Source organism: Bufo gargarizans, chromosome 3, assembly GCF_014858855.1.
Source record: "Bufo gargarizans isolate SCDJY-AF-19 chromosome 3, ASM1485885v1, whole genome shotgun sequence".
Classification (NCBI taxonomy): Eukaryota; Metazoa; Chordata; class Amphibia; order Anura; family Bufonidae; genus Bufo; species Bufo gargarizans.
The window spans coordinates 505,528,027-505,599,834 of record NC_058082.1 but is presented as its reverse complement, the minus strand read 5'-3'; the positions used below and the strand labels follow the sequence as shown (position 1 = coordinate 505,599,834).

At 46.3% G+C, this 71,808-nt stretch overlaps 2 protein-coding genes across 2 annotated transcripts; both read left to right on the top strand.

Moving 5' to 3' along the window:
• Positions 1-1,245: 1,245 nt before the first annotated feature.
• LOC122932573 (serine/threonine kinase receptor associated protein) lies at positions 1,246-27,017 on the top strand. Its single transcript, XM_044287064.1, has 9 exons — positions 1,246-1,414; positions 1,701-1,836; positions 16,381-16,462; positions 18,376-18,448; positions 23,682-23,781; positions 25,060-25,197; positions 25,583-25,719; positions 25,886-26,035; positions 26,640-27,017. The coding sequence occupies exons 1-9, from the start codon at positions 1,303-1,305 to the stop codon at positions 26,699-26,701; spliced, it is 990 nt and encodes a 329-aa protein (XP_044142999.1). The 5' UTR covers positions 1,246-1,302; the 3' UTR covers positions 26,702-27,017.
• Positions 27,018-43,178: 16,161 nt separating this feature from the next.
• DERA (deoxyribose-phosphate aldolase) lies at positions 43,179-67,049 on the top strand. The gene is made up of 9 exons (XM_044283914.1): positions 43,179-43,293; positions 44,451-44,548; positions 44,644-44,791; positions 47,178-47,273; positions 48,606-48,740; positions 55,450-55,578; positions 64,125-64,237; positions 66,262-66,411; positions 66,607-67,049. Exons 1-9 carry the CDS (start codon positions 43,263-43,265, stop codon positions 66,661-66,663), a joined length of 957 nt encoding a protein of 318 aa, XP_044139849.1. The 5' UTR covers positions 43,179-43,262; the 3' UTR covers positions 66,664-67,049.
• Positions 67,050-71,808: the final 4,759 nt, after the last annotated feature.

The following is a 71,808-nucleotide window of genomic DNA, read 5'->3' as shown; positions in this document are numbered from 1 at the left end:
AGGGCCGGGGTTGAAGGGAAACTGTCAAAAACATTATGCTGACCTCACTGTGGGCAGCATAAAATACTGACAGAAATGCTGATGTCAGCGGTGTGTCATTTATGATCTAAAAGTAAGTGATTGCCGAGAACCAGCACCATAATCATTGCAGACTGGGCCTAGAAAAGAGTCACATCAACCTGAGAAGAGTCAGTGTTATCCATAATCTCCTGCTCTCCCGCCCATCCGCTGATGACTGGCAGTTCTCTCCTAGAGAGAAAGGGAGGAAACTAGGTAGAAGACGGTCAGTCATCAGCAGGTGGGCAGGAAGTCATGAATAACCAGGACTCTTCTCAGGTGGCCGGGACTCTTTTCCAGGCCCAGTCTGCAATGATGGTGATGTTGGTTCTCAGAATGACAGACCGCTGAAATCAACTCACCTGTCTCTACTTTATACTGCCGTTAGTATTGGCACCATAAAGTTGACGACATGTTCCCTTTATGCCACCCTTCACAAGGCGTTTTTCAATGTAAACCCCTTGGCACAAGGGACTATAAGTAAAGTATGGACTGTTTACCAGAAATAATGGACGTACGCACAAAGTTTTTCGGATAAGGCATTTAACAGACGATAGATGCAGTTTCAGTGCGTTTCTTGAAGTGAAGACAAGCAAGTACAGGATGGGGGAGGGGAGAGAGCGCAGATGGAGAGCTATGTAACATGCACGCCCCAGTCTATCACAACGCGCTTTAGGGCTCACGCACACAACCGTATGACTCCATGTGACATCATTTTTTTTTGGCAGATCCATTGTAATAATTCCTTTTCTTGTCAGCAAAACAGGCAAGAATAGGACTGTTTATTTTTTTGCGGAACAGACATACAGAAGCGGAATGCACACGGAGTCTTTTTTTGCAGCCCCATTCAAAGGAACAGTTCCATATACGGGCCGCAGAACAAAAACGACCAGACACTGCCAAAAACCATGTTCCGTGCCTGAGCCCTCATTACATTGAGGCGGATTCCCTCCCTCCACATGCAGCTGAGGTAACCTAGAACACATGCCAGCTTCTTCCTACCCAGTGACAGTAGAATGGCACCCACGGTCACGGTGGTGGTTGTTGTTGTACACAGGACGTGGGCTGGGCTGAATCCTTCTAGTTTCCCGCCTCCGTGACGTCACGGTGGGAGGGGAATCTAGGAGACCAGTTCTGCCAGGTGCTAGCTCGTTTCCGCCCTTGTCCATTATGGACGCCGGCTTCCGGTGCGGCACTTCCTGAGCGCAGTTTCCGGTAGCGTGTTGCAGCTGTTGTGTGTCGACCATGGCGATGCGGCAGACCCCGTTGACCTGCTCCGGGCACACCCGGCCTGTGGTGGACCTGGCTTTCTCCGGCATTACCTCATACGGGTATTTTCTCATCAGCGCCTGCAAAGGTGAGACGCCGGAGCCTCTCGTGACGCTGCACGGCTGCGGTTACCAATAGCAACTGGTGGTCGGCTTGTTTTCCCTCTTCTGGGGATGTATGGGAGATGGCGCAGGGCAATGAATGGAGCCCAGTCCAGTGGTGCTCCTCTGCCTCTTGCTGTGACCCCCATCACCCTCATGTTCTCCCTGTGCATGCCCATGTCTGCCCTGGGTACTGAGTAATTCTACTCCCCATGTTCATCACTGTTTTACCTGCTGCTCCTTACCCATTATCTCTCTCTACTTTCTTTAAAGATGGTAAGCCGATGCTGCGCCAGGGTGACACTGGGGACTGGATCGGAACATTTCTTGGGCATAAGGGGGCAGTATGGGGAGCCACCCTGAATAAGGACGCAACCAAAGCCGCCACAGCAGCCGCAGACTTCACAGCGTAAGTAGCGGCTCTTTTGAGCAATGGGATCACTGCTTAAAATGGTTTTCCAAGACTTTATAACAGAAGACCTATCTTCTGGATAGGTGATCGGTATCTGATCGATGGGGGTCAGCTGTTTGAGAAGATACTGGCGCTCCTGTAAGTGCTGCAGCTTAAGCACAGCGCCGTACATTGTAGGGCTGAGCTGCTCCTAGGCCATGTGACACATGAATGGCCGCGTTGCTGCTGTGATCGCTGCTGCCATCTCAAAATAGCTGATCAGCGGGGGTCCTCGATGTCAGACCACCACGATCAGATACCGATCTATCCTGTGGAAAAAATTGCATGTGTTGTGTTCTGGTGCTCAGCGGTGGGGTGATTTTCCGAAATAAATATAGTGTTGAAAAACACCAGGGCACTCTAAGAAATTGCTGAGAAGTATATGTATTTCTTATTCCATCCAGTTCTATTATTTTGACATGGCCAACGTTTCGGTCCTTCCCAGGACCTTGTTCATGGCCTGACTAGAATAAACGCATGCTAGATCACGCAGGACCAAAAAATGAAGGAAAATAAGTAATGATAATGTATAATGGTTACATGAAGTGTAATGTATTATGGAGGTAACTAAAATTATATAAATATGATTGGAATCGCCAAAAGGTATTACACAAGCTGCTATACATAATCCCCATGTGTTACATATTGAGGAGCAAATACATGAGGACAAATCTAGGCAATCTGTCATGCTCCTGCCCACAGCCGCTGTTTGAGTTTTGCGGACCGCAAAGCAACAGTCCTGTGCATGAGACTAAAGTAATTCAGTGTATAGATTGGGCTCTTTAGGAGCGATATCTGGACACGCCCCAAATGTATACACAGTGTACGCTGGACACAGAGTATAATTTTGGCAACCGAACAATGGCTACATATCAACAAGTCTGAAGGTAAGTACATAATGCTGCTGGATGGTGGCAGTCCTAAGGAGTCATGTCTGTATTTCAAAGCGGTGCGTACTGAGAGCCTGATGACGTGGTGGCCAATAAGGGAGGCGTGCACAGTGGAAGATTGAGGCCAAGTGGGAAGCTATGAGATGACGCATAACGTGTACTGATGGAGTGTAATGGGGATGAGAGGTAAATAGACCTAATGTCATGGCTAGGAGATGGCACGGGATAGAGCGGCATCACGTTGTATCCTTGTTTTTAGAGTGAGCTAGGCGCAGGTGCATTGGAAACATACACAGCAGTTTGTGATGTATGACCGTATTAATGTGTGTGTCGTATATACACTACTCACAAAGTTAGGGATATTTGGCTTTCTGGTGAAATTTATGGAAAACATAAAAAGTTCTCACTACTGTGATATTATATAATGAATGTAGGGCATTTAAAGGGAACCTGTCACAATGTTCTGACATATAAAACTGAATGTACCTTAATGCTTGGTTACCCTAATAGTTCCTAGAGATCGATCCATAATCTTCTCAGGTCTAACCTTTCCTATTTTATCTCCCTACAAACCTTTACCGCCGTTAGGCTCATTTGCATAAATTATTCCTTCCCCTAAACTTGTTGACAGCCGATTTCTGCCCTCACCGCTTGTCGTCTTGTCCAAAATCAAGCCCTTTCCCCTTTATTTGTTAGCCCAGGGATGCTTAACCTGCGGCCCTCGAGCTGTTGCAAAACTACAACGCCCAGTATGCCCAAGACTACAGTTATCAGCCTACAGCCGAGCATGATGGGAGTTGTAGTTTTACAACAGCTGGAGGGCCGCAGGTTGAGCATCCCTGTGTTAGACCAATCAGATAGTTTAGTGCATGTCCGCTCCCCCTCACGCCACTACGTGCTGGAATGTTCTCAAATATACGCTTCGCAATACTTACGCAGCGGAGCTCTGCCCGAAATGAATATTTCGTGTGCGCCAGATCTTAACTATAGGGGCGTTTCTTATGCGGATCTGAGGTGCTTGACTTCGTGAAAATATGACTTCTCATGTCAAACAAGTGAGATATAACTTTTGTATGTTAACTAGCATAAAAGGCGGGAAAGGTTTATCAGGCGATAAAATAGGACAGGTTAGTCCTGAGAAGATTATGGATCGATCGCTGGGAACTATCAGGGTAAACAAGCATTAAAGGGTTCTGCACTTTGTTTTAACTGATGGACCCCTGCCGATCAGAAGCTGATGATCTGACACCTGGGACCCCTGCTGATCAGCTGTTTGAGAAGGCAGCGGCGCTCCAGTAGCGCCGCGGCCTTCTCACTGTTTACTGCCGGCCCACTGACGTCACGACTAGTATAAACTAGCGTGGGGCGCAGCTAAGCTCCATTCAAGTGAACAGAGCTTAGCCCCTTCCACGCTAGTTTATATTAGTCGTGACATCAGTGGGCCGGCGGTAAACAGTGAGAAGGCCGCGCCGCTGCTTGATCGGCGGGGGTCCCAGGTGTCGGATTCTGTTCACAAGACAACCTATTGTCTGAGGCATGGCATCCCGCTCTTTTTGAAGGGAGGCCCTCGGGTCGTTGAGGTTCTGGGGTACAGAGTTACAAGCCTCAAAATGGCTACTCAGCTGATCCCATATGTACCCCAGTCTCCAGCAGCCGTTCCCTAATGATGTGACCTCAGTGAGCTGGTGCATTGTCATCCATGAAGATTAAATCAGACCTGTGTTGTTCATGCAGAGGCACAATGACTGGATTAATGATCGAGTAGTATGGGCTTGTCACTGTACCATTCATGAAGTGTAGGGCAGTTCTGGATTGACTAGACGCACCTGCCCACACTGTAACACCACCACTACTAAAGGCTCGTCTGGTGACAACAGTGACTGATGCGTAGCGCTCTCCTTGCTGTCTCCAACATCGTTGGCAGCCATCATTTCTGCTCAGCGTGAATCTATTTTAGTCAGCGAACAGCGCTAAGGCCCACTGGTCCCTCGTCCAGCATAGATGCTCCCTGGCCCATGCTAGATCATAGTGCCTGTGGTCAGGTACCCTTGCAGGTCGTTTACATCAGCGTGGTCTACGTGCTAAACTGTTTTGAATGGTCTGACGTGACACATTTGATTGCCTCTCACCTCCCTTAAATGTGCCTGGAGTTGTGTGGCATTCATCAGCCAGTTCTGCAGGACATTGTTCACAATTTAACTAGTCATCAGTGTGGGATGTGACCAAAGGACGTCCAGTTCTCTGCCTTTCTGTGACTCTCTTCCAGTCTCTCTGTATCTCTTTTGTAACCTGCTGATGACACTTTGTGACTCTCTCTAAGCTCAGTGGCCACTTCTGTCTGAGAACATCCTGCTTGAAGCCTCGCAATGGCGAGGTACTGTTGATCAATTGTTAGGTGTTGTCTTGGTCTCATGATGTCCAAATGTGACCAGCATGATGAGGAGGACTGTTTAAATACCAATTCTAATTCAACCAGGAAATTTATTGGGCAATTCATGGATCAAACACCTGTTATAAATTTTGCTGTTAAGCTGCTTGTTAGAGAACAGCAAGTTGTGCAAAACGTAGTGAAACATTGAGCAGTTGGACATGTGCATTTAGAAGTTTAGAAAAGATCACCCTATGGGGCTGTTTCACACGAGCGGATGCCATGCGTGACATCCGCTCCGTGAATGACAGCCAAGACCCGATGCAAACTGCAGAAGCACGGGGGGGGGGGGGTGTTGCTGAACGTACTGACGTTGCGTCCTGGGCCCTAGCACAGGCCACATGGGAAATAAAGCGCAGGGCCTGGGCAAAGATGGCGTCTGGCATTAAACACTCTGCTTCCAGAGTGGAGTGGCGGCAGCAGCTAAGACAGCGTTGACGAGACTACCATGCCGGGCTCAGGACAGTAGCCTGCCACTGTACAGTAAACAGTGAGTAAGTAGCCTGACTTCAGGCCGCTCTTCTACTGTGGCCGACCCTTCTCTCCCTTGTACTTTTTAGGGAGAAAAGGAGTCCTCCTCCTCTGCTAAACTTAAATCTAGAAAATGTGGGATATGCTCTAAACGTTTATCTGCATCTGGGTCCAAGCCCCTCTGTGAGGAATGTACAGCTAAAATAGTTAAAGGGGAATCTTCTAGTTTTTTATTTTTTTTTAAGATCTAAGGCTTCTGGTAAAAGAGCAGTCCGCTCTATGTTCACTAGGGCTGCAACGATTAATAGCCAAGTAAGGTGCCCAAGGCGTGGTTACTTACGGTTAAGGAGCCCAGCACCGCCTGCATCCAGGAATCTCCTCCTTGTTCACAAAGTTACAGTGCCGTAATCTCGTGATGCGCGAGCTAGTGCATACACAGTGCCGGCAAAGTGTTTGTTCCCTTTGCTGGCATCAGCCTCAGTGAACGAACTGTGCATGCGCTAGATCGCGCATCGCAAGATTACGGCACTGTAACTTTGAGCAAGGGGTAGATTCCTGGATGCAGGTGGTGCTGGGCTTCTTAACCGTAAGTAAGCACGCCTTGGGCACCTTACTTGGATAGTTTACATATCTATAAAAACTTTTATTAAACAAAATAAAACCACACTGAGCTATGGGACGGGTATATTGCGGAGATCTAGCCGTGCATGTCCGCAGCTCTATAGGGTAAAACTAGGTGACAGAATCCCTTTAAGTCCCTGACACCTGACTTTCAGTCCCACCCTCCGCTCACTAATCAGGTGTTCTAACAAAAATCCCTACTTCGTGAAAATGGCTTCCCAGTCTGCACATACCCCCATGTGTATAGTAGGAGTGTACATACTAGGGTGTACAGACTAGTTTTATTAAAATGTAAATAAGCCCCTCCCTGAATAAAAAAATGAGTCCCCCTTTTCCTCTTGTATTTTATATAATGTAATTTTTATAATTATGTAACTCCTAAAATTGTTTTAATATGGCCTTTGTACATCATTTTTCAAGTAAAATCAAAAACTCATTTTTTATTTTTATTTTTTCTTGATTGATCGATGAAATTATTGACAACTAATTCTTAACAAATTCAAATAATCGTTAGCTGCAGCCCTAATCTTTAGGCTCCCCCAGACCCGCCTCCCGCGCCGGTTTATAGAGAAACCTTAACCATGGATAGTGACTGATTCTGTCGGATCATAAGACCTCAAAACCACTTGACTCAGATGAAGATAATGAGTATAAAAGATTTGTATTTAATCCAGATGATATTGAGGAGCTTATCAAAGCGATCAGAGCAACTATTCAAATGGAAATTCCTAGGAAACCTAAATCCGTACAGGAAGAAGTTTTTGGGGGGCTGTGGGTAGAGACCAATATCAGTATTTTAAGTGCCTGATAACGTGCAAAAGTTGATTAAGGCAGAAGCCAGAAAAGACCAAAGGGCCCACTAAGAAGGGGGGAATATGCTTATTAAAATGTAACTTTTAATTAGATATGCAGTAAAATACTCAACAAAGATGCATCGACATGACAAACATAAAGGAGGGGCCAATCCTGGTACCCCAAAGCTGGTAGTTAGAAGAGGAATCTGCTGCACCAGTAAGGGTGCAAGCAGTCTTCTCATACCATCCAGACGACTAGGATCAGTACGGAGGGGTGGTCAGTCTCAGGATGTGCTGTCACGGAGACTATCAGGAAACCGGATTAGGCTACTTTCACACTGGTGTTTTGGTTTTCCGTTTGTGAGATCCGTTCAGCGCTCACAAGCGGTCCAAAACGGATCAGTTTTGCCCTAACGCATTCTGAATGGAAAAGGATCCGCTCAGAATGCATCAGTTTGCCTCCGTTCAGTCTCCATTTTGCTTTGGTGTCCGTCTGAAACTTAGCCGATCCGTTCTAAAAAGCAATGTAAGTCAATGGGGATGGATCAGTTTTCACTGACGCAATCTGGCACATCAGAAAACGTATCCATCCTCCATTGACTTTCAATGGTGTTCAAGACGGATCCGTCTTGGCTATGTTAAAGATAATACAAACGGATCCGTCTGTGCAGTTGTATGACGGATCCGCACCAAACTCAAATCTCTCAGGTCCAGTAATGTCGATCTTCAGTACTAGAAGACCTGTGCAATACCCAAGTTTTTTTAAACTGTTGAATAACTTCAGTAGAGTCACGTGTGACTTCGTGAATAACTTTGGCTCATTGGAGCCCATACATTCTAATACTGTATGGAGACAAATCTCCGTACGTTATTATTCCGAAGTTTTGAACGAAGTGACTTCGGATGAAGCACCCAAAGCTTGCTTCACTCAACACTAGTTTAAACCATAGGTGGGAGAGGGTTTTTAGTTTGTGGATCCAATAAGCCTCACATGTTTTAAGGATCCAGTGGAAAGTGTGGTGGCACAGGTGAAAAAGCCCTTAGAGATGTAAACTGTTCCAGAGTGAGGATCGATAATTCTATTACCTTTCACATTGTGAACAACTTAAAGAGGACCCTATCGTCTCCCCTGACGCACCTGTTTTAACCACTTCAGCCCCGCTAGGTGAAACCCCCTTCATGACCAGAGCACTTTTTACACTTCGGCACTACACTCCTTTCACCGTTTATTGCTCGGTCATGCAACTTACCATACAAATGAATTTTACCTCCTTTTCTTCTCACTAATAGAGCTTTCATTTGGTGGTATTTCATTGCTGCTGGCATTTTTACTTTTTTTGTTATTAATCAAAATGTAACGATTTTTTTAGCAAAAAAATGACATTTTTCACTTTCAGCTGTAAAATTTTGCAAAAAAAACGACATCCATATATAAATTTTTCGCCAAATTTATTGTTCTACATGTCTTTGATAAAAAAAAAATGTTTGGGCAAAAAAAAAAATGGTTTGGGTAAAAGTTATAGCATTTACAAACTATGGTACAAAAATGTGAATTTCCGCTTTTTGAAACAGCTCTGACTTTCTGAGCACCTGTCATGATTCCTGAGGTTCTACAATGCCCAAACAGTAGAAAACCCCCACAAATGACCCCATTTCGGAAAGTAGACATTTTTTTGTCACAAGTTAGCGGAAAATGATTTTATTTTTTTTATTTTTTCTTACAAAGTCTCATATTCCACTAACTTGCGACAAAAAATAAAAAATTCTAGGAACTCGCCATGCCCCTCACAGAATACCTTGGGGTGTCTTCTTTCCAAAATGGGGTCACTTGTGGCGTAGTTATACTGCCCTGGCAATTTAGGGGCCCAAATGTGTGAGAAGAACTTTGCAATCAAAATGTGTAAAAAATGACCGGTGAAATCCAAAAGGTGCACTTTGGAATATGTGCCCCTTTGCCCACCTTGGCAGCAAAAAAGTGTGACACATCTGGTATCGCCGTACTCAGGAGAAGTTGGGGAATGTGTTTTGGGGGTGTCATTTTACATATACCCATGCTGGGTGAGAAAAATATCTTGGTCAAATGCCAACTTTGTATAAAAAAATGGGAAAAGTTGTCTTTTGCCAAGATATTTCTCTCACCCAGCATGGGTATATGTAAAATGACACCCCAAAACACATTGCCCAACTTCTCCTGAGTACGGCGATACCAGATGTGTCACACTTTTTTGCTGCCAAGGTGGGCAAAGGGGCACATATTCCAAAGTGCACCTTTCAGATTTTGCAGGCCATTTTTTACACATTTTGATTGCAAGGTACTTCTCACACATTTGGGCCCCTAAATTGCCAGGGCAGTATAACTACGCCACAAGTGACCCCATTTTGGAAAGAAGACACCCCAAGGTATTCCGTGAGGGGCATGGCGAGTTCCTAGAATTTTTTATTTTTTGTCACAAGTTAGTGGAAAATGATGATTTTTTTTCTTTCTCTTTTTTCCTTACAAAGTCTTATATTCCACTAACTTGCGACAAAAAATAAAAAATTCTAGGAACTCGCCATGCCCCTCATGGAATACCTTGGGGTGTCTTCTTTCCAAAATGGGGTCACTTGTGGCGTAGTTATACTGCCCTGGCAATTTAGGGGCCCATATGTGTGAGAAGAACTTTGCAATCAAAATCTGTAAAAAATGACCGGTGAAATCCGAAAGGTGCACTTTGGAATATGTGCCCCTTTGCCCACCTTGGCATCAAAAAAGTGTCACACATCTGGTATCGCCGTACTCAGGAGAAGTTGGGGAATGTGTTTTGGGGTGTCATTTTACATATACCCATGCTGGGTGAGAGAAATATCTTGGCAAAAGACAACTTTTCCAATTTTTTTATACAAAGTTGGCATTTGATCAAGATGTTTATCTCACCCAGCATGGGTATATGTAAAATGACACCCCAAAACACATTGCCCAACTTCTCCTGAGTACGGCGATACCAGATGTGTGACACTTTTTTGCAGCCTAGATGCGCAAAGGGGCCCAAATTCCTTTTAGGAGGGCATTTTTAGACATTTGGATCCCAGACTTCTTCTCATGCTTTAGGGCCCCTAAAAAGCCAGGGCAGTATAAATACCCCACATGTGACCCCACTTTGGAAAGAAGACACCCCAAGGTATCCAATGAGGGGCCTGGCAAGTTCATAGAAATATTTTTTTTTTTGCATAAGTTAGCGGAAATTGATTATTTTTTTTTTTTTTTTCTCACAAAGTCTCACTTTCCGCTAACTTAGGACAAAAATTTAAATCTTTCATGGACTCAATATGCCCCTCAGCAAATACCTTGGGGTGTCTTCTTTCCAAAATGGGGTCAGTTGTGGGGTGTTTGTACTGCCCTGGCATTTGAGGGTCTCTGCAATCATTACATGTATGGCCAGCATTAGGAGTTTCTGCTATTCTCCTTATATTGAGCATACAGGTAATGAGATTTTTTTTTCCGTTCAGCCTCTGGGCTGAAAGAAAAAAATGAACGGCACAGATTTCTTCATTCGCATCGATCAATGTGGATGAAAAAATCTCTGCCAAAAAAAAAAAATGGAGGGGAAAGGCGTCTGCCAGGACATAGGAGCTCCGCCCAACATCCATACCCACTTAGCTCGTATGCCCTGGCAAACCAGATTTCTCCATTCACATCAATCGATGTGGATGAATAAATCATTGCCGGGATTTTTTTAATTTTTATATATATATACAAAGTGTTTGCCAAAGCATAGGAACGCCGCCTCCTCCTCAGCTCGTATGCCTCGGCAAACGTATCTGTCACTGCAGAGGAGAAAATCCCGTCTTGCAGCGCCGCATACACCGACTTGCGTGTAATCTGACAGCAGCGCAATGCTTCTGTCAGAATGCACATCGGTGCTGCAGCTGGTCGATCGGTTGGTCCACCTGGAAGGTAAAAAAAGAAAAAAAAAGAAAAAACCAGGCCGCAACGCAATAATTTTTATTAACTTTGCAACAGAACATATAAACTTTAACTTTTTTAACTGAACATTAACGTGTTTGCTTACTGGTGTGTTTTTTTTTTTCTGTTTTTTTTTACCTTTATAGAACAAACCTCTCCTTCCCCATGGGTCAATGTGCAAAGCGCAAATCGCCCAAAGATGTGGCGAAGTGCGTTATGCACTTTGTCCCATGTGAAAGGAGACGTTTGCAGCAGCAGCAGTGAGTGAATGGGCCCTAATAGCCCTGTGTGCCTGTCCTGGTGAGATGATCCCTATGCTAATAGTGTACCTGTGAGTGGTACTTCCGGAAACACTCTCCAAAGCATAGGGCAGGGTGGCCCGGACAGTCAGGACAGAAATAGCGGGTGTCACGCCTTATTCCACTCCTGCTACAGACACGACATCTTTTTCGGGGTGACTGTTGGGTTGAGGTACCAGGAACGACATTGGGGAAATGTTGCTCGTGTAGACGGCTAACTACACTGGTGGTTGGGGCCACGGAACCTCCTGGATACAGGAGGTTCTCGATGATCTCTTCCTGAAATTTGAGGAAGGATCCAGTTCTCCCAGCCTTACTGTAGAGAACAAAACTATTGTACAGAGCCAATTGAATTAAATATACAGACACCTTCTTATACCAGCGTCTGGTGCGTCGGGAAACTAAATACGGAGACAACATCTGGTCATTGAAGTCCACCCCTCCCATGTGGAGGTTATAGTCGTGGACTGAGAGGGGCTTTTCAATGACACGGGTTGCTCGCTCAATTTGTATTGTCGTGTCTGCGTGAATGGAGGAGAGCATGTAAACGTCACGCTTGTCTCTCCATTTCACCGCGAGCAGTTCTTCGTTACACAGTGCGACCCTCTGCCCCCTTGCAAGACGGGTGGTAACGAACCGTTGGGGGAAGCCCGCGCGACTAGTTCTAGAAACAAATGCCTAAAGAGGGCCACACTTGTGTAGAAATTGTCCACATAAAGATGGTACCCCTTGCCGAATAAGGGTGACGCCAAGTCCCAAACTGTCTTCCCACTGCTCCCCAGGGTCTGATATTTTACCTCATAGACACGAAATTTGTGGGTATAGCCTGTGGCCCTTTCACAGAGCTTATACAATTTGACCCCATACCGGGCGCGCTTGCTTGGGATGTATTGTTTGAAGCCAAGGCGCCCGGTAAAATGTATCAGGGACTCGTCTATGCAGATGTTTTGCTCTGGGGTATAAATATCTGCAAATTTCTGGTTGAAATGGTCTATGAGGGGCTGAATTTTGTGGAGCCGGTCAAAAGCAGGGTGGCCTCTGGGACGGGAGGCGGTGTTGTCACTAAAGTGCAGGAACCGCAGGATGGCCTCAAAACGTGCCCTGGACATGGCAGCAGAGAACATGGGCATGTGATGAATCGGGTTCGTGGACCAATATGACCGCAATTCATGCTTTTTTGTCAGGCTCATGTTGAGGAGGAGGCCCAGAAAAGTTTTAAGTTCAGAAACTTGGACTGGTTTCCACCGGAAAGGCTGGGCATAAAAGCTTCCCGGGTTAGCGGTGATAAATTGTGTGGCATACCTGTTTGTTTCGGCCACAACTATGTCTAAAAGCTCCGCAGTCAAGAACAGCTCAAAAAATCCCAGGGCCGAACCGATCTGAGCTGTGAAAGGGAAAACTACAGGTGCGGCTGAAGTTGGGGACTGCCAATCAGGGTTTGCCAGCACCTCTGGGATTCTAGGGGCTCTACGGGCACGTCTTTGCGGTGGCTGCGATGGGGTCACTACTGCACGTGCCACCGTACCAGCTTCAACTGCCCTTCTGGTGCTCGCTACTTCACCAGGTTGTACGGCAGTGCTGGTACTAGGTCCAGGGAGGGCTGGGCTGCTGGTGTATGCCTCACCACGTAATCCGACAGCACCAGCCCCACTCTGCTGCTCTTGAAGCGGATCCTGCGCAACCTGCGGTCTAGCGACACGGGGCCGGGTACGCCTGGTGGTATCAGGGACCTCAGCCTCCTCGTCCGAACTTTGGGTCAGAGAGCCACTGCTTTCTACAGGTTCGTATTCTGACCCGCTGGATTCATCAGATGAGGGTTCCCACTCCTCATCCGACTGGGTCAGAAGCCTGTAGGCCTCTTCAGAAGAATACCCCCTGTTAGACATGTGGGCAACTAAATTTAGGGGTATTCCCTGAGACTACCCAAGAAAAAAAAAAGCAAGCCTGTCTTACAAAGGGGAGGCTAGCGAAGTACCGGAGGCCGCTGCGGTTGATAAAAAATATCAAAACTGATTTTTTTTTATCGCCGCAGTGCGTGTAAAGTGAATGTGCAGTGATCAAAAAAAAATTTTTTTTTTGTCACTGCGGTGGGGCGGGTGTGGGCGAACGCACGTGTGGGCGACCGATCAGGCCTGATCGGGCAAACACTGCGTTTTGGGTGGAGGGAGAACTAAAGTGACACTAGTACTATTATAGATCTGACCGTGATCAGTTTTGATCACTTCCAGATACTATAAAAGTACAAATGCTGATTAGCGATACGCTAATCAGCGAATAACGGACTGCGGTGCGGTGGGCTGGGCGCTAACTGATCGCTAACTACCTAACCAAGGGACCTAAACTATACCTAAAACCTAACGGTCAATAACAGTGAAAAAAAAAGTGACAGTTTGCACTGATCACTTTTTTCTTTTCACTTGTGATTGACAGGGGTGATCAAAGGGTTAATTTGGGTTCAGGGGGGTGATCAGGGGCTAAAGTGTAGTGTTTGGTGTACTCACTGTGAAGCCTGCTCCTCTGCTGGATCCAACCGACGAAAAGAACCAGCAGAGGAGCAGGCAGCCATATATCAGATCATATTTACTAATATGATCTGATATCTGGCACTTTGGATTTTTTAAAAATCAGCAACCTGCCAGCCATGATCATTGGCTGGCAGGTTGCTGACGAAATACTGCTGTGCGAAATGCTGGCGCGAACTGCGCATGCGCGCGCGCATATTCGCGTCGTCTCGCGAGATGACGCGTATATGCGTGACTGTGCGCAGCGCTGCCACCTCCGGACCGCACATCTGCGTTAGGCGGTCTGGAGGTGGTTAATAGCTTTATGCTTTCCCATGTAGTAATTGTGGCGCATCTATTCTTATGGCTCTAGGTCGTGCCATTCCTTTTATTTCTACCTGTACAGACTCGCTCTATCCAATCAGTGCTGCCATTTTCAGACTGTGCAGGTACACCCCCCCCCCCCCCCCCCAACTGGTAACACCCCTCTGTACCCTTACTGCAGACAGCTAGCAATTATTCATATCTTCTAGTAGAAATAGAGGAATGGGACAACATACAGACATAAGAATAGATGCTCCAGAATTGTTACGTGGGGAATGCATGAAGCTATTAAAATGGGCATGTCAGGAGTGGTGACAGGTCCTCTTTAGTGCCTGTTTTCTGTGGCGCCAAAGTGGTTTGTCTGTGTGCCTTTCAAGAGTCTTTGTCTGCTCTAACACATTTTTGGGGCACTTATAAACATCCTTATGTAACACACGGGGATTATGTGCAGCAGCTTGTGTAATACTCGCCTTTTGGCAATTTCTGTCCGTTTTATGTATTTTGCTTACCTCCATAACACATCAATGCACATTCAACTTCGTGTAACCGTTCTACGTTATTTGGACTTATTTTCCTTTTATTTTTTGGTCCTGCGTGACCTACTAACATATATACATTATATTTTTTTCCAGCCGTAAACAAGGTGCTGGGAAGGACGGAAACGTTGGCCATGTCAAAGTAATAATATATATACTACTCTGCAACTTCTTACTGAGTGCCCTGGTGTTTTGTAACACCTGTGGATAGTTCATCAGTAGTAAAGTCTCAGAAAACCCCTTTAACTCAGCATCCAGACACTAAAGCTGGCAATTGTGATGGGATCTGCCAAGCATCTAATGTGCTTGGGGCTTCATGACTCTCCAGATTGTCAGGAGAGATGAGGAACAGGCATGTTCATCTGCCTGACCCTTCTCTTTTCGGTGAGATAAGCCTCTGACAGTAGCTTCCTCTTCCTACTGAGGATGCATGCATGACAGGTGTGTGTATGTGAGAATCGTCCGGCTGGCAGCCGCCTGTTATATATGGCCAGCCTAATAGCCCTGTTACACTGCCGGACGAGCACCAGTGAATAATACACACATCAGCAACGCTCGTCTACACACGACTATCCAAAGTGAATGTTAAGTTTTGTTGATTAGCATACATCTGATCACACGGTAATGTACTGTCCAATAATCGTGCATCCATCATCACTGGCTGAACAAATATACAGGACAAGTTTTAGAAACCAAACACTTGTTCCTGGTATCTGGCCTGAATGTTTGGTCTAATAGGGCCTTAAAGCTATATTACACAGCCCGATGTGGCAGACTATTGTCTGGAGGGAAGCTTTCTCTCTCGGCCATCGCCTGCTCGCTAGCGGAGGAGACATGCAGCGATCTCTGCAGCATGGAGAGGAGCGATCGCTATGCTGTATAGATTGTGATTAGACACCACGATCGGCCAACTCCAAACAATAATTTTTTAACATGGGCAATCCAAATCTTTGGACAATCAAGCAATCGGCAGCAGTATGTGATTCGTTCACTCGAATGCTTGTTAGCGATTATCTGCCGAAAAATCAGTGCAATACAGGCTTTAGTCTAGCTTGGATTGCCTGATGACAGAAAACATTGAAAGGCGTATGACTGTGTGCCTGCCTTGTTTCTAGCACTGGATGCCGTTATTGTCCTGGTGCACTATGCAGCTCTCACGCAGCATAGTGTAGAGACAGACCTGCTGATTTCGGTGGTCTGTCACTTGAGGGTAGCTCCTCTTTTAGACTGAGCAGCGCCCGTCTGCCTGGGGCTTCTGAGCAGAGTACAAATGTAGCTGGTTCCTACACTGCCCTGAAAATTGTAGGCTTAGGTAAGTCCAAGAGAGGCAGTATGTATATAAGTGTTAGGTACCCATCTGCGGAAGCCACCTTAACGCCTGGTAGATGGGGCCCAACACACGTTTGATCAAAAAATGTGCGCAAAGAGCTTCCATTTTTCTATTTATAGTAGGTATAATACCACTTTAGTTAGAATGATTTAAATTTACTCAGCTCTATTGTTTGTATGTGAAATGTTGTGCAGCCATTTTATTATCAACTTCTGTGATGGCAGTCGGTACATTGCAACGCGTACCAGCGCTACGGGGGAACTGAGTCGACGAGGCTTGCTGTTCTTGCCCTCTCTCGCCTCTGGACGATGAGTGACTGACTGGTTTCTTTCATCTTTAAGTAATTGCCATCTTTCTTTCTCCAGTAAAGTGTGGGATGCTGTAACGGGCGACGAACTCATCTCTTTGGCTCATAAGCACATTGTGAAGAGTGTGGACTTCACTCAGGTGAGTGCCGGAACCTGGTGCTTCAAAATGGACGGTGTCACTCTATCCCCTGTTATTACTTGACACCTGTTTACGTGGCCTGACCAACAGTGGTGTCTAGGGCCAGGGGAGGGGCCGCTGGTGATCTGTGCAAAACTACGAAGTTCAGCGTGGCTTTCTCGGGTTGGAATTTGGATCTGAAGTAGGGATGAGCGACTCTACTTCGAATGTAACATCTGAAGTCGATTCGCATAAAACTTTGTTAGAATACTGTACCGAGCGAGCGTTCTGTACAGTATTAGAATGTATTGGCTCCGATGAGCCGAAGTTATTACTTCGCAAAGTCACGTGAGACTTCGGGTAATTTAAAAGTTAAAAACCTTTTCCTGAACTCTGGTTCGGTTCAAGTGTTACCTTGGAACCGAACCCTTTTATGCGTTCATCCCTAATCTGAAGGTTACCAACTTGTCATCAGATTAATTAAATTATCTTGCCCTTTAGTCTGATTTATTTCTCTTTTCTTTTAATCTTTTGAGAATTGTCTTATTGAAAAAATATAAAAAATAATCTACTAGTTAGCTGCATCAGCACAGCCTGTTTTTACTCTCTTCAGTCCCTGCCCTTTGGCCATTAATCCTGGGACAGACGACAGGGGCTAAAGACACCCCGCAGAGACTGTGCTGATGCAGCACCCTGGATCACAGCAGGAGCCTGGCACTGATTATAGGGTAGGTAACTTCGATCCTGGCAGTATAACTCGTCATGTCGACCTCGGCAGGTAGACAATTACTCAAGAGGTTTCTTATCACAGTCAGTTCCCCATAAAGACAAATGTGGATTGTTGATGCGTTACCATGGCAGCGGTGGGCCTGACAAAGGCACAGTCTGATAGAGTTCCTGTCCCTGTTATAGTGATGGGCTGAAAAGCTGTCAGGTTTTTTTGTTTTTTTATACTAGTGCATTATAAAAGCCGTGTCCCCTAGTGAGAGTAAAAAAATAAAGTCAATAAAATGTATAAAAAGAGAAAAACATAAGGTATCGCTGAGTTTGCAACAATGTGCATAATAAAGTTAACACTGCAATTTGACCTGTGACTACCTTTTAAAAAAAGCAAAAAAAACCTGTGGTTTCCTATTCTGCCCCCCCCCCCCCCCCTCCCAAAAAAAGAAATGTTAATCAAGAAATCCCATGTACCCCAAAATTTTACTAATGAACAATACATCTCTCCCCCACAAACAACAAGCCCACATACGGCTATATCCATGGAAAAGTTCTGGCTCTTGGAGTTCAGTGAAATAAACAGTTTTGCATGCTAGTGCTGTAAAGTTAGTAAAAAAAAAAAAAAAAACACAAAACTATATATGGTAACACCATAACCGTAGAATAAAAGGAACCTGCTTAGTTATGCTGCACAGGGAATGTCGTAAATTCAAAGTGCTTTTTTTGTTTACCCCAAAATGATGTTACTAAAAACTACATTTCGACCTGCAAATAAGTCCTCCTATGACTACATTGATGGAAGTTATCATGAAAAATCGAAATAAATAAAAAATAATCATCCTTAAATTAACGATTAGATTTTTTTTCATTTTTATTTATTTATTATTTCCTCCCCCAAAATCGCCCAGCCATAGGGCATCACCAGCAGCTTGTGGGTTATGGATGTTTGCCATGACCAGGAAAGGTCACAATTTTGAGTGCCCTTTCTAGAGGGATTCACTGGTTCAGACCCTCATATTGCAGGTGATTTTTAACCCTGGCTGGAGTGGTCATGCTCGGTCTGTTGGGTTGAGGGGTCTGTCTGCATGCCCTCCAAACCTCATAGTTTGCATCTCACCTTGTTAACGGTTGTTGTGGTGACTCGGAGAGTGAGGATGTTCGGTGTCATGTGAGATGCCATCTTCCTTATGGTGCTACTGCTTCTTATTTTGCAGGACAGTAATCACCTGCTGACAGGAGGACAAGACAAATTGCTGCGGATTTATGACCTGAACAAACCAGAGGCTGGTACGTTCCTGGAGGGCTGGGGGGTTATTATATGGCTTGACCTCATGTATATGTTCTGTTGTCGGTGTCGTGTCACACCCCAATTGCAGTGAAATGCATTGTACCATTGCTGATTTTCTATTTATCCCATTCTTATAAAGAAGCAAAGACGCTGCCACATGAGACAAAGGAGCCTGCCGTTCCCCGGCCATGCCCATTTTGCAGCACTCACACAGGGGGTCTGCAATATGCGGGCACCAGCTGTGTGTGGACCAATGCACTACCTTCTATTTTGTTTAGAATCAGATTATCCTTTGGAAAGTCTTGACGTTGAGGTTGGTGTCTGAAAACAAGTGTCGTGCAGTCTGATAATATAAGGGAACTGAATGGGTCACACTGCGAATTGTAAAGTCCCACAACTCCAGAATCGCCAAAGATCTAACTCTGTGACCCCATTCAGTTCCATTATGTTTTGAGGCTGCACTGATACAGTTGCCACAACAAGCCTCACAAGACCAAAGATCAAAGTGTTATCTCTCGTCACTTGCTAACCTAATCACACCTCTGTTTAACCCCCCAGATGCTGTCAGAATATGCAATTACCCCCCCCCCCCCCCCCCCACGGAGAAAAACACAACAATGTTAGAAAAAGGGTGAAATCTGCCGATTTGTTTAATATAACCACATAAAATCTGCAGCAAAAACCACTGTTAAAAAATTGAATTTTTCGGTTCAGAAACGTACAGAAATTTGTGTGGATTTACAGGAAAAGTAAAAACTTTTGTCTCGTAATGAGCTCAACAGTTCTCCACCTACGAAGGGCTGTCCTTACTGCTGAAGAAGCTGCCCCCTGCCGCTTCTTGGGTAGGGCTGGACACCTTGCCAGGCCCTGACAATCTCGCACCTGCTCCTCTGCTCCAAGAGGTTCAAGCGCAGAGGCTCTGCTTCGGCTACCAGAACAGCGATCGTGCATGCGCCGCTACACTTCCATCCACATGAACAGTCGCTGTGGACTGTTTTTCACCCCCAACTCCTCTTGATGAGACTAATCGATTTGCTTATCTCTACTTTTGTCCCATAAACAGTAAAAAAATATATCTTGCATCCATAACAACCTGTGCTATAAAATATTTGGTCGCAGTGGAAAAAAAAACATTTTATATTCCTCTCGCCTAGTAAAAACAGCATAAAAGGCAATCAAAAACGTTACTAATAGAAATTATAAATTGTCCAACAAAAACAAGCCCTTGTGGAAAATATGAAAATCTTACGGATCTTGGAATGCAGCTACTTAAAAACTCTCGTTAGTCTTATTGGGCAAGTAGAACATACCTGTAGTAGACCTATTTGAATCTGGTATGGTAATAGTATTGACCCGCAAAATAAAGCAAAAATGATTTTATTCTTTTCATCCATGTCCGTTTTGCAGATTCTAGAACATGTCCTATTCTTGTTAGTATTGGAGGCAAGAGTAGTAATTTCTAATAATGGCGGTGAGGAACGTGCAGATTGCACATGGAAGGGAACCACAGTACGGGGGCTAAAGAGGACCTGTCACCGCTCCTGACGTGTCTGTTTTATCAGCTACTTTCCCCATGTAATAACAATTCTGGACTATGTCCTGCTGCTCCTTTATTTCTACCAGAAGTAATGAATAAATTACTAGCAGCCTGCAGAAAGGGTACAGAGGGGTATTAACCAGTTATGGGTGTGTACCTGCTAGAGTTGTTGCGATACCAAATTTTTGATTCGGTTTCGATACCATGAAAAAGTTTTGCGATACTCGATACCATTCGATACCACGCAAAAAAAATAAACAAAAAAAGCCACGTGCATTCCTCATTTTTAAAAATGGTGAATCACGCAGTTTTTATTTTATTTTTTCTGTTCCGGCATTCACCACCTAGATTTTTTTTTATATTTTAATAGTTTGGACTTTTCTGACGTGGCGACGTAATATGTTTATTATTTATATATTTTATATGTGAAATTGGGAAAAGGGGGTGATTTATACTTCATATTTTAGTGTTTTTTTTTTTTTTTTTACACTTTTTATTTAATAACTATTTCCCCCCCTTAGGGGCTAGAACCTGGGATCTTTCATCCCTTTTCCTATTCAGCCTGATAGATCTCTATCAGGGTGAATAGGACTCCACACTGTCCCTGCTGCTCTGTGCTTTGTGCACACAGCATCAGGGATGTTACCATGGCAACCAGGGCTTCTGTAGCGTCCTGGCTGCCATGGTAACCGATCGGAGCCCCAGGCTTACACAGCTGGGGCTCCGATCAGAAGCTGCCACTGCACCACCAATGAGGGGAGGGGAGAGGTCCCTGATTTTAATACTGGGGGGTTGAGATGGGCCGGCGCACTGTGCCACCAATGATTTTAATGGGTTGGGGGGCACACTGCACCACCAATGATAATTACCCCTTTATACAGGAGGCGGGTACTGGCAGATCAGCGGCAGTTAACTGCCGCTGATCGCAGCTCCCTGTCAGGGGCAGGGTGCCAGCAATGCGATTCTGCTGCCAGCACCCGCCTCCTGTATGTGTTAAAGACTGACTACTATATGGGACTCCAGACTTTCACTATCAGGCCACACAGAGCGGCGCCCAGCGATGTCTCAGCACTCACCATTAGTCCTGGGCGCCGCTCCGTTCGCCTGCAGTGCTCCATTACTGTCTCCTCTCCTGCTCCACATGCTGCTGATTACTATCGGAGCGATGGGAGGAGACATCAGCTTCACTAGTGGGCGTTCCTTCTCCCTGGCTGTAGCGCTGTCCAATTCGCAGCGCAGGGAAAAGGAACGCCCACTAGTGAAGCTGATGTCTCCTCCCATCGCTCCGATAGTAATCAGCAGCATGTGGAGCAGGAGAGGAGACAGTAATGGGGCACTGCGGGCGAACGGAGCGGCGCCCAGGACTAATGGTGAGTGCAGAGACATCGCTGGGCGCCGCTCTGTGTGGAAATAAACCTATCATTGGTGGCGCAGTGCGCCCGCCCCTCCTCCGCCCCTCTCTTCTCATTGCCGCCTTTCCTCCGTGGTGCCGCCCCTCCTCCGCCCCTCTCTTCTCATTGCCGCCCCTCCTCCGCCCTCTCTTCTCATTGCCGCCCCTCTCTTCTCATTGCCGCCCCTCTCTTCTCATTGCCGCCCCTCTCTTCTCATTGCCGCCCCTCTCTTCTCATTGCCGCCCCTCTCTTCTCATTGCCGCCCCTCTCTTCTCATTGCCGCCCCTCTCTTCTCATTGCCGCCCCTCTCTTCTCATTGCCGCCCCTCTCTTCTCATTGCCGCCCCTCTCTTCTCATTGCCGCCCCTCTCTTCTCATTGCCGCCCCTCTCTTCTCATTGCCGCCCCTCTCTTCTCATTGCCGCCCCTCTCTTCTCATTGCCGCCCCTCTCTTCTCATTGCCGCCCCTCTCTTCTCATTGCCGCCCCTCTCTTCTCATTGCCGCCCCTCTCTTCTCATTGCCGCCCCTCTCTTCTCATTGCCGCCCCTCTCTTCTCATTGCCGCCCCTCTCTTCTCATTGCCGCCCCTCTCTTCTCATTGCCGCCCCTCTCTTCTCATTGCCGCCCTCTCTTCTCATGCCGCCCTCTCTTCTCATTGCCGCCCCTCTCTTCTCATTGCCGCCCCTCTCTTCTCATTGCCGCCCCTCTCTTCTCATTGCCGCCCCTCTCTTCTCATTGCCGCCCCTCTCTTCTCATTGCCGCCCTCTCTTCTCATTGCCGCCCCTCTCTTCTCATTGCCGCCCCTCTCTTCTCATTGCCGCCCCTCTCTTCTCATTGCCGCCCCTCTCTTCTCATTGCCGCCCCTCTCTTCTCATTGCCGCCCCTCTCTTCTCATTGCCGCCCCTCTCTTCTCATTGCCGCCCCTCTCTTCTCATTGCCGCCCCTCTCTTCTCATTGCCGCCCCTCTCTTCTCATTGCCGCCCCCCTCTCTTCTCATTGCCGCCCCTCTCTTCTCATTGCCGCCCCTCCTCCGCCCCTCTTTCTCATTGCCGCCCCTCCTCCGCCCCTCTCTTCTCATTGCCGCCCCTCCTCCGCCCCTCTCTTCTCATTGCCGCCCCCTCCTCCGCCCCTCTCTTCTCATTGCCCCGCCCCTCCTCCGCCCCTCCTCGTCTCTCATTGCCGCCCCTCCTCCGCCCCCTCTCTTCTCATTGCCGCCCTCCTCCGCCCCTCTCTTCTCATTGCCGCCCCTCTCCGCCCCTCTTCTTCTCCTTGCCGCCACTCCTCCGCCCCTCTCTGTCTCATTGCCGCCCCTCCTCCGCCCCTCTCTTCTCATTGCCGCCCCTCCTCGCCCTCTCTTCTCATTGCCGCCCCTCCTCCGCCCCTCTCTTCTCATTGGTGGCAGCAGCAGCAGCACAGGGGGGAGGGAGGACAGCTTCCTTCTCCCCGTGCTGCTGAGAGAACATGAGCGCGCCGATAGCAGCGCGCTCATGTTCAGAGATACTAGACTGCGCAGAAGCGCAGCCCAGTATCGAAAAAACGGAAATCCCGGTATCGTATCGATACCGGGACAAAAGTATCGATTGGGTATCGAAATTTCGATACCCGCAACAACCCTAGTACCTGCACAGTCTTACAATGGCAGGACTGTCTGGATGGAGTCAGACTGTGCAGGAACACACCCCTAACTGGTTAAAGGGGTTGTCCATCCAGGCTTTTTAGATTTTTCTCAAGATAGGTGATCAACATCAGATTGGCAGGGGTCTGACACCCGGCACCTCTGACGATCAGCTGTATGAGGAGACAGCGCGTGCACATGCCGTCTCCCCTCTTGTTTGCTGCTGCTGTCCCGTAGACATAAAGCGGAGGGAAAGGAGATGGCACTTGCACACTGCGCGTGCCATCTCCTGAAACGGACCCCTGTCTATCTAATATTGATGACCCGTGGATAGGTCATCAATATTAAAATCTTGGACAACCCCTTTAACACCCCTCTGTACCCTTTCTGCAGATTGCTAGCAATACATTCATAACTTCTAGTCGAAATAATAAAGGAATAAGAATAGATGCTCCAGAATTATTAAATGGTGACTGCAAGATGCAATTAGGCATGTCAGGAGCGGTGAAAGGTCCTCTTTAAGGTTAAAATTGGTACATCACTAAGGGGTGAAAGAGGATTTTTATTTTAATTGCTCCCTTTTTCAATTTTAATGTGACTTTTTGCAGGTGAAGGTGAAATGGGAGTGTGAATATGTTGTAGTGCAGGAGGAGTAACTGGAGACAAATATTGCTTTCCTCTCTCCTGACAGATCCTGAACAGATCGGGGGTCACACGTCTGCCATCAAGAAAGCATTGTGGTACAACGATTACAGACAGATAATTTCTGCATCAGATGACAAGACTGTGCGGTGAGTGATGCTGGACTGTGGTGAACCAGCTCCACCTGCTGTGCAATGTGGGAATTACAGCCGTCACTGGAAAACCAACAACTAGGTCTGTGAGGTGGCTGCACTGTAAAGTCCTGGGGGGGGGGGGGAGAAAGGGTCCCTCCTTCAATCCTATGTCTTTATCAGGTCTAAATTACAATATCTTACTGTAACAGAAATCTGTGGTCGACTTTTGCCATTGGAGGCTGTCATGTCATAGGATCCAAGTAGCTGAGGGAAAAAAATATTTCCCCCCCCCTACTCCCAAAATCAAGTGTATAATCAGTGGCACACATGGTTAGTGAATTGTTAGTGTCAGGACTTCTGTTGGGTGTTTCAAATGTCAGCCATGATCTCAGAGGAGCCATTGTTGGTGGTATCGGGCAGACTCCAAGCCATTCACCACTGAGGATGTGTGTGCTTAGAGACCCTTCAAGATAGCGGCTAGTCTTCCTAGGTATCCCAGCAAATTCGGTCTATGGTCCGAGCAGAAGATCTCATGAACAATCAAAGAGCTGCATAGTGTGGTGACAGTTAGGGCAAGGGAGGCAGGAAAAAGAACACCCTTCTGTTGCCGCATCTGAACAAAGCACACAAGTTCTAGAACAATGTCTTCTGAACGTATGTGACTGAGGAGGAGCTGTCCGCTCATCATTGGCAGCATGGTGGCGGTGACTTTTTTATTTTGCTTTTGACCACCTAGTTTCTAAAGGTTGGTTGAAGTCTTTCTCTTGGATTTATGTATTGGTGACCTATTCTCAGGATAGGACATCCATTTGAGATCGGCTGGGGTATGACTCTTGGCACCCCCACCCAATCAGCTGTTTGTGGAGGCTGCAGGACTCCCATGTGTGCAGTGGCCTTGTTGCATCTTAACAAGCACAGTGCTGTCTTTTGGATAGCGGCCATGCTTGGTATTGCAGCCTAGCCCCATTCACTTGAATTGGAATGAGCAGCACCAAGGCCACATAACCAGTGGATCTGATGTCAGATGGCGTAGGAAGAGGCCTAAGAACTGGCCATGGCCTCTTCATACAGCTAAAGACTCCTGGGGACCCCCCCCCCCCCCCCAGGGCACTAGTGAGCACTAGTTTCATAAGCATAGGAAGCTGGCCTGATGTAGAGCGGTTCCTCAGGCTTCAGTTTGGTTATTCGCTGTTCCCTTGCAGCATGGGTATACTGTGACCTCCTCTATATGTGTGTACTTCTCTGGATAACACCTAGCTCTTGTGTTTTTTATTTTTTATTTTTTTTATTTAGTTTGTGGGACAGAGCTAGCATGACAGAGGTGAAGACCCTGAACTTTAACCTGTCAGTCAGCAGCATGGAGTATATTCCAGAAGGAGAGACTCTGCTCATCACCTATGGGAGAACGATTTCTCTGTATAACTCTTCCAGGTACACCCATGACTTTTACTGTTTACCATTTGCATCCTGATCTCCTTGTGTGGCCTCGTCCCTACGTGGCCAATCCATATATCTGCACCTCTGCTCTGGAGAGGAGGTGGTAGCTGTGGCGAGAAGGCAGCAGCTGCCACCCTTGTATGTGTTCTCCTTCTCCCTGTAGATGGTGTTGACTATAAGGAAAAGGTTTTGCCCTGATTCTGCCCTGTAGACAGAGCCATCTGCTCTGCACACATTCCTGGTTTGTGCTAGTAGAGCAATATTCGGTCATGTCCTTGGTTAGATATTGGTTGACTATTTTGTAGTGACTGATGTCTGATTAGTGACCTCACCAGGTTTCTCTGCTCTTACAGATTCTGCCTTTATTTTCTCTTTACAGCTTTGAGCTTATAAAGTCATTTGAAGCAACATCCCCCATCAACTCTGCTTCTCTCCACCCAGAAAAAGACTGCATAGTGGCCGGAGGCGATGACTTCAAACTGTACAAATATGACTACACCACAGGAGAGGAGCTTGGTGAGACCTGGTTCCTTAACCCCAACTCCACACAGCTCTGACATAATCTTCCACCAAACACTTTCTCCCACCCCCCAACACCACACCACACCACACCCAACTTTTGCCACCATGCTCTGACGTGGTGACCCCTAGTCACTTACCTCCCAACTCTTTTCTCTGACAGAATCCTACAAAGGTCATTTTGGTCCAATCCATTGTGTCCGCTTCAGTCCAGATGGGGAGCTCTATGCCAGCGGCTCTGAAGATGGCACGTTAAGGCTGTGGCAGACTGCAGTGGGGAAGACTTATGGATTGTGGAAGTGTGTTTTGCCAGGTAATGAAGATATGGACAGTGAAGACTGATCCTTCACTTGGGTGGCTCTAGGCAAAGGGTCAGTATGATAATAAAAGAAAGAATCTGTGTTATCTCGCCAGAGATGGATCCCCATTTGTCCACATGCTTGGTATTCACATGAATGAGGTGGAGTTGCAAAACCAAGACACCATCATGGACAGGAGGGCATCAGTTTCAGTCTGTCTTCCAGTTACCTCAATGACCAGAAAACTATTAACCAATTCTTTGACTATATAGAAAAGAACATATTCAAAGTGGTTTGTGAATGCACCCTTAAAGTGGTATTCCGGTTACAAAGTTATCTCATCTCAATCAGTCCCATAGAGAATGGATGCAGCAGCAGGGCATGTACTTGACCTGCAGCCCCATTAGGGCTGGGAACCCGCATTCTCAGGATCAGTGGGGATCCCACCAACTAGTAACTGGAATAACACCTTCCTTGTAGTGATTATGAAGTCACAGCAGAAGTGGTGACTGGAATATAGAACAGGATAGGGGAGATGGGTTACTTGTGGTGGTGCTTTGTCTAATGTTGGTATGTTCTGTGGCTGCAGTGAATAATATCTCATTTCTTTCTGAGCAGAGGAGCTGGTTTCTGAGAACTCGGACGCCATCTACAACATCTCATCCGAGATTAAAGCTTGAGCACGCTAGTCTTGTAGTGATGTCATGACCCTTTCAGACATTGATGAATGTCCAGAAACAGACACTTCCCGAAGTGAGTCCTCTACGGCGACTGCACAGCTTCTGGGACGATGGAGCAGGAGGCACCTGGCAGCGCTTGTTGTTGACTGTGACGAGACACCAGTGACATGTATAACTGTTGGGAGACAGATGGGATTCATTTTCTGGTGGGAGGGTCTGAGCTCCCGCCTCTGACCACTGTGTTACATTCTTATCTGCTTCTCCATATTTACGTAATGTATTTTCAGTTTTCTGAATAAACTCTGTACAAAGCTGTTATGTGTGTGGCTGCTGCTACCAGGGATAGGGTGGGCTGAATTCCCAGCATAGGAGGGTGAAGGAGGTCTCTTTATTCAGTGTTCTCATTTGGTTAGAGTGCAACCACATGTCCAAGTTGTTTTTTGATCCAGTTTTTGAAGCCTAAACCAGGTGTGGACTCAAATGTTTTACTACTTCCTCGTTTAATATGATCCACTCTCGATTTTGGCTTCAAAAACCGCATAAAAAAAACTGAATGTGTGGAAGCATCTGGGAGTATTTTCGGTGCTGGGAAAAACAAACAAAACTGAAGCGGAATCTGCATCAAAATATGCTCCAAAATTCCCCTGTGTTCACGTGGTGGGCTTTTTACCATATATTCTGTGGCAGAAATCAGTTTCTGCCGTGGCTCTTCACTTTGAATGCCATGAGCCTGCTCACATTTAGCCCCACTGAATGGAGCTAAACTGAGAACGGACACCCGCTGTGGTGTCTGTCTGGGCTCCACACAGAATGGATTTGTTCTGTCCAGGTGCTGTTGTGGCATTAAACCTTGGCATTAAAAACCGTGGGAGCGGGGCACCATGCACCCACCATCAAATTCTTGGAGCGGAATCTGTACCAAAATTTTGTTGGTGCAATTTGGTGTGTGAGCGTACCCTTAGGGGCTACACCTATACTTTTTGTAGCACTTATAATAGATTTCTAACTATTGAGCTACAGCTCTAGTCCAGAGCTATAAATTGACTTCTATGCAGTTGTGTACACTGCCACGGTCGCCTGGTCTAGGTAATTAACAGGGATGGGTTCCTGCATGGTTGTGTCACAAAGGAGAGGGGCTGGCAGAGTAAACGGTGCGATTACGCAGTGGCTTGAGCCCACCCTTCATGCACTTAAAGAGGACCTTTCACTACTCTACAAACGAAAAACTAACTATACCTGTGGGCAGAGCGGCGCCCAGGGGTCCCCCTGCACTTACTAGCAAGTCTGGGCGCCGCTCCGTTCGCCCGGTATAGGCTCCGGTGTCTGCGCTCCCTCTGACTGTTTTCTTGTAGGAGGCGTGTCCCTTGCTGCACTGCTGGCCAATCGCAGCGCACAGCTCATAGTCAGGCTATGAGCTGTGCGCTGCGATTGGCCAGCAGTGCAGCAAGGGACACGCCTCCTACAAGAAAACAGTCAGAGGGAGCGCAGGCACCGGAGCCTATACCGGGCGAACGGAGCGGCGCCCAGACTTGCTAGTAAGTGCAGGGGGACCCCTGGGCGCCGCTCTGCCCACAGGTATAGTTAGTTTTTCGTTTGTAGAGTAGTGAAAGGTCCTCTTTAAAGGGGTTATCCAGGAATTTGACCGCTGTAGTCTCTTCACAGCTTACCAAGCACAGCACTGTACATTATATAGCGTCTGTGATTGGGTATTGCAGCTCAGGTCCATTCATTTGAATAGGACTGAGCTGCGCCTCATGGCATCAGTTAGAAAGGGAGATGGAGTCCCTGTACTCTTTGCTGTACAATGCATGAAAAGTCAGATTATTTATTCAACTACTATGCTATGTAAATTAGCGTTTTGAAATAAAGTGTGCAGCAGCTTTCTCGCTTCAAGTCAAGCTTGCTGTGCCCTCTTTACTGCCCCTTAGCGTTTGCTAGAATTTCCCATTCCTCCCAATGCCAGATGCTTGCACATTGTTCCCTAAGGATCCATTCACACAGCCGCATAATGAGTCCGCATCTTTTCCCCTCCCCATGACGGCACCCATGCGAGAAGGACCTCCCATCCGGGACAGGAAATCTGAGGATATAAAAATGTTCACACCCCCACCACACCTCAGTTCAGGTTTCCTGTCCTCCGGATGGGAGATCCTGAGGATCCTTACAGAGTTCACATCCCAGGGGCTGGGGAGGTCCAAGTCCGTGCACCGCAATGGACGCATCCCGGGCAGTGTAAGTCTCCCATGGGGGGGGGGGAAACTGCCAAAGACTGCTTTCCTTCTGGCCTCTGGAGGGACCGCTGTGGCAGTGTTCAGGCGGTCCCTGGTCCAGTGGCAGCTCGGCCCTTCTCAAAGATGGTGGCCACTGCGCATGCGTGGACTGCACAACTTCCGGTGACGTCACCAGCCTGGAAGTACTGGGATTAGACGCTGGATTTAAAAAATCAGACGGGAGGAGGCTGAGGCATGCTACAAATGCAGCAGCAGGAGGGGACAGCCAGCCTACAAAGAATCCAAATAGAAGATGTCAGGACCCGTGGATTCGGGTCACGCCGACCCCAGTGAACCCTCAAGGCCTTCTAGTCCAGTACTGGTCCTGAGGAGTGGGGGGACAACTGCTGGGGTAGGATCCATCCGTATTTCTCCTAATTTATTGGCGGTTTGTGTTAGTTTACTGCAGATTCCCAAGGTTCATAAAAAGGCGTCGGAAGTCCAAGCACAAGGAGTGTGGGGGGTGCAGGGTCCCTTTACCTTCCTCCTATGCCAAACCTCTTTGGCAGTCATGCATTGGAAAATTGGTTGTGGAGGAATTGCAGAGCCTGTCCAAATCTATTAAGGCTTTGGTCAAATGTGAGGTCAGATCTTCATTAAAGGCTTTAAGGCATTCGCATCGCAAATCCCCAGTTAAACAGTCCGCAGCCTGGGAATCTGACCCAGATCTGTCTGACGTAGAAGAAGTTAAAGAATCAGGGTAGCTCTCCTCTGACCAAGATGCGGCAGGAAAGTGCTTTTTTTCCCCTGGAAGACGAGGAACCCCTGTTAAAAGCTGTTAAGTCCATGATGCAGCTAGAGGACATAAAATAACCCTAATCCATGGCGGATCAAGCCTTTGAAGGTTTAGGACCCAGATGTCATAGAGCGTTCCCTTTTTACAAGAATATCGAGGCTCTGATTTAAAAAAGAATGGAAGAACCCCAATAGGAAACTTTTCATACCGAATTCAATTACCAGCATCTGGGATAAAGCCCCTTTAGTAGATGCTCCAGTGGCTAAAATAGCAAAAAGAGCGGATCTCCCCTTTGAGGATCTGGGGGGCCTGAATGACCCGCTACACAAAAAAAAAGCGGATGTGTACCTCAGGAGATCTTGGGAAAGCATGTCCACCAGCCTCAGACCAGCTATTGCAGCCTTATGGGTTTCTAGATCCCTTAAACTGGTTGGGCCAATTGGAATCCCATATTAGGGATGAAACCCCTAGGGAGGATTTATTAGCGTCTCTCCCGACTTTCCACAAAGCAGCAGACTTTCTGGCCGACGTCTCCACAGATGTCCGATTTTCCGCTAGGGCTGCCGCCCTTCTCAATGCTGCCAGGTGTACAGTTAAGACCCTGGAAGGGGGATCAAGGGTCTAAAGCCCACCTTTGCTCCCTCCCTTGCGAAGGTCTTAGACTGTTTGGGTCTTCACTAGATGATATTCTAGAGAAGGCCTCAGACAATAAAAAGAGGTTCCCTACTCCACAAAAAAAACCGGAATTAGACTTGCCGGTAATTCAGTTTCCATGAAATCACCATGACGGCCACAAGGAGATTGACCCATGACCTCTGTGGGGGCAGGAAACAGAGAAGAGGTTAAATTGCCCCCTCCCACCACCGCACCTCAGTCTTCCTGTCCCCACTGTGGCCAGGGTCAGAGAAGTCTCCCTGCGGCGGCAGGGAGATGAAGATAGGATTTTGTTTTATTATTTTCTCTTTGTCTCCAGGGGCCTCCTGGGTTACCTGAGGCTCGTCGGAGCTCCCCCAGTCCGCCGGCGGCCGCGTGCTCATGCTGGGCTAGGGGGTATCGGGAGGACTCGCTCCGGCTGGTCTGGAGCCTGCTCCCGGGCCGCAATCTTCCTCCTCCTCCTCCCCTGTGGGTCGGGCTGGTAGCGGCCGGCGTGTGCGCACGCCGACGTCGGTGACGTCACTTCCGGGTTCGGCCGCAACCCGGAAGTAAAGCGCAGGAGCAGAGCAGTTTGAATAAAAGGCGGGAGCTGCCATAGGACGCTGATCTGAGGTCTGTGAGTACTGCAGCTGCATTTTACTTTACAGAAATGTCAGGTCCTGAGGTACAAACTGTTATGGAGCTGGATGCTCCCCCTCTGCCTCCTGTAAGTATCCCTCTGGGGGTCCGCTTGTCTTATGGCACGATATTCTTTTTTTTTGCTAATTGCTAAAGCCTTATTTCTGATACCGCTATTTCCATATCTGTTTCAGGCTAAAGAGGCGCAAAAAAAGTTTAAAAAACCTCCTCGCTGCATCTCTTGTGCAAGGAAACTGCCTGACTAATATGGAAAGAAGCTTTGTAAAGCATGTATTTCTGATGTAATCCAGCAGGAACAATCGTCCCTTATGGAAAATATCAGATCGGTGGTTCAGGAAGAAATTCGGGCCGCTAGAGTTGGTCCGTCTGATCCCCAGGACGAGCCTTCTCGCAAGCGTCCGCGTTCCAGGATTATTTCCTCCGGATCCGAGGATGCAGGCGATAAAGCTTCTACTTCCACGCAGTGGGAGGATGATCCATCTCTCTCTGAGGGGGAAATATACGAAAATAATAGGAAGTTTTATTTTTCCTCGGAGGAGATGAATGACTTGCTAAAGGCAGTCAGAGCGACAATGGGGATTGAAGAGACCCCTAGGTCCGTTTCCATTCAGGACGAAATGTTTGGGGGACTCAAGGTGAAAAAATCCAGGGTCTTCCCCATAAACGAACACATTAGACAAATGATTCTGGAGGAATGGTCAGAACCAGAAAAACGATTAGGGATTTCCAAAGAGTTTAAAAATCGATTATTATTCGACCCCTCTCAGTCTAAGCTGTTTGACGGGACCCCTAAAGTTGACGTGCAGGTGGCAAAGGTTAACAAAAAAACTGCCCTGCCGTTTGAGGATGCTGCCCAATTGAAGGACGCCATGGAGCGGAAGGCAGATGCCCTTTTAAGGAAAGCTTGGGAGGCCTCCATGTTTAACATCAAGACCAACATTGCGGCAACGTCGGTAGCCAGGTCTATGTACCTATGGTTAGGGGAACTTGAGAACCACCTAAGCAGGAAGACCTCCAGGGAAGAAATCCTGCAGTCCATACCACTACTTAAATCAGCTACAGGGTTCCTGGCAGATGCATCTGCTGAATCTATCAGATTCTGTGCTAGGGAGGTAGGGCTTTCCAATGCGGCTCGTCGGACTTTGTGGATGAAGTCCTGGTCGGGCGATAGAATCTCTAAACTAAAGTTGATATCTATCCCCTTTTCAGGAGAATATGTATTCGGGCCGGTCCTAGACGAGATACTTGAGAAGGCGGCCGACAAGAAAAAGGGATTCCCAGAGGAAAGGTCCTTTAGGAAGAACCAGTCCTTTCGGTCCTACGGCGGACAGAACAAGTCTGTTCGAGGGAAAGGCAAGTCAGGCCGCTGGTCTTATCCCAAAGGGGGTAGAGGAAAGGGCTTCCTTCTCAAGCCCCAATCCAAATCCGAGGACAAACAATGACGCCGTTGTAGGGGGGAGACTGAAGGATTTCCTGGGTCCATGGTCATTAACATCAAGAAATCCCTGGGCCCTGGACATCATTCAGCAAGGTTACAGGATCGAGTTCACCTCTCTCCCCCCCTGCAAGATTCGTCATCACGAAGTTGCCTACCAGACTCTCCAACCTAAATATCTTTCAAGGAGTCCAGGACTTGGTGAAGAAGGGTGCTGTAATCCCGGTCCCCGCATCTGAGGGGTCAAGGGTACTATTCAACCCTATTCTTAGTAAGGAAAAAGGAAGGAGACTTCCGGACCATCATAAACTTAAAACAACTGAACAAGTTTATTCTTTACAGGAAGTTCAAGATGGAGTCTCTCAAATCCTTAGTACCGTTGATAAAGCTAGGGGCATTTATGTGCTCGATCGACCTGAAAGACGCCTATCTGCACGTCCCCATTCACCCAGATCACCAGAGGTTTCTAAGATTTGCTATCCTAGACCCTTCCAATCGGATTCGTCATTTCCAGTTTATAGCACTGCCCTTCGGGATTTCAGCCGCTCCAAGGCTCTTCACCAAACTTGTGGTAGAGATGATAGCCCCTCTCAGACAGGAGGGATTAAATATAGTGCCATATCTGGACGATTTCCTAGTCATAGCGGACTCAAAAGATCTCCTGCTGTCGGACCTGGAAGTATTTCTGTCCCGCCTATCTCAACTAGGTTGGATAGTGAACGAACCCAAGTCAATGTTGGTTCCATCCCAGAAGGTGAGATTTCTGGGAGTTACTCTAGACTCCGTAACTCAGTCAACCTTTCTTCCACAGAGCAAAATCCAGTCCCTGATAAACAAGGTGAGGCACTTCCAACGCGGGAAAAAATGCTCAGTGAGGGAAGCAATGAGCCTAATCGGCCTCCTAACCTCCTGTATACCCTCTGTCGAGTGGGCAAAGGCTCACTGCCGTGTGATTCAGACCTGGCTATTGTCCCACTGGAACAAGAAGAAGGGTTCTCTGGACTCCAAGCTCCCAATCCCAGGATTAGTAAAGAGGTCCCTCTCATGGTGGACGAAGGAGAGGAATCTGTCCCAGGGAGTCCCATGGATCAGGTCACCGTCAATTACCATCTTCACGGACGCCAGCCAATCCGGTTGGGGAGCAAAAATCGACAAAGCCTATTTCCAAGGAACGTGGAAGCGTCTGATATCTGCTCAGTCTTCAAATTTCAGGGAGCTGTATGCAGTAAGAGAAGCCCTTCTCGCCGCCAAGCAATTGATAAGAAATCAGCACGTGAAAGTCCTATCGGACAACGTGACACTGGTCTTCTACCTAAAACACCAAGGGGGTACTCGATCAAGGAGACTCCAGAGTATCTCAGAAGAAATCTTCTCGTTTGCAGAAAAGGAACTAAAGTCCATCTCAGCAATGCACCTGAAGGGATCCCTGAATCTAGAAGCGGACTTTTTGAGCAGACAGGTGGTAGATCATACAGAGTGGGCACTGAACCCAGAGGTCTTCAATATGCTAACCCAAAGATGGGGGCTTCCTACAATAGACCTGTTCGCATCAAGGAGAAATACGAAAGTGCAAACATTTTGCTCCCTAAATGCTGGGGACCATCCCTGGAGAGTAGACGCCTTCTCCCTAAAATGGTGCTGGGATCTAGGGTACGCATTCCCTCCATTGCCGCTCATCCCGAGGGTCATTCAGAAGATTCAGGAGGGGAGAACCACGGTAATATTGATCGCTCCGTTCTGGCCCAAGAGAAGTTGGTTCGCCCCTCTATTAAAGCTAGCAATAGACGAACCAGTGAGACTCCCACTCAGGGGGGACATCCTATACCAGGGTCCTTTGCTACATCCTCATCTGGAGTTCCTGAAGCTCACGGCTTGGATCCTGAGGTCTCCCTCTTAAGGTCTCAGGGCCTGTCAGACCAGGTTATAGCCACCCTGAGAGTTCTAGGAAAAAAGTCACTTCCGCGATATACCTGAAGATCTGGAAGAGATTCTGCTCATGGTCGGGCGAGGAGAATCCAAATTCTGTGGGGCCCAGTATCCAGAAAATTCTGGAATTTCTACAAAGGGGCCTGGACATGGGCCTCTCTCCATCCACCTTAAAGGTTCAAATTTCGGCATTGAGCGCCTTCTTTGATTCCGACCTGGCAGACCATAGATGGATCAAACGATTCATTAGAGCTGCACGTAGACTGAGACCCACGCTTAGGTCCCGCAGCCCAACCTGGGACTTAAATTTAGTTCTCAACAATCTTATGTGTTCCCCATTTGAGCCATTGGAGGATTGTTCAATTAAGTTGCTTTCATTCAAAACTGCCTTTCTTATAGCAATTACCTCTGCCAAGAGACTGGGAGAGATTCAGGCTCTCTCTATTAGGGAACCATACCTTACCATCACTGAGGATAAGATTGTGCTTAAACTAGACCCAGGTTTCCTGCCAAAGGTGGCCTCAGACCGCAACAGAGGCCAGGAGATCCTACTTCCATCCTTCTTCAACAATCCCAAGGATCAGGAGGAAGAGAAATTTCATTTCCTTGACGTTAGGCGTACAGTCATTAGATACTTGGAAGCCACTAGGGACTTCAGGAAGTCTGACAGTCTGCTTGTCCAATTTGCTGGAAGGAATAAGGGATCCAGGGCCTCAAAATCCTCCATTGCAAGATGGATTAAGGACACTATTACCTTATGTTATAAGAATCAGAATCTGGATCCTCCTTGCAATATTAGAGCTCACTCTACCAGAGCTGTATCCACTACCTTTGCTGAAAGAGCAGGGGCCTCCCTGGATGATATATGCAGGGCCGCCTCCTGGTCTAGTATTCACACATTTGTGAAACATTACCGTTTGGACTTGTCTCGAACCTCTGGCCTCTCCTTTGGTCAGAAGGTTCTCCAAGCGGTTGCCCCCACCCATAAAAAATAATTTTATAACTCTCCTTGTGGCCGTCATGGTGATGATATGGGAAAACCGGAATTAGACTTACCGGTAATTCAGTTTCCATGAAATCACCATGACGGCCCATACATTCCCTCCCCTTCTTTTGTTGAAATTTTGTTTTTCACCGGTATTTTTCTGGTATGGTGTAATACTGGGAAATACTAGGACACTTCTGGCACTTGATATCTTTAGAACACTGAGGTGCGGTGGTGGGAGGGGGCAATTTAACCTCTTCTCTGTTTCCTGCCCCCACAGAGGTCATGGGTCAATCTCCTTGTGGCCGTCATGGTGATTTCATGGAAACTGAATTACCGGTAAGTCTAATTCCGTTTTTTTTTTTCGAGGGCGCCAATCAGGGTGTAAAAATCAAAAAAGTAAACAGAGGTCCAGGGGAGAGAGATTTCCCAGAAAGTCGGGAGGTTTTCTCTTCAAATACAGTGATAATAAAGGAAAGGATAAGTCCCAATGATGAAGCCAGGTAGGGGGAAGACTTGCTTATTTTCTGCCTGCCTGCCTGGAGCACAATCTCAAAAAATTGTTGGATTCTAAATGTGATAAAAAGTGGGTTCCGGCTAGAATTCCTGTCCTTACCGGCAGATATTTTTGTTCGGACAGTCTGTCCCCAAAACAGAGAAAAAAGAGAAGCCCTGGAAAAGGAAGTACTTACTCTCCTGGAGAAAGGAGTAATGGAAGTGGTACCCAGTGCAGAAAGAGGCAAGGGATTTTATTCAGCCTTGTTTCTTGTAAGGAAACCCAATGGTTGCTTCAGGGTCATCCTGAATCTTAAGTCTCTGAACAAATCTCTGAGATACAAGAGATTCAGGATGGAGACATTAAAATCCACAGTGAATCTCCTTTCCCAGGGGTGTTGGATGTCGACCTTGGATTTGATGGATGCTTATTACCACATCCCTATACATGCGAAATCCCGGAAATTTCTACGTACAGCAGTTTGGGAAAAAGGGGAATGGTGGTATCTCCAATACAAGCCTCTCCCCTTTGGAGTTTCTCAAGCCCCAAGGGTCTTCACCAAGATTGTGGCAGAGGTCGCTGCATTTCTAAGAATGAACATCTCCCTAGTACCATATTTGGACGACTTTCTGATTTGTTCCCATTCAGAAGAACAACTCAGGGAAGACATTTTATTTGAATGCGACACTCTACAGGGTATGGGGTGGAAAATAACTGGAAAAAGTCATGTCTAACCCCCTCTCAGAGCTGTGTATTTTTAGGGAATACAGTTAAACTCCAGACTTCAGAGAAGCTTCCTTCCTCCAAAGTGGCCAAGACAATAGAGGTGATGAGGGATATCTTCCTATCCTACCAATGTTCTTTCAGGGAGGCTATGGCAGTTCTAGGTCGAATGCACAATTCAGGGAGGCTATGGCAGTTCCCTATGCACAATTCCATTCTTGAGAGCTGCAGATAGACATTTTGTACAAATGGGACGAGTCTCAGGAATAACTAGATCAGAATTTCCATTTCGTCCACCATGACTGCTTACTATGAGATTGACCCTTGACCTCTGTAGGGGCAGGAACACACAGAGTTTAAAAGGCCACCACCCACACTCACCCTCAGTGTTTCCTGTCCCTACTGGGGTCAACCACACAGAGAGCCCTCCTGGTGGAGGTGAAGAAAGTTTATTATTTTAGAAATACCTGAGGATTTTTTGTCCTCTCCCCCTGCCCTCCTGCTGTCTGGTCCAAAGCTGGGCAGGGGATCCAGTTGGAGGCGATCTCGCTTCTGTTCCAGGTCCCCCTTCCCTACATTGAGGAAGCGGACCGCAGGGAAGCAGCATGCTGAACGCTGACTCTGTGGAAGCCTCAGCATTACTCCCGGCGGAAGGGGCGGAGCTTGGACGGGCACACGGCGATGACGTCAGACGCCGGGCCGACTACTTGCAGCGGCAGATTCAAACAGGCAGTGGCATCGATCTGCCTCCGGACGCATAACAGCACCTATGTCTGCTCCTGAAGCCCTGGACGCCCCTACAGCCCAGATGGACTCTGAAACTCCCTCGGCGACTCCAACAGTGAGTTCCCCTGTGGGGAAAAGACAAAATGATGTATCCTTTTGACTTTACTTGCCTGTTTTGTCTATTGATACCTGGCTGCGCCTCTCTTATAGGGAGTTAAAGAGCCCAGAACAAGGTCTAAAGTACAAAGATGTGCAACTTGTAATAAAAGGCTTCCTGAGAATTATAAAAAGAAGCTCTGCCAGAGTTGCATTAAAGGTCAAAACACTTATTCAGAACGAAATTAAGTCCTCCTTGGCCTCCCTCAGATCAGTCCCGTCCACACCTCCTACAAAAAAACCTAGATTATCCGCCCCATCCTCCTCTGTTTCGGAGATTATGGACGAGGAGGCCTCCACCTCTAGACAGAATATGGATCTTGACGTTCTATCAGAGGGTGAGATAACGGAAGATAGTAAAAAATACTTATTTTCTTCCGAGGATATGGATGAGCTATTGGGAGCTGTCAGAGCGACCATGGGGATTGAGGAGGTGAAAAAAACCGAGGTCCGTCTTAGACGAGATGTTCGGGGGACTTAGAGCAAAAAAAATCTAAAGTTTTTCTGATGAATGAAAATTTAAAGGACATGATTTTAGACGAGTGGACTGACCCTGAGAGGAGACTGGGTGTATCTCGTGAATTCAGAAACAGGTTGTTGTTTGATCCAGCGGACATCAAATTATTTAATGAGACCCCCAAAATAGACATCCAAGTAGCAAAAGTAGTTAAACCATACTCAACCCCTCCTTAAATCTCAGGGGGGGGGGGGGATCTGGGCCGTCATGGTGGACTCAAGGAAACAGAATTACCGGTAAGTCTAATTACGGTCTTTCCATCTGTTCTCAAGAGCAAAAGCGTCTCTGATATGGTGGATGTCCCCAGATCATCTGTCGATAGGGAACCATGGGTTTATCAGACATAGACCATTATAACGACAGACGCCAGGTCCCTCGGGATGGGGCATACATTCAGACAGATGTTGGCAGGGGAGATGGGATCTAACGACCAGAAGTCTTCCAATTTCAAGGAGTTGAAAGCAGTTCAGATGGCCCTATCCAGAGCTCTGCCCCATCTAAGAAACCAAAAGTTGCTCCTTTACTCAGACAATTCCACCACGGTTTCTTACATAAATCGTCAGGGGGGCACAAGAGTCCCGTCTCTCCTCCTCTGCCAAGATATTTTCAGGGTAGCGGAAGACAGAAGCCTCTTTCTTTCAGCAATCCACCTGAAAGGGAAAGACAATTCCATAGCAGACTTTCTGAGCTGGGTAGACTTAAGACAGGGGGAGTGGTGTCTGAACCACGAGTCCTTTTCTCAGATAGTCCAGGTATTTTGGGTCCCCTCGATAGACCTTTTCGCATCCCGTTCCAACAGGAAAACAGATTTTTTTTCTCTCAACCATCTAGACTACCCGACAGCGGTGGATGCTCTGGCTCAGGATTTGAGCCAGGAGGATGGCTATGCCTTCCCTCCCTTTTGTCACATCCCGCAGGTGTTAAACAAGGTAGCACGGGAAAGAGCATCCATAGTCCTAGTAGCCCCATATTGGCCAAAGAGGGCTTGGTTTTCAGCTCTCCAGAGGTTAGCCTCTCTCCCTTCCCTCTGCCACCAAGGGAGGATCTTTCAGGGTGCCCTATTCCATAGCGACCTGGATACTCTAAAGTTGACAGCATGGAGGTTGAGAGGAACATCTGGCTGGACAGGGGCCTGTCAGACAAAGTCGTGTCCACCCTACTTAAGAGCAGGAAAGAATCCATGGCCAATAAATACCTGAAAGTCAGGGGGGGTTTTTTCCACCTTCCTGGGTTTCACCCCTGACCCCCTTAAGGAGCCTGAAATACCTAGGATTCTAGATTTTCTACAAGCAGGCTTAGAAAAGAGGCTTAAAGGGCTTATGTCACCCCCAAAACACAATATTTTTTGGGGGGCTTGTTAAAATCCTTATTTAACGACTATTCCCTATATAGGGCTCTTACCTTTTGTCTGTGGCTTCGTTTCCTTAAAAATCGATCTTTTAAAATATGCAAATCACTTCACTACCAGCAAGTAGGGCGTCTACTTGCTGGTAGCCGCCGCAAAAAAACGCCCCCTCCTCCGGCTGGCCCTGTCAGCATTTCAAATCCTGCGCCTGTCTTCATTCGGCGCAGGCGCTCTGAGAGGAGGCCTGCGCCTCATACCTTTTTCAAGCATTATAGGCTTAATCTCAATGAGGATGCGGCCTTCGGGAGGAAGGTTCTTCAAGCCGTTGTCCCTCCCTAAAATTTGATTTATACTTTATTCTCGCATGGGTGCCGTCATGGGGGAGGGGAAAACAATAATTGCTTACCAGTAATTGTTTTTCTCGATACCTATGATGGCAACCCCCAAATTTCCCTCCTTATTAAAAAAAAAAAAAAAAAAAAAATATTTGTTTTCTAGATATGGATATATATATATATCTTGTCAAAAATCTTCTATTATTGCTTTGGTGGTGTTGGCACATTCCGGAGACTGGTAATTACAATCACTGAGGTGTGAACATTTTTATGTCCTTAGGCCCCTTTCACACGGGTGAGATTTCCGCGCGGGTGCAATGCGTGATGTGAACACATTGCACCTTCACTGAATCCGGACCCATTCATTTCTATGGGGCTGTGCACACGAGCGGTGATTTTCACGCATTACTTGTGCGTTGCGTGAAAATCGCAGCATGTTCTATATTGTGCGTTTTGCACGCAACGCAGGTCCCATAGAAGTGAATGGGGCTGCATGAAAATCGCAAGCATCCGCAAGCAACATATGCAAATTAACCTGAGATGAGTCAGAGCTTGAAAATATGACTCCTCTCTGGTCACACAAGTAAGATATGACTCTTATGTTAATTTGCATATGTATCAAATCGTTTTTTTTACACAATAAAAGCACACAGAGCTATGGGGACTGGGTATTGCGGATGTGCTAGCGGCCATCTAGCAACCCATGTCCTCAGCTCTATACCCAAAATCCCGGTGACAGGTTCCCTTTAACTCACCTTAATCCACTTGATCGCGCAGCCGGCATCTCTTCTGTCTCTTTCTTTTCTGATTGCAGTCAAAGGACCTGTGGTGACATCACTCCGGTCATCGCATGATCTTTTACCATGGTGATGGACCATGTGATGACCGGAGTTATGTCACCACAGGTCCTATTCCTGCACAGAAGACAGAAGAGATGCCGGCTGCGCGATCAAGTTGAGTTAATTTTTTTAAATGTCTTTTTTAACCCCTCCAGCGCTATTTTACTATGCATTCTGTATTAAAGGGAGTCTGTCACCAGATTGTGACCGTATAGACCGCTTACATAGCGCTCTAGCATAGCAGTCTATGATTCTAATGGTATCTTTGATGCTTGCTTGTGAAGTTCCCCCAAGGCAAAAACTGACTTTTATTCAAGGGCTCGCAAGTGCCCAGGGAGGAGTTCACCTTGTTGGAGCCCAGGCTGTTCTGCCTCTTTTCGCCATATCCCCGCCCCAGCCTCTCCCTCTGCCCGCCCCGCTCTTCCTTTGCGTCCTCCTTCTCTGCAGCGAGATCCCGCGCCTGCGCTATCCATTGCTTGGCCGGGGCATGCGCACTGCAATGCCCATTGTGGGTGTCTCTGGTCCGCCTCCCCGCCGCTGTTTCTCACCGTTGGCCGGTGCATGCGTAGTAGCTACTGCGATGCCGTGCCCACAATGGGCATCGCAGTGCGCATGCCCCGGCCACGCAATGGATAGCGCAGGCACGGGATCTTGCTGCAGAGGAGGACGCAAAGGAAGAGCGGGGCGGGCAGAGGGAGAGGCTGGGGCGGGGATATGACGAAAAGAGGCAGAACAGCCTGGGCTCCAACAAGGTGAACCCCGCCCTGGGCACTTGCGAGCCCTTGAATAAAAGTCTGTTTTTGCCTTGGGGGAACTTCACAAGCAAACATCAAAGGTACCATTAGAATCATAGACTGCTATGCTAGAGCGCTATGTAAGCGGTCTATAAGGTCACAATCTGGTGACAGACTCCCTTTAAGAATGCTATTATTTTCCCTTATAACCATGTTATAAGGGAAAATAATACAATCTACAGAACATCAATCCCAAGCCTGAACTTCTGTGAAGAAGTTCGGGTACCAAACATGCAGATTTTTCTCACACGCATGCAAAACGCATTACAATGTTTTGCACTCGCGCAGAAAAATTCATTTTCAATGGTGCTGCAAAAGCTGCTGTCCGCATCCGCGACCCCGCAAAAAAATAGAACATGACCTATTCTTGTCCGCAGCCACGGACAAGAAAAGGCATTTCTATCATAGTGCAAAATGCGGAACACACATGGCCGCTGACCGCAAAACAGTTTTGGTTGTGTGAGTGGACCCTGACGCTGAGAGCTAGTTTTCAGCGGCTCATCATGTGTGCGAGTGTCTGTCACCTCTTGGAGCAGGAGCGTGTGATTGTGTAGGGGCACGCTCGCACACGTGAGCCTGGGCATTGGGCTGTTGAAAACTAGCTCACAGCAGCGTGAGACTTCGTTCAAGCGCCTGGCATTCAGGGAATGGGAAATTCTATCAACCATTAACCCCTTAGTGACCACTAATACGCCTTTTTACTGACGTAAACAACGGGGGTTTTAGCTCAACGGCTGGCTTTAATCAATCATTACATGTTCCCAAAATGGTGCACTAAAAGCTATAACTTATCCTGCAAAAAACCTCCTATAAGTCCACTGGTGAAAAAAACTAAAAAAAAGTTATAGCTCCTGGAATGCGATAAAAAAAAAAATAATGTGCGTGGTCACTAAGGGGCATGATAAAGGGGGCAGCCCTAATTAAAACGGCGCCAGCAGGGAAATAAAGGTCTTTTTTTCTGACTTTTGGCGCTTCGTACAGCGAAGACACAAACTTTGACGTATTCCAGGTGACACTTTAACCAGGCTACTTTCACACTTGCGTTCGGAGCGGATCCGTCTGGTGTCTGCACAGATGGATCTGCACCTATAATGCAAACGCCTAGATCAGTTCAGAACGGATCCGTTTGCATTACCATGAACAAAAAAAAAAAAAAAACTTTTTTTTTTTTTAGGTTCATGATAGTGCAAACGGATCAGTTTTGACTTTACATTGAAAGTCAATGGGGGACGGATCCGTTTGAAAATTGAGCCATACTGTGTCAACTTCAAACGCATCCGTCCCCATTGACTTAGGCTACTTTCACACTAGCGTTCGGAGCGGGTCCGCTGCCAGACTGATGCATTCTGAGCGGATCCGCATCCACTCAGAATGCATTAGGGCTGGACGGATCCGTTCGGGGCCGCGTGTGAGAGCCTTCAAACAGAACTCACAAGCGGAGCCCCGAACGCAAGTGTGAAAGTAGCTCGCTGCTGGGACGTATTCACTCAGGGCTCATGCATATGACCGTGGCCTGGTTTGCAAATTGCGGATACCTGTTGTTTGTGTTCCCCGTTTTATGGAACAGTTTAGCATTAGGGCTCATGCACACGACTGTATTTATTTTGCGGTCTGCAAAAAAAAACAAAAAACGTAATTGAAACGGAAGAAAAATACTTTTGTGGTAGAACAGACCTGTCCTTGTCCCTAATGCAAGAATAGGACATGTTTGTTTTTTTCCCTCTCCGGGAGCAGTACTGTACCCTCGGTGTGTTACACAGCCTGGCCCCTGATTAGAACACCCGGGGTCGTGTATCTGAGCGGGTGATATGTACGCCCGGAGGGCGGCGGAGTACAGGAGGTCACGTGACACGACTGGGCCTTGATTGACTAACTCCAGGGGGGAGTGCGTGGTCACGTGACGGCAGGGGGCGTGGTTGAGGTGACAGCGGCCAGAGACAACCGGAAATGTTCTCCGTCTCTAGTAAGCAGTAAGGAGCAGCACGATGTCCTCCAGGAACCCTGGTTGTGAACTGGGTAAGACGGGGGTTGGTGGATGATGAGTGCAGTAGTTTAAGGTCGTTTCTTTGGGAGTTGTAATGCAGAGTTACTTTTGGTGACGTTACTGAAGAGATTGCACATCTCCTGCCATTGTGTCAGGCTTTGCAGGGTTGTACATTACCAGTGCAGTCACACACACTGTCCACTTTGAATCACATGTTTGAATGGAGCTAAGCGGTGAGCAGACCATAAACTGTAGCACTGGCTACCATTGAAAACAATAGGAGGCAGACGCCTGCCTGCGGAACGGTGTCGCGGCGTTCGCACCAAAATTCCAGCAGCGAGTTCCGCCATGTGAACGGCCCAATTGTCATCCGCAGAGGAAACTGTCCTGCAGTGCAGATTTATATTCCACACAGTGTCCATTGCGGATTTACTCTTTCCAATGAAAATGGTGAAATCTATGTCAAATCGGCAACATTTCTGCCACAAAATCTGCACCAAAAAAACACGGTTGTTGGAAAATCTGCAGCATTTCACATACTGTTAGACCGTGTCCGCACGGGCCTGAAAATACTGAGGAAAAGTCTGCTGTTCCCCAGCAAATATCGCAATGTACCGTATGTACTACGTGCGGTTTTTGCTGTGGATTTCACCCTCTCCGATGCAAAAGGTGAACTCTGTAGAGGAAAACCGCAATTCACGCTGCAGATCTCAGATTCGCGCTGCAGTTTTTGCGCACAACATGTTGATGAGATTGACCACTTTGCTGGTAGTCGTACAACGCTGCATGATAATCCTCGACGGCAGCATTTCAGCCTGAGAGTACAGTTACTGAAGAGATCACACCTCTACTGCCATCATAGAAAGTAACGTTACTGAGGAAATCACATACTACTCCCATCATCCGAGTGCGCGGAGCCGGTCACGGCCTGTTTACTCTCATTATCTCTGGGCTCGGGGTCACGCTGCCCTCCTCATGATGATCACATTCTGTACATTAGACCCCGGTGGGGGGTGTTACCTTGTGACTGGTCAATGTGAATACTGTGGGTATGGTGAGCGTGGGCGTCTCATTACATGATTGAAATAGGATTCCCCAGGGGATCCGTCATGATATAAGGGGCTGAGGAGGGGTGTTTGACCTCGAGGGTGTGCATCTTTTTTAACCCCGTGACTTTGCATATTTTAAGATCTTGGGTGGATCTCGCGAGTAGTAGTCAATCAGCCGGCTGTCCTGAGACGAGCAGAGCAGATTCAGAGCCGTAGAACCGTGAAGAAGGACTGGCAGGTGAGGAGTGGAGACATCCCAGCAGGGGTAACGCCAGGGGGGCGCTAGTGACATTGATTAACCCTTTGTGTGCTGCGTGTGAATCTCTTGTGCAGGCAGCCTGGCTGCTGAGAGCCGTCACCTGCATCGATCTCACCACCCTCTCTGGAGATGACACTCCTTCTAATGTCCACCGCCTCTGCTTCAAAGCCAAGCATCCCATCAGAGATGACCTCCTGCGGAGCATCAAAATGGACGACTCAGGTACGGAAACTACAGCCATACCATCTGTGTAGTAGGAAGGCGGTATTCTGGTTGGATTCACCATGTCCACCGCACAGTGTTACGCCTCATGCAAACAGCACATCCGCAATATGAGGCCACCAGCTGTGTGCAAACTGCATCATAGGTGCGGACCCATTCACTTGAATGGGCCCGCAGTCTGGAAGGTCCGTTGCACAACTTCATGGAAACACCACGGATTGCTTCCGTGGGGTTTCTCTCTGTGCCTCCGCACTGCAAAAAAGTAGTGCATGCGCTACTTTTTTGCGGTGCAGACGGACGGACCACAGACCTATTCAAGTTGAATTGGTCGGGATCCGTCTGCTGAATCTGCATGGATGTTGCCCGTGCATTGGGGACTGCAAATTGCGGTCCCCAATACACGGAACGGCCGGTCAACTGCCGTGTGCATGAGGCCTTATACTGAGATGAATAATCGGGAGCCCCCGGACCAGTGATGACGTGACATCGCAGCAGGTCTGGGAGAGGATTAAAGGGAACCTGTCATCACTTTTATGCTGTCCTCACTCAGAGTTCAGCGCTGTGTCACTCATGAGCTAATAGTAAGTGGTTGCTGAGAACCAGCATCATAACCATTGCAGCCCAGGCCTAGAAAAGAGTCACATCTACCTGAGAAGAGTCCTGGTTATTCCTAAGCTCCTTCTCTCCTGTCCATCTGCTGATAACTGACAATCTTCTCCTTACTTTTCTCCCTAGAAGAGAACTGTCACTCATCAGCAGACGGTGGGAGAGCAGGAGCTTATGGATAAGGCTGGATTTACACGGGGGGATTCTGCAGCCGCCTGTCAGGACAGAAGCGGTCCTTCCCAACAGTCACCTGCTCTATCAGTAAAGGAGACATTGACATGCAGCGATCTCCTTCACTGTTCCTCGTCCTCATGCAGAATCATGGTTTCTGGGCACAAGATCTGCCATCCAGAAGCCATGATCGGTGGTGTCTGCATGAACTACGGGATCACCTGAAGAACAAGTGAAATGCGATAATCGGCGATATGTTTACACGGTCGGGCAGATTGTCAGGAATGAACGATCGTTCCTGATAATCTGGACGATTATTAGTTCGTGTAAATGCATCTTAAGGGCTCGTTCACACAACCGTGGTTTGGTTCCGCATCCGAGCCGCATTTTTTGTGGCTCGGGTGCAGCACCATTCACTTTAATTGGGCCGCAAAAGATGCGGACAGCACGCTATAGGCCTTTCTATAAGGGCCGTCTGTTTCACAAATTGCGGAAGGCAGACTTTGTTTTGCGGATCTGCGATTTGCGGACCGCAAAATACAAAAACGTGAACAAGCCCTAACTCTGACTCTTCTCAGGTAGATTTTACACTTTCTAAGGCCTGTGATGCAATGATTATGATTAGGGATGAGTGAATTTCATGTAATGAAATTCGCTTGCGCTTCGTTTGGTGGTAAAAGCAGAATTGCGTTTATGGATTCCATTACCACGGACCATAACGCAATTCTATAATGGAATGTATAACGGAATGCATTTAGAGGCATTCCGTTATTCATTCTGTCATAATAGAAGTCTAAGGCTTGCATAACGGATCCGTCCCGTTTCCGTTATGCAGGAGAGTACTCTCCTGCAAAACTGAAACGGGCCGGATCCGTTATGCAAGCCTTAGACTTCTATTATGACAGAATGAATAACGGAATGCCTCTAAATGCATTCCGCTATACATTCCATTATAGAATTGCGTTATGGTCCGTGGTAACGGAATCCATAAGGCAATTCTGCTGTTACCACCAAACGAAGCGCAAGCAAATTTCATTACATGAAATTCGCTCATCCCTAATTATGATGCTGGTTCTTGGGAACCACTTACCTTTAGCTCATGAATGATAAAATTAGTGCATCTGTCCCTACTTTATGCCGTGCTCGGTAAGTTCAGGATAAAATTGATGACGGGTTCCCCCTTTAAATCTCGTCTAAAGTGAAAACTGAAGCACCTTTGCAAGCAGTTTACATAAAAGATATCCTGTCGTTTAGTGTTTACAGCCCCTATGCAGACCTGTGTTACCATTGTAACACACTTATTAATCTACCAAATGTAAGTCACCAAGTAGGGGGGCAGATGGCCTGTTAGACTGCACAGGGACACATAGGTCTGCACAGGAGGAGACATATGATCAACTCTTTTTATACAGATGCTCCATTTTACATATTCACTGCTTTGGGGCAATATAATGACATTAGAGTCGAAGGTGAGGTAAGGTTTTACTGCTCGGGTTGAGTGTGGGGATTGGGAGGGGTATGACTGCACTGTGAAGATCACTAGCTTCTGCTTCTCTGGCATTTCTACTACCTTGTTGGGAATGTCTAATTTTTAACTTGTTTTCTGCAGATATTCTGACCGGCGCTGTGTGTGTCTATCCTGCGAGGGTAAAGGACACGGTGAAAGCACTGAAGGATGCTGGTTGTCACATACCGGTGGCATCAGGTAATAGTGTCATGGAGGTGCAAGAAGGAGCCTCAGGTGTCTGCAATTGTGCTTTCTGTGGTGGTTACAGCATCGGTGATGACAGGCCTGGTGGTAATTGTGGTGTCGGTGGAGGCAAGGCTGGTGGTAGTTGTGGTGTTGGTAATAGCAGGGGTGGTGGTAGCTGTAGTGTTGATAATGGCAGGGCTGGTGGTAATTGTGGTGTCGGTGGGGGCAAGGCTGTTGGTAGTTGTGGTGTTGGTGATGGCACGGCTGGTGGTGGTTGCAGTATTGCGCGCACTTCGCTCAATGAGGCTGATTCTAAATGTCCGCACCGGCGCATCAGGCACAGGCCTGTGCGCACACGCGCGATCTTTGAAAAGGAGGAGGGGGCACTGACTGAGCGAGAGCCGGAGGCGGATTTCTTTACATTCAGGCGGCGCTGAAAGGATCAGGGGAGGAGCTGGGCACCAACGGCGGCGGGCGGCAGCTTCAGACCCTCAGAAACGCCCTGGGCACCTTATCCAAAGAGATTGACAGGTTACATAAAAGGTATTTTTATCAAAACGAGACGGCGAATTTATGTTATAACAACACCTTTGTAATCACAAGGGTGGCATGGAGAGAACAATAGTTTTAAAAGGGGGGGTTAGAAAGTGGTGACAGAGTCCCTTTAAATGGTGCCATTAAAAAGTAAAACACGGCTACGTAAATGGAGAAATAAAAGAAATGATGGCTCTGGAAAGGCATGGAGTGTAAAAAGGAAAACCTGAAAACGAAAAATCCTCCGTGGCTCAGGGGTTTAACGTTAAATTGTGATGGTGGCAATTGTGCTTTGTGGTACTAGTACCTGAGATGTGTTGGTAGCTGCAATGCTGATGGTAGTTGAGGAGTCAGTGGTTACAGTACTGGTGGTAGTTGAGGTGTGTTGTGGTTGCAGTGCTGGCAGTAGTTGAGGTGTTGTCGATGGTTGTAGTGATGGTGGTAGTTGAGGAGTCTGTGGCTGTAGTGCTGATGGTTGAGGCGTGCCAGTGGTTGCAGTGCTGGCAGTGGTTGATGCATGTTACTGACTTCATTCCACAATGTGGGACTTTTGCGACTTTTTAAGGTTACTTAACACAGAAATTAATTAAAAAGATGAATAAGATCAACAAGAAAAGTGCAGCAGTCCTGAGTATTTGTGACATACATAAATAGTATATATGGTCTAGACATGTGTAGATCGCAGGTATAATAAGGCAATACCATGTGTGTCTATAGTGAATGCTAACAGCAAAGGTAAGTAATAATAGACTTCAAATATCCACCTAATGTTAAATATCCCCCCCCCCCCTTTGTTTTTTGTTTCCACAGTGGCCACAGGATTTCCTGCAGGTCAGACCCCCCTGAAGACTCGGCTGGAAGAGGTCAGGACGGCTGTGGACGATGGGGCCTCAGAGATTGACATAGTGATAAACAGGACACTGGCACTGGCTGGACGCTGGAAAGGTGCTTCTTCTTGTCCTGTTTTTTTAATCTTTACTTGAAGGGGTTCACCGGGAATTAAGAAAATGAAAATACTTCATTATTACTTTATTATAAATATATTCCCAAATATTACTACTAAATACTATTAGAAAGGCTCCATCAGCAAACTACTGGAGCTCAGCCTTTCAGTTACCAGCTGAAAGAAGACAGATAAATCAAATAATAATATAGGCTGGCTCACAGTATTTTTGCATCAAATACAATATTTATTAATATAAATGCAACTACGTAAATATTAACATGTCAGCACAAATACATATACGTGTATATTATATAGATATAGACAATGCGGAGCTCACGCACTAACCTATACAAACTGGAGTACTCCTAACAAATAGATAAGACCTTATGACTATACTGGACCTGCAAACTTTCAGTTGAAACCACAGAAAATGTCCACAGACTATATATCAATTTGCCAGTTTGTTGGTTCAAAAGTTGTCCTTATAACAGTAAGCTCTGTATTTAGGTACAAAAATACTGTGAGCCAGCCTATATTATTATTTGATATTCCCAAATATCTTTCATTAATTATAATGGTGTCACGGCTGTGTCATGGTCTGGTGGTAGTGGACCGTGACACTTTTGCCGTGCATGCTTGTTGCTGGTGGCAACGTGTAATTTGTAGCATGTTTTGACACTTTACCTTTTAGGCTCCATTCACACATCCGCAAGTGTGGTCCGCATCCGTTTCGCAGCTCCGCAAGAAAATAGAGCATATCCTATTCTTTCATATAAACAGATTTCCAGCACAAAGGGGATAAATTCCAAACGTACACACGGTGCAGTGAAAGAGGTCCCTCCAAGTCCCCGGTGAGACCGACATGTTTCGAGCCAGCCGGCTCTTAGTCATCATGACCAGGGACTTGAAGGGAACTCTTTCACCGCACCGTGTGTACATTTGGAATTTTTAATAAAGAACATGCAAGATTATATCCCCTTCGTGCTGGAAATCTGTTTATTTGAATGAAGTTTACGCTGAGCTGACCTGGCTTTTCTGTCGCACGACTGAACTGGTGAGCTGGATTTTTATTTATTTATACAAGGACTTTTTTGTAAAGATTTTTCCGTGCTCACCCAGTGCATATCCTATTCTTGTCCGCAGCTGCGGACAAGAATAGGACTTCTCTATTTAGTGCAGGCCATGTGCGGCTCTGTGTATTGTGGATCCGCAATACACCTGGGACGTGTGAATGGACCCTTAGGGCCGCTTCACACGAGCGGATGCCGTGCGTGGCATCCGCTCCGTGAAAGAGTGCCAAGACCCGCTGCAGACTGCAGAGGCACGGAGCGGTAACATGACTGTTAATGCTCCGTGCCTCTCTGTGATCTCTTTACTACGAAATCACAGTGACAACTGTGATTTCGTAGTAAAGAGATCACAGAGAGGCACGGAGCATTAACAGTCATGTTACCGCTCCGTGCCTCTGCAGTCTGCAGCGGGTCTTGGCACTCTTTCACGGAGCGGATGCCACGCACGGCATCCGCTCGTGTGAAGCGGCCCTTAGTCTGGTTCCCTTCCCATATCTGGTGTGTATGGGGTTTAGGAGTGAGCAAGGTGGAGCTGGGTGTGGCCTCTTGGCTCTTACAGGCGTTTGGAGCCTGAGGTCAGAGTTGACTTCAGCTTTTTGTGGAGCTGGAGTTATGCTGCCATCCTGGACCTTTCCATCTGTCCAGCTTGAGGGCCACCTTGTTGAACATACTTTGTCTTCCCATTCTATCCTTCTTGTTCTCCTACCTTACCTGTGTGGGTTTATGTTCATAGTGTGGTGTCTCGTCTTGATGTTGTTACATGTCTGGTCAGTTTGTGTTTTATGTCCGGCATGTATGCAAGGCGTTACCCTGGGTGTTGCGCCTCCGATGAGGGGGCTTCTGTGTTCCTCGGAGGGGGAACAGCATTGACCACCAGCCTGCGGAAGTGGGCTCCATGGTGAACCACAAATCTAGGCAGTGAGCATCTTTCTTCCTGTTGCTGCGGCAGGTAAGTGCTATGTGTCCCAGAGTTCGTTATCCAGGTTGGATTCCTGTCTCTGGGTTCTTACCTGCCGACCCTCTTGGTTTCTCACTGTCTTTTCTGTTTGTGTTTCTATGGGGATTCCTACAGTTGTGGTGATGTTCTAAGGGTCAGGTAGTGTTGTTGTTTTCCCTGTTGCTACTGGTTGCTAGGCCTGTGGGAGACTCAGTTTGTGTTTTAAGTTCCGGCATGTATGGAAATAATGTCAGGGCTAGGAGACGACCGCTTCATCCACAACACGGATGAACCAGAGTCTCCCATGGAGCCCACTTCCGCAGGCTGGTGGTCAATGCTGTTCCCCCTCCGAGGAACACAGAAGCCCCCTCATCGGAGGCGCAACACCCAGGGTAACGCCTTGTATACATGCTGGACATAAAACACAAACTGACCAGACATGTAACAACAAAAACATGAGACACCACACCCTGAACATAAACCCACACCAAACAACCACACAAGTAAGGTAGGGGAACAAGAAGGGTAGAATGGGAAGACAAACTATGTACAACAAAGTGGCCCTCAAGCTGGACAGATGGAAAGGTCCAGGATGGGAGCATAACTCCAGCTCCACCAGAAGCTGAAGTCAACTCTGATCTCAGGCTCCAAACACCTGTACTATAAGAGCCAAGAGGCCACACCCAGCTCCACCTTGCTCACACCTGAACCCCATACACACCAGAAATGGGAAGGGAACCAGACTAAAAGGGAAAGTGTCAAAACATGCTACAAACTACACGTTGCAACAAACATGCACGGCAAAAGTGTCACGTTCCACTACCACCACACCATGACACAGCCATGACAAATGGCTTGTTTTGTCTATGGAGAAATCATTAGGAGAGAGAAAATGGCCGCTGTCCTATTTATCAGAACACTGAGCTAAAGAGCTGCCTCATCTCTGCTCTGCTTGTCGGGGATTATGATCCTGAATACAGATCATAAGATCTTCAGTTGAATCTCTGTAGGAATGGAGTTCATGAGGAGACATGAAGTACAGAGAGGATGGACAGGGCAGACTGTAGTAATGTGTGGCTGTGGTAATGCCTTCATGTCTCCTCATGAACTCCATTCACATAGAGATTTGTTTAAAGTTCTTATCAGATATATTCAGGATCATAATCCCTGACAAGCAGAGCAGAGAGGAGGATGAGGCAGCTCTTTATATTAGTCTTGTGAAGTAACTTGTCCTCCTATGAGACTAGGACAGGTTTTCTGTGTACTAATAAGAGGACAGCCATTTTGTTTTCCCTGATTGCTCCCTAGACAAAACAAACGATTATAACTAACGAAAGGCATTTGTGAATATACTGTATTTATAATAAAGTAATATTTAAGTATTTTCAGTAATTTTTATTTTCTTAATTCCCAGAGAACACCTTTTAAGATCTGTGTGCTACTTGACACCTCCTGTTCATGAGTTGTGTTATAGTCTCGTCGGTTTTATTTTTCCTGTTCAGAGGGTGAAGTTTAAGCCTTCCATAAGAAATGCTTCTGGCTGGTGTCCCCACGATAACAAACTGCTGTGTTTTTGATCCACCAGTCCATTTATGACTGCTCTGAACCACACAGCGGCAGGAAATGTTGTAATCAGAGCGGCTTTTCTCCTTAGAGTCTTGTGGCTCCCCCACTGATGTCTCAACACCGGAATAAAACGCAGCACTCATGACAAGGACCGCCACATAAATTTTCTTCTTAGGCCGCATTCACATCTTCACTGTGAACTCCGGCAGTCTGTTCCGGCACAGGAACAGACTGCCATAGTTCACTGTATCCGGCATAGCCAGATACCACCATGCTCTGCTGGATCCCCATTCACTATAATAGGATTCGGTGGGGACCAACATACAAGGCTGCCCATAATTATTCATACCCCTGGCAAATTTTGACTTAAAGTTCTTTTTATTCAACCAGAAAGTAATTTTTTGACGGGAAATTACATAGGTGTCTCCCAAAAGATAATAAGACGATGTACAAGAAGCATTATTGTGGAAAAAAACATTTCTCAGCTTTTATTTACATTTGAGCAAAAAGTGTCCAGTCCAAAACTATTCATACCCTTCTCCTCAATAATCAATAGAAAAGCCTTTATTGCCTATTACAGTAATCAAAAGCTTCCTATAATTGCAGACCAGCTTTTTGCATGTCTCGACAGGTATTTTTGCCCATTCACCTTTAGCAATGAGCTCCAAATCTTTCAGGTTGGAGGGTTTTCTTGCCATCACCCTGATCTTTAGCTCCCTCCACAGATTCTCAATTGGATTCAAGTCTGGACTCTGGCTGGGCCACTCCAAAACGTTAAAGTTGTTGTCTGCTAACCACTTTTGCTGTGTGTTTTGGGTCATTGTCATGCTGAAATGTCCACTGGTGCACAAGGCCAAGTTTCTCTGCAGACTGCCTGATGTTGTCATTGAGAATCCTCATGTATTGCTCTTTTTTTATGGTGCCGTTTACTGTGATTAGGTTCCCTGGTCCATTGGCTGAAAAACACCCCAAAGTATTAGGTTCCCACCACCATGTTTGACAGTGGGGATGATGTTCTTTGGGTTGAAGGCTTCTCCTTTTTTTACGCCAAATGAAGGAAACATCATTGTGACCAAACAATTCAATTTTTGTTTCATCTGACCATAACACAGAAGACCAGAAGTCGTCTTCTTTGTCCAGATGAGCTTTTGCAAAGGCCAAGCAAGCTTTTGTGTGCCTTATTTGGAGAAGTGGCGTCCTCCTTGGTCTGCATTATGCAGTGTCCGTTGGATTGTCTGCCTTGAGACATTGCCACCAGCAGAGCCCAGATTCACCAGGATGGCCTTGGTGGTGATCCTTGGATTATTTTCCACCTCTCTAACTCTCCTCCTGGCCAGCAGAGTTGTCACTTTTGGCTTCCGACAACGTCCTCTGAGATTTTCCACAGTGCGGAACATCTTGTATTTTTTGCTCAAATGTAAATAAAAGCTGAGAATTTTTTATTTATTTTTTTCCCACAATAATGCCTCTTGTACATCGTCTTATTATCTTTTGGGAGACATCTATGTCATTTCCCGTCAAAAAATTACTTGCCGGTTGAATAAAAGTAACTTTAAATAAAAATTTGCCAGGGGTATGAATAATTATGGGCAGCACTGTATATGCCAGATACAGTGACCAGAGAAAGAAATGCTGCATGTAGTATTTTTATTTTGTTGTCTGGCCATATGCCAGTGTATATGCCGGATACAGTTACCAAATTAGAGTGGCGGAGTTCATGACGCAGATGTGAACCCAGCCTTAAGGGTATATTAGACTGCCTGATGATTGGTAATGAGCATTCCCAAATGCCCAGTGAATGAGGAAGCGCTTGTTCATCGGGCAGTCCAGATCTTTCAGCATGCTGAAAGATTTGGATTTGACAGCCACAGATCACACTGTGTAATAGCGATCTTCCGCAGGCGCTCTGCTGTTCTGCATGGGGATGAGCGATGGCATAGCGATTGCTCTTCCCCATGCTGCGAAGGACATGGCTGCATAAAATACTAGCGGTGTACTCTGCTAGCTATCTGGTGATTGCCAGGTGGAAACGCTTCCCTCCTTTATAATCGCTTGCAGCATCCGGGTGTCTAGAAATGAGATTAAGAATAAAAGAATGGGGGCCCCCTCATGTCTAACTCATCTCTTTACTATAGGCTATGAGGTGAAGCTGCTGCTTTCTAACTTGGACTATGAAAAGTAGAGTAGGAATAACAAAGGGGCTTGTTAGAGACTCCCGGCAGGGGTAGGTCAACTGTGGCAACCTGCGGGAGGTCATCAAAATGTGTTTGAGGGTGCAACACCTGGCACCCCTGTCGATCAGCTGTTTAAAGAGGCTGCAGCACATTGTATAGCACTGTGCTTGATATTTTAGTCCATCCCTATTCACTTGAATGAGACTGAGCTGTGCCTAAGCCATGTAACTGATTAATGCGACATCACTGGCCTTGGAAGAAGCTACATGAGCCCTGTGGCCTCTTCAAACAGCTGATCAGAAAGGGTGCCAGTAGTTGGACCCCCACGGATCGAATGTCTCACAAATAATGTTTTTTGCCTGTTCACCACTGGGAACCCTAACATATCACAAGAAGAGGGCTACCGTGGTCCCCGTTTCTCTTCACTGCATGACCATGGTGAGGAGTTTGGGTAGATCTGTAGCTGAACGTGTTTACTGTTGTTTCATTGAAACTTCTCTGTGATGAAATAGGGCATGGGAACAAGGGTTTTCCTGATGGGATTACTCCTATAATTAAAGAACTGAACAGTTCCTGCTACTTTGCCTATCGCTACTTGATCACAGTAGGCAGTGATGACATCAGAGTGGGATCTGATGATGTCATCATGACAGTACAGCACAAGGAGTGTCCCTTCCTGTTACAACAGATGTGTATAGAAGGGGGATGTTTCCTGTAGTGGTGACCTCACCCTCTACATCATTATCCTGTTGTGATTACATTCATTGTCTGCGGCGACAGAAACATTGATGTAAGAATTGGGTTTCGTGAATATATGTGTGTCAACTTACTCTAACTGTGGACTGTTATGTGCCCTTCCTTCTCTCCCTGCTTTTGGACAGACTTTTTGTGCTAATTTTGTGTCTGTCAGCAGACATTGTTATAGTCCTCATGAATTCATCATCTTTGTCTTTCTCTCTAGAACTGTATGAGGAGATCCGAATGTTCCATGAGGCATGTGGAGAGGCACATATGAAAACTATCCTTGGCACTGGAGAGCTCGGCTCCCTCACCAACGTATACAAGGCCAGCCTAGTTGCCATGATGGCAGGTATGTGCTGGCCTTTCTCTTGACCTCTTTTATTACAGAAACTAAACCAATAGGGAACATCATGGACCATGAAGAAGGGAAAGGTGGCATGATGGAACCCAGAATAACAACTAACAGGACGTGATCACCCCACGTCTGTTTGCGTTAGGGTCACTCTCATATGGGTCATGGCCAGTTTCTTGTAACACCAATGTATTGTAACACTGATGTCTCTGAGGTGCACATAAGAGAACAGTTTGGGCTTACTCATCGGTGACTTGAGATGGCTGTGCGCTCCTAAAAGATGGGATCAGGAGACAGGCTCATCTGTTGAGGTCATTTTCAGCGCAAGGGGAGACACCCTATTTAATGGTCACTAGGACATATCAAAAGTTTTTAACATTACAGAGACACTATATGGTATTAGCTCAAGCAAAAAATCCATCACAGCCATGACTTTAAATGACTGTACCACCGTCAAAATTAAAGGAGGCTGTGGAAGAGGAGAAAAGAAGGCCCTCATGAAATCAACATCACTGCTATCCATGTGTCTGGTATTGAAGGGAATAGGGCAGAGCCCAAGACCAGACACATGGAAGGAGATGGTACAGTTATTGAGAAAAAAGCTGAACTCTCCATTTAATTATAGACAACCCCTGAATAAATCCGTGACAATCCATAATCTGGCACAGAAGGTTGGTCGCAGTTCCTTATTCTGTACACCAGGTGGCGGTTGCTTTCTTAGTTTGTTGCTGCTGTGCAGGATTTCTTCATTCCGATCTCCACTTGTCTATAGAGCTGGGGGCTGGAGCCTTGAAAGTGCTTCCATTCAGGTCTAATGACGTCTGTGTGGTTATCACAATAGGCTGGAAAGCTTCTGAAGTCGTCACTTGTCTCTCCAGTTCTGTATTGTCCATCGATGAGATGGATATATCTAACTGCTGTGATGTGACTAATGATTTCAACCAACCATTGACGAATTGACAGGTAGAATGCCATCTGTCATGTTACTATAATTTATGGGTCATAATAGTTATAGGGGTTGTCCAATTTTTTTCATTTTAATGGACTATGGTAGAAAAAAAAACAAAAAGAAGCCCTATTCACCTTTCGATGCTGGATGGTAATGTGAGTACGAAATATTTTATGTCGTAATCAGCTAATAGGAAGTATGTTATGTATGAGGCTAAAATACCTGTCCGCTTCTCACTGCTCTGATCCACTCCATCAGTGCAGCCATGATGTGTCCATATATCTCGGACACCACTGCATCCAGTCGCTGGTCTCCACAGCATATGATCATTGAGGCCAGAGATTGGTTGTCATGGTCATGTCAAGTGTACGGGCACATTATCACTGCAGCCGATCAAACAAAGCCCAGTGAGGAGGTTTGGAGAGGTGGCAGGTAAGTATATTTTAGTTTAGAATAATTATTTTTTATTGATAACTTGAAAATATCACAGCTAGGATGATAACCAGTCGAAGGGGAGATAACTTTATAGTGGTGTAATTTTAAGTAACATTATCACAGAGTACCACCATAATATAATATTATGGTGGTACTCTGTGTTAATTTTATTGATAACTTGGCCAACACTTTAAGAAAAAAAGTTCCACTTACAATGTAAATGGCTGATAACGGGGTGCAATAGACCGCACTCAACTGTCCTAAAGTCAGCCTTTCCCCAGTGTGTAATGGGTTTGGGTTCCTCAACTGTCCTACAGGCAACCTAAGCCAAGTGGGAATTGGCTGATAACAAAGAGCAGTAGGTTGTGTTCAAAATAACTGATAACAGAAAAAAAAGATTGTATTCCCCCGCACAGGACATGAAGCTATGATACGTTTTATATAAAGGACCGCGCTGCTTCACTCTCCATCAAGGGATAACCTCTCCCAGTAGGATTCTTTCGCGCTTTCCAAATGCAGGGGCATACGAATCTTCACATTCGCCTTTACCCTCCTGGTAGATGGTATATACCTTCACTATTGTGTACGTCCCTTTTGAACGTATATACCATCTACCAGGAGGGTAAAGGCGAATGTGAAGATTCGTATGCCCCTGCATTTGGAAAGTGCAAAAGAATCCTAGTTGGGAGAGGTTATCCCTTGATGGAGAGTGAAGCAGCGCTGTCCTTTATATAAAACTCATTGCTGTGTGAACTTGCCCATATCACTACAGGACCTGCAGCGCATCTGAGAAAGGAAACGTATTTTGAGACATTTTTTTTTTTCACTTTATTGCTGTATTGAATGAAGATATGATAGACTAATGTAGATGGCTTTATTATTGTTGTATCTGATGAAGACCTAGCTCCATCTTTCCTCCTTCTATGGTGAGTAAATAATCAGGTATGTGCTCCTCTTAGTAAATAGGAGAACATTAGGCAATGAGAAAATCCATGCTGATGGTAACAGACCGGTAGATGAGGATGATGAGGATAAAACTGTGAGGTAGATGAGGGTGATGACTGGTATGTAATAGTATTGATCAAGATGGGCTCAGGATAGTAACAGGTAGATGCAGTTGAGAATGATGATGGGTTGGTGAAGACAGATAGCAGAGTGATAGGTATATTATGGTGGCAGGTAGGTTATAATAATATTGAAAGAATAGATGATAGGGAGGAGAGTGATGATGGATAGATGGTGAGTATGATGACTGATAGATGATCGGTTGATGACAAGGTAATGCCTAGAAGCTTGATAATGGACAGATGAGGATGATAACGTGTAGATGATCATAATGTTGTGCTGATGATGAGCATGATGATCGGTAGGACATATTAGTAAGATGATGGTTAGATGGGTTGATGATGATGATTGGTAGATGTTAACAGGTAGATCATGATGTTGGCTTAATGATGATTATAGAATAATGACAGGTTGAAAGTGAGACGTTTAGGGTGATGGGTTGATGATGAGCATAAATTAGCACTAGGGGATGAGGAGGAGGATAGGTTGATGAAAACAGCTGGTGATGTTGAGCTGAATATAAGGAAGGGTTGAGGATGATGGCTTGATGACTGGTAGATGAAAATGATGATGACAGATTTATGGTGATAAGGATGTGTTGACTATCATAATGATGATGGGTTGATGATGACAGGTAGGTTTTGAAGATGATCTGTTGAGAATGATAATGGGGTAAATGGTGAGGATTGATGATGATGATGATGATGATGATGATATTGACAGGTTTATGATGATGGCTAGACAATGATGAGGATGATAGCAGATACATGATGATAGATTGATAATGGGTAGATGAGGATGACATTTTGATAATGACCAGTGTAGATGATATTAGGTATGTGATGATGGAAATGATATGTTGATAAGAGCTTGATGAGGGTGATGGTTAGATGATTGAACCCATTATATTCTTCTGGCTTAGGGTTTGCAGCCTTGTGGCTAAAATTCTCCCATTGTATCTCTATATAATGTATATATGAATGCAGGTTAATCCGACCATGTCTGCATATTTGCGTTCCTTCTAGCATTGTGATATGACCATTGTTTTCTAATGGTTTTTGATGGGGGCTCCTTGTAAGATCAGCTATGGCTTCTAATGTAAGACTTTAATCTCCTCTCGTTACCACAAAGTCTAAAAAAGATTTTGCGAATTGAATAATAATTTGATCGGTTAATCTTTGAAGGTAGTAATTTTATTGCGCCCTCTCCGCCGTCTCGCCGATGAATGGAGCTGCATTTAATAACCATTATCCATTATCCTGTAATTAAGACTCCCTGTAACGAATCACGAGGACAATGCAAAAATACATAGAACATTTCTTTAATGAACTGGAAAATGTTCATCTTGTTCGGAGCGGTAATGAGTTGCTGAATAGTCATTAAATTCACGGGAGAATCGGGCGCGATGGATTCTAAAGCTTCATCCATTAGAATTAACATTTCAGCTTCTATTTTTATCAACAGCTGATTAAAAGTCATTCTGTTTGACCAAATTGATTAGAAGCCGTACACAGGGGCAGCTGTTGTGTAATGGAAGCGCCAGTCATTGTCTGCCGCTAATTACATGTGTGTGGGGGAGATAGTTACACCCCTCAATGTGCCCAGCAATTAACCCAGTATGTCATCTTTCAAAAATGTCAAAGTACTGCAGTATGTGGGAGATGGGCACCAAAATCCAGCCACCCCTCGCTATGCTGGGGCAGGATGAGTAATATACAGTGAGGAACAGAAGTATTTGAACACCCTGCGAATTTGCAAGTTCTCCCACTTAGAAATCATGGAGGGGTCTGAAATTCACATTGTAGGTGCAGTCCCACTCTGAGAGACAGAATAAAATGTAAAAAATTTCAGGAAATCACATGTATGTATGATTTTTAAAGAATGTATTTGTCTTGCACTGCTGAACATAAGTATTTGAACACCTGAGAAAATCAATGTTAATATTTGGTACAGAAGCCTTTGTTTGGAATTACAGAGGTCAAACGTTTCCTGTAGTTCTTGACCAGGTTTGCACACACTGCAACAGGGATTTTGGCCCACTGCTCCACACAGATCTCCTCTAGATCTGTCAGGTTTCGGGTCTGTCGCTGAGCAACACGGAGTTTCAGCTCCCTCCAAAGATGTTCTATTGGATTTAGGTCTGGAGACTGGCTAGGCCACTCCAGAACCTTGATATGCTTCTTACGGAGCCACTCCTTGGTTATCCTGGCTGTGTGCTTCGGGTCGTTGTCATGTTGGAAGACCCAGCCACGACCCATCTTTAATGCTCTGACTGAGGGAAGGAGGTTGTTTCTCAAAATCTCACAATAAATGGCCCCATTCATCCTCTCCTTAATACAGTGCAGTCATCCTGTCCCCTTTGCAGAAAAGCACCCCCAAAGCATGATGTTACCACCCCTATGCTTCACAGTAGGGATGGTGTTCTTGGGATTCAACTCATCCTTTTTCCTCCAAACACGACGAGTGAAGTTTAGACCAAAAAGTTCTACTTTGGTCTCATCTGACCACATGACTTTTTCCCATGCCTCCTTTGGATCATCCAGATAGTCATTGGCAAACTTCAGACGGGCCTGGACATGTGATGACTTGAGCAGGGGAACCTTCCGTGCAATGCATAATTTGAAACCATGACACCGAAGTGTTCTACTGACAGTGACATTTGAAACTGTGGTCCCAACTCTCTTCATGTCATTGACTAGCTCCTCCCTTGAAGTTCTGGGCTGATTCCTCAGTTCTGGGGATTCCCGTAGCCCTTTCCAGTCTTGTGGAGATCCACAATTTTGTCTCTGGTGTCTCTTGACAGCTCTTTGGTCCTGCCCGCGGTAGTAGTTGGCATCTGACTGACTGTGGGGTGGACAGGGGTCTTTAAAGTGCTCAGACAGGTGCTACTAAGTTAGATTAATGAGTGGAGTAAAGGCACGGTAACAGGTCTTTGAGAGCCAGAATTCTTGCTGTTTCTCGGGTGTTCAAATACTTATGTTCAGCAGTGCAAGACAAATAAATTCTTAAAAAATCATACAATGTGATTTCCTGAATTTGTTTTTTAAATTCTGTCTCTGAGTGGGAATTCACCTACAATGTGAATTTCAGACCCCTCCATGATTTCTAAGAGGGAGAACTTGTAAAATCGCAGGGTGTTCAAATACTTCTGTTCCTCACCGTAGCAAGGGTTGAAAAAGATGCCAGTCCACCTCATCATGCTGCAGGGCTAATCCGGAGGGAGGGAAATCATCCCCACAAGAAAGAAAACCATTGTCCTCATTTTAGGAGAAAATTTTATTCCAGAATAAATCCTTGAAGTAGTGACCATGTCCAGTGTGATGGCACTTACAGAAGAGGGCTCCATATTGTTACTGTTCTTACAATAGAGCAGGGATGGCCAACCTGAGGCTCTCCAGCTGTTGCAAAACTACAACTCCCAGCATGCCCAGACTGCCTACATCTATTATCCTACAGCAGCGCATGGGGGAGTCCATAGTTTGACTGCTCTTACAGTAGAGGGGTCCATAGTGTGACTGCTCTTACAGTAGAGATTCCATAGTGTGACTGCTCTTACAGTAGAGATTCCATAGTGTGACTGCTCTTACATTAGAGGCTCCATAGTGTGACTGCTCTTACATTAGAGGCTCCATAGTGTGACTGCTCTTACAGTAAAGAGGTCCACAGTGCGACTGCTCTTACAGTAGAGTGCTCCACACTGTGACTGCTCTCACAGTGGAGATTCCATATCCATAGTGTGACTGCTCTTACAGTAGAGGGGTCCATAGTGTGACTGCTCTTACAGTAGAGGTTCCATAGTGTGACTAATCTTACAGTAGAGGGTCCATAGTGTGACTGCTCTTACAGTAGAGGGTTCCATAGTGTGACTGCTCTTACAGTAGAGGGGTCCATAGTGTGACTGCTCTTACAGTAGAGGGGTCCATAGTGTGACTGCTCTTACAGTAGAGGGGTCCATAGTGTGACTGCTCTTACAGTAGAGGGGTCCATAGTGTGACTGCTCTTACAGTAGAGGGGTCCATAGTGTGACTGCTCTTACAGTAGAGGGGTCCATAGTGTGACTGCTCTTACAGTAGAGGGGTCCATAGTGTGACTGCTCTTACAGTAGAGGGGTCCATAGTGTGACTGCTCTTACAGTAGAGGGGTCCATAGTGTGACTGCTCTTACAGTAGAGGGGTCCATAGTGTGACTGCTCTTACAGTAGAGGGGTCCATAGTGTGACTGCTCTTACAGTAGAGGGGTCCATAGTGTGACTGCTCTTACAGTAGAGGGGTCCATAGTGTGACTGCTCTTACAGTAGAGGGGTCCATAGTGTGACTGCTCTTACAGTAGAGGGGTCCATAGTGTGACTGCTCTTACAGTAGAGGGGTCCATAGTGTGACTGCTCTTACAGTAGAGGGGTCCATAGTGTGACTGCTCTTACAGTAGAGGGGTCCATAGTGTGACTGCTCTTACAGTAGAGGGGTCCATAGTGTGACTGCTCTTACAGTAGAGGGGTCCATAGTGTGACTGCTCTTACAGTAGAGGGGTCCATAGTGTGACTGCTCTTACAGTAGAGGGGTCCATAGTGTGACTGCTCTTACAGTAGAGGGGTCCATAGTGTGACTGCTCTTACAGTAGAGGGGTCCATAGTGTGACTGCTCTTACAGTAGAGGGGTCCATAGTGTGACTGCTCTTACAGTAGAGGGGTCCATAGTGTGACTGCTCTTACAGTAGAGGGGTCCAGTAGTGTGACTGCTCTTACAGTAGAGGGGTCCGTAGTGTGACTGCTCTTACAGTAGAGGGGTCCGTAGTGTGACTGCTCTTACAGTAGAGGGGTCCGTAGTGTGACTGCTCTTACAGTAGAGGGGTCCGTAGTGTGACTGCTCTTACAGTAGAGGGGTCCGTAGTGTGACTGCTCTTACAGTAGAGGGGTCCGTAGTGTGACTGCTCTTACAGTAGAGGGGTCCGTAGTGTGACTGCTCTTACAGTAGAGGGGTCCGTAGTGTGACTGCTCTTACAGTAGAGGGGTCCGTAGTGTGACTGCTCTTACAGTAGAGGGGTCCGTAGTGTGACTGCTCTTACAGTAGAGGGGTCCGTAGTGTGACTGCTCTTACAGTAGAGGGGTCCGTAGTGTGACTGCTCTTACTGTGAAGAGATCTATAGTGTGATGGCACTTACAGAAGAGGGCTCCATATTGTTACTGTTCTTACAATAGAGCAGGGATGGCCAACCTGAGGCTCTCCAGCTGTTGCAAAACTACAACTCCCAGCATGCCCAGACTGCCTACATCTATTATCCTACAGCAGCGCATGGGGGAGTCCATAGTTTGACTGCTCTTACAGTAGAGGGGTCCATAGTGTGACTGCTCTTACAGTAGAGGGGTCCATAGTGTGACTGCTCTTACAGTAGAGGGGTCCATAGTGTGACTGCTCTTACAGTAGAGGGGTCCATAGTGTGACTGCTCTTACAGTAGAGGGGTCCATAGTGTGACTGACTGCTCTTACAGTAGAGGGTCCATAGTTTGACTGCTCTTACTGTGAAGAGATCTATAGTGTGATGGTACTTACAGAAGAGGGCTCCATATTGTTACTGTTCTTACAGTAGAGCAGGGATGGCCAACCTGAGGCTCTCCAGCTGTTGCAAAACTACAACTCCCAGCATGCCCAGACTGCCTACATCTATTATCCTACAGCAGGGCATGGGGGAGTTGTAATTTTACAACAGCTGGAGTGTCTCAGGTTGGCCTTGTCTGCAGTAGAGGTTCCATAGTGTGACTGCTCTTACAGAAGAAGGCTTCATATTGTTACTGCTCTTACAGTAGACAGGTTAGACACATTTCCTCTGGTGCCAGCTTTACATTTCATGTAGATCCATATCTGCACACCTTTCCCCCCACTTCAGCCTAGGACTCCAACCTCATAGAAATCCATTGGATAAACATTGTTGGTAAGAGATAAGCCATGTTTAATGCCCTCCTTGGTGTTGTGTTTGGTGCCATCTCTGGTGTATTGACCTTCTATATAACCCTGTATGCTGATGGCTCTGGTCACCTTGGGTCTCCATATTAAACTTTGAGACACCGACAGAGAAAATATAAAGTTTTCCTCTATTTCAGGATCTGACTTCATTAAGACGTCGACAGGGAAGGAGTCTGTCAATGCTACTTACCCGGTGGCCTTGGTAATGGTGCGAGCAATCCGGGATTTCTACTGGAAAACCGGCATCAAGGTGAATGGTGTATTGGATGTTGTCTGCACCTACTGCAGAATGGAGTGACCTGAGATTGGAAGACCTGTCGTTCTTTCTCCTGGACATGTCTGTTTTGTGCAGTCATGAAGTGGATTTTCATCACCCTGAGGTTGAATTGTCCCATGTGAGCATGGTTGTAAGCGACGTCATCTCTGCCATCAGCCACCATTGATGATCGCCTGCACAGCAATGACAGTTGCAGAGGTGCACAGCAGTGCTTTTAACTGCTGTGAGCCCCATAACCTCACTGTTACCTCAGTGCTGCAATTTCTGCCTTACACAAATATTCCACAGCAAAATACTGTAGTCCACATCACAATATCTGCTTTCCTGGGATAATGAGTGTTAAAGGGACCTGGACATATTCCCATCTTCAACCCTCTGATATGAGCATCGGAGCATTTCATGGTCCAATGATCTCCCTTGCCCTGCGCTGTATATTGCAGGGCAAGGGCTTCTTTGTTTACTTTGGCACACTGCTTGGCGGAGGCTTGTGCCCAGCAGTGTTTCCGGTGACGTTGCCAGCTCTGAAGGGCAGGCTTTAGTGCTGTCCTAGCTGTTATACAGACTAGCGCAGCGCCAAAGCCCGCCCATCAGTGCCGGTGACGTCATTGGGCTCTCTGCTAGGCAGAAGCCTCCGCCTAGCAGTCCCCATGGAGAGCCTGGTTTGTCACCGGATCTCAAAAAAATGCCTTTGCTCTGCGCGATTCAGTGCAGGGCAAAGGAAGGCATCGGAGCATGAACTGCTCCAATGCTCATATCAGAGGGTCCGGAGGGGTGAAGATTAGGATATGTCCTCTCTTAAAACAAAAAGTTTCCCTGCCTGCCACCTCCTTTATAAAGCTAACCTGGCCACTTTTACATACATTACCACTAGGGATGAGCCAATCCACTTTGCCTGAAACATCCGAAGTCGATTCTCATAAAACTTTGTTAGAATACTGTACGGAGCGAGCTCTCCGTACAGTATTAGACTGTATTGGCTCCTAGGAGCCGAAGTTATTACTTAGAAGTCTCGCGAGACTTCGGGTAATAACTTCAAAAATAATTTCTACTGTAAAAAAAACTTTTACCGAACTGCATTTACCTGCTTATCTATACACGAGATGATATCATTACAGGCTGGATTAGAATAACAGATAAGACAGGATTCACCATTCGCAATAGGTGATTGTCAAAGCTCATCTATTCTTTACAATGACCTCTGCACAGGGCACAGAGCATGCCTAGAAAACTCTCCCATAGAAGTCAATGAAGTCCCCTCCTGACCATTGTGTCTATGGACCATGGGGCTGCCATAAAGCAATTTCCTTAATGCTTTCTAACAACTCGGGCAAGATGGCCGCCCCTCATAATCGTGTTCAGAGATTACAATAAATACATCTGCATTCCGAAATTAAAATGGCATTTATCATGTAGAGGAAGTTAATACAAGGCACTTACTAATGTATTGTTATTATCCATATTGTCTCCTTTGCTGGCTGGATTCATTTTCCCATTATAAATTGCTCAATTCCATGGTTACGACCACTCTGCAATCAAGCAGCAGTGGTCATGCTTGCACATTGTAGGAAAAAGCGCCTGCCTCTCTGGTGGCCTGAACTGTGGAAGCTCACATAGGTTGGTGTTTTTTTTCAATAGTGTGCAAGCACGGCCACCACTTCTGGATTACAGGGTGGTCGCAACCATGGAAACGAGCAATGTATAATGTGATGGAAAAATTTATCCAGCCAGCAAAGGAAGCAATATAGACGATCACAATGCATTAGTCAGTGCCTTGTATTAACTTCCTATACATAATAAATGCTATTTGCTGAAGTGAGACAACCCCTTTAAGTATCCTTTATCAACCATAAACCTGACCCCATGTGGGCCAGAGTGACCCCCTTATGGCTCCACGTTTGTTGCGCCTGTGTACCAGTGAGAACAATGCTGCATTACATACCGTCAGACACTGCTCCCTGCCCGCTGCCGCTCTCAATTTCATGAATGTTGTCTATTAGGTTGGATTCAAACCTGCTGGAGGGATCCGTAGTGCGAAGGAAGCACTGGTCTGGCTGTCGTTGATTAAGGAAGAATTGGGTGATGACTGGCTGACACCCCACCTGTTCCGCATTGGGGCCAGTACTCTGTTAAGTGATATTGAGAGACAGGTGAGTGTGACAGGTTGCGCTAGGATGAGACTGCCAACTCAAGGATAGGAGTGATAGTCTGTGCACTGGTATATGTGGGTGCTATAGACCTAACTTGTAATAAATATTACTTGGGTGTATGAGTATCAGGGTCTTATTGAGGTTGCTATGTTATGAGTGCCCCATCTTCTAACAGACCTGTAAATTCTGTTACAGATTTATCATCATGTGACTGGACGTTACGCTGCCCACCATGACCTACCAATGGCCTGAGACCTTCTTATCCTAGTGAATCTCACCTCAAAAGTTGTTTCCCATGGTAGATGAAAGATGTGACTGCAAGCATTCCCTCCCATGAAGATGATAAGCTTGAAGGATGCAGGGGCACAATGCTCCGTTCTTCAGTCTGCTCCACACTGGAGCTTCCCATATTGTCATTCTATTACTGTCAGCCTCCACTATTTTCAATGTCCCGTTTACTTGGGGGCTCCAACTTCTACTTGGAGAGGTAAGGCCAGAATACAGCTGGAGGCATTACCAGGAAGAATGACCCTTCAGGTCCTCTGGCACAGAAGTATGAGGCATCTGCTGCAGATGGGGGACTCCCATGTGTATCCAGAACATGCCATGAATTCTGAATAAATGTATAATCTCTGTTCCATTCTGCCTTGTATGTTAATGTTTGTCTGGTATTGGAACTCTTCCATGCAGCAGAGCTGACACAGCGGGAACAGTCTATGTTCACAAAGATTGGCATCAGAATAATGAACAGATTCTTGTAGATGTCCTGTGATAATCTCTGGAGCTGATGAAACACTGGTAGACTCCGGTATCTAACATCACGTTACAATCCAGCTATCTACATCTGACATGTTTAGTCCATGCACAGGAGACATTACACCACGCGACAAAAAAAAAAAAAACTTTGTCTGCTACTGGGCAAAAGCCATTTGTCCTATACTAAATCGAGTGTGCGGATTACAAATCCGAAGTCAGAATTGTTGTGACACGTCACGAAATTTTGCTATGCATAAGTATGCCTAAATGAGCACTTGGAAAGCATTGAAGAATTTTGAACAGAACGAGTTTTACTCCAGCAATTACCTGATCTACATCAGAGTTTGCGTAGTACATAGTGTATGAAAATGTAATAGAATGACAAAATTTCAAAAAGTCTCGGTTTCCAGTTTAAAAGTCTTACTTGAGCAGGGCCCAGTACTGTTAAAGGTGCTTCAGGCATCTGCTTTTGCGTTTTGTGAACGCTCATATTTTCCCGTTGCAAAAAAACCAGCAGTAGTCCCCCATCATGTTGGGATTCCAGCGGCCTTGACACCTGTTCTCCATGGTAGAAATATCTTTATGGAACCGCTCTCCATGTTCGTCACTTAAGTGTCCCAAATTGGGTGGGAAAAAACCGAGATGGGAATGTAAGAACATTTGGCAGCCAAGTTGTTCATATGCTGTTAGCATGTTGTCTACTAATTCAGCATAGTTTGCAGCTCGTCTGTTCCCAAGGAAGCTCTGCACTACTAGCACAAATGCATCCCAAGCTGCAAGGTGCACTCGCTTTGTCAGATTCCTGCACTGATCATAAGTAGTGTATTTGCCACATATGTAGCAGAAATTGTCTGGATCGTTAACACATTTGCGTTTATCCATCTTAAGTTTCAAAACTGATAGCACTATAACAGATCACTTTTATCAAAATCTGTCCAGCCTGCCTTATATACTGATACGCCTGAGTGCGTTCGAACAGGTCTGGACATGTCCATTGGAATATCTCCAATATAATGCATTAGTATTAAAACTGAATAGGCTTTGCATGTACTTAAAAACTAGACGTGTCAGGCTAATTCCGAGTTCATATTTGGAATCGGCGTGCTCATTTTAGTATAAATCACATGTTTTTCTCTCCGTAGCAAAATCATTGTTGCGCGGTGTTATTTATTGGAGTCACTAAGTTCTGCTGCTACTTAGGTAGCTTCTGGACCTCTGCTTCTTGTCACAGCAGGGGAGGGGTGAGTTCCTGTACCCCCATCACAGTACAGAGAATGCTCATTACCCTCTAAGAAGACAGTGCCAGAGGGGGTACTCCATAAATCACTAAGTTTCCCTCTCCCGTGACTCAAATAAAACACAATTCTTAAGCTACTTCCAGCCCTTCAGACAGACAGCTTTTCCTCCAAACTCCCCTATATACATGTATCTTTAGCTCGGAGATGGGAGAGGAGTATAGATCCCCCTGTTCTCTCTATACATCTCCGGCAGCAGCATATCTTCTGTGGAAACAAGAAATTGAGCATGGTGAAATCCAACATGCCTGGTCCTTCTTTCCTCAGACATCTGGCATTGGGGCAAGGTCAGGACACTCTGCTACATGTTAGATAGTCAGTTTGTCCCACCAACATTTGTCTAATGAACACTCATTTCAATAAAAAAATAATAATGCACATATCGGATTGCTTCAAAACTCGCCATGCAGTTATGTCTCAAGCAGATATGTAACAACTGATTACAGGTGTGGTCTGATTAGATACTGGGTCTTACCACAAGAGTGGAAAGAAAGTGCTTCCCCCTGCTGCCCTATGTAAGGGCTCTCAGAGGCTACTTTTGGGTAGTGTGCCTCTTGATAAGAAATAGTTGACTGCTAGACATGCCTCTACGATGCACTCAAAGACATTTTGCCCAGTTAACAGACTGAGAGTCTCCTCTAAATGGTCTGTGAAACACAGATGACATCTATGTTGTGTGTGTGTTTTTCATGAAGCCATAGACTAAAATGGGTGTGGATCCATAAAAGAAAATAGAGCATGCTTCTGTACTAAAACCATGGACACACCGACCATGCTAAAACTCTGATATGTGAATAACACATTGAAATGAATGGGTATGGGTGCTGTCCGTGAATCACTGACGTGTGAATAACTCCTTATGAATGGGAAACGACGGTCGGGTTAGATTATGGCAATCTCGTGGTAAGCGATTCCATCCTGTGGAGCGACACTGCCCCCAACTGCTGGTGTGATGATCTGGGGAGCCATCTCATGTGACACATTTTTCAGTAGGAAAATGCTCGTCCACCAGATTACAACACTTCCTTGGCCTGACAGGTCACCAGATTTATCACCAATCGAGCATTTATTGGACCATCTAGGACACCAGCTTCAGTAACCTGCGAGTGTGCAGGATCTACAGGACCAGCTACAACATCTGTGGGGGTAATATACTGCACCGCAGAATACCATACAGAACCTGTATGCCTCCATGCCCAACGCTAAAGGCGGCCCAACAGGGTCCTAGAGCCTCCCTTCAATTGTACTGCTTTCCCCAATAAACATATCCCTTTGCTCTTATATTAATCACTTACATATGTCATCATTACATTCCCACATGGAAAGTTTCCGTTGATTCCAACAACTCCTTGTTGCATTATTTTTTTAGAGTACCACCAACAAAAACCAAGCCTTTCTGAAAATTCTAATTATTCCAATCCATTTGGTATAGTTGGATGCACTTCTGGAACACCAAAATTTGAATTTGCTTACACAAAACCTGAAAACGACACTACTACGTAACAGCAGTAACATAGTGGATAAGCTTGAAAAAAGACTCAGGTCTTCCTACTGTGTTGATCCAGAGGAGGCAAAAAGCACCCCATGAGGTGGATGCCAAATGCCCCATAATAGGAGAAGTACCCTGCCGACTCCATATATGGCCGAATAAATCCCTGGATGAACGTTTCTTCTACAGCAATCTAGTTATAGTTGTAATATTTTTCAGGAAAGGCAACCAAGACTCCTCTAAATTTGTACAATGAATCAACCAATAAAATGTCCTTTGGCAGAGAGTTACATAGTCTCACCTTTCTAAAGCCCCCCATACACACTAGACTATTGTCGGCTGAACCTGCTGTCTTTGGCAGGACCGGACAAAAATCTACTGTGGATGGAGAGCGTCTGACTGATGGTTGGGCACATTGAATTTCAGAATTTCAACATGCAATCCTTTTGTTCACCAGGGAGATAAGCTGCTGCGAGAGGTATCTGTCAGATGATGCGATGCTTTCTTCTCTCTCCACTTGAAACACCTACGGTACTTGCTTGGCTGAACCAAGAGTAAAATATAAAACTTTTTTCAAAATTCCGCATACTCTGGGTGTAGCATTTTTTTCAGACTTCTTTAGAGGAAAAAAGGGGTCTGAAAAAATGCCCCCAAAAATGGTTATTAAAAATTCAAGAATTCTATGGTGTTTTTTTTGTTGTTGTTTTTTTACAAACCAAAAAGAGCATCAGGAAAGAAATGTGGTGTGACAACATTCTAAGACTTTTCTGCACTGGAGCTAACCACTTAAGCCATGGAGATCCTCCACAACAATCTTAACATGGCTCTACTCACTTGGTCAGATGTGTTCTCCTGACTTCTGCCCCACTATTGTCCGTCTGCAGATAGTGATTATTCCCTTCCGTGAAGGAGTCTCCACCATCCAAGTCCTTTACTTTACCCCCTCCTGCTGCTGTTTGCCATTCTACATTGAGTTCACGTGAATGTGATCAGCTGCTCAACTATGGAGATCCCAGTCCATGAAGTTCTATATGAGCAGTTCTCATATAGAGCTCCCAGTCTGGAGCTCCATGGATTCTCTCAGAGCCTATAACACGATGTGAGAGGCAGTTTTTATTCTGGACGTCCTATCCATGAACTTTTAAGAACACTAAAAGCAGTCTCTCCACAGCCTGAGAAGGCTTCTAACAGGGAGCAATAGATCAAGTTAAACTGAAACTAACATAGAAAGAAGTGAGAATGCAGGTTAGTGTGCCTTTAAGAATATGATGATGGCGGCCCCTGAAGAGCAGTGAGCAGTGATCCCCTCTCCACTGGTGCGGCTTTTACTTCAGCTGAATGTCGTGTCTCTTACAATCTCCATTATTTACAGCTGCAGAGCTGCGGATTTGGACACAATGGAGATGCGTAGAATTAATGATTGAGCCAGAGAAAGCTGACAACTTGTGACTATAAAATTACATAGCGGCGCCGACAATAACTGGAGAGTGAGAAGCGGCAAGCGCTCATTCCTGGCCACTAATTGTTACTGTACGTGCTGCCAGGTACTTTTCCCTGCAGGGTCTTTTTTAATTGAATACAGATGGAGACTATTTACGACAAATTAGATTCATTTTGCATTTTGGATTGCGTCGCATATTAGGAGGGATCAAATTGAGTTCGGTAATTACTAGGAGCTGGAAACTTTAAGTAAAAAGTACTGAGATACAAACTGTAACGTAAAGAATAAAATTCCAAACAGACGTAACGTCCGCAAGTCACAGCAATTGACTGGAAGTAGAAGGTGTCTTCTCTGCTCCAGAGTCTGGTGGCTTTACCACGCTCCAGCTGGCGTTATATATTCTGATCTCGGGCTCG

Excerpts from the sequence above, each read along its gene's own strand:
- LOC122932573 (XM_044287064.1), top strand. The coding sequence starts at position 1,303 with ATGGCGATGCGGCAGACCCCGTTGACCTGCTCCGGGCACACCCGGCCT. Across the intron at positions 18,449-23,681 it reads CCTGAACAAACCAGAGGCTG|ATCCTGAACAGATCGGGGGT; the intron begins GTACGTTCCTGG and ends CTCTCCTGACAG. Across the intron at positions 26,036-26,639 it reads GTGGAAGTGTGTTTTGCCAG|AGGAGCTGGTTTCTGAGAAC; the intron begins GTAATGAAGATA and ends CTTTCTGAGCAG.
- DERA (XM_044283914.1), top strand. The coding sequence starts at position 43,263 with ATGTCCTCCAGGAACCCTGGTTGTGAACTGG. Across the intron at positions 43,294-44,450 it reads GAACCCTGGTTGTGAACTGG|ATCTTGGGTGGATCTCGCGA; the intron begins GTAAGACGGGGG and ends GCATATTTTAAG. Across the intron at positions 48,741-55,449 it reads ACTGGCTGGACGCTGGAAAG|AACTGTATGAGGAGATCCGA; the intron begins GTGCTTCTTCTT and ends CTTTCTCTCTAG.